Source organism: Castor canadensis, chromosome 2, assembly GCF_047511655.1.
Source record: "Castor canadensis chromosome 2, mCasCan1.hap1v2, whole genome shotgun sequence".
NCBI classification, from domain to species: domain Eukaryota; kingdom Metazoa; phylum Chordata; class Mammalia; order Rodentia; family Castoridae; genus Castor; species Castor canadensis.
Window position 1 is genome coordinate 6,546,135 of NC_133387.1, and position 70,975 is coordinate 6,617,109.

General features: G+C 44.7%; 2 protein-coding genes across 3 annotated transcripts; one reads left to right on the plus strand and one right to left on the minus strand.

Annotated features, from left to right (window-relative positions):
• Positions 1-44,280: 44,280 nt before the first annotated feature.
• On the minus strand, positions 44,281-48,287 carry Tmem176a (transmembrane protein 176A). Its single transcript, XM_020176382.2, has 7 exons — positions 48,066-48,287; positions 47,266-47,467; positions 46,815-46,925; positions 45,857-45,913; positions 45,475-45,690; positions 44,864-44,974; positions 44,281-44,538 (listed from the first exon to the last, which is right to left on the minus strand). Exons 2-7 carry the CDS (start codon positions 47,449-47,451, stop codon positions 44,482-44,484), a joined length of 738 nt encoding a protein of 245 aa, XP_020031971.2. The 5' UTR covers positions 47,452-47,467; positions 48,066-48,287; the 3' UTR covers positions 44,281-44,481.
• A 246-nt stretch (positions 48,288-48,533) lies between these two features.
• Positions 48,534-57,411, plus strand: Tmem176b (transmembrane protein 176B). Of its 2 annotated transcripts, XM_074060823.1 has the most exons (8): positions 48,581-48,664; positions 49,288-49,328; positions 52,679-52,887; positions 54,631-54,741; positions 55,101-55,157; positions 55,400-55,627; positions 56,534-56,653; positions 57,062-57,411. In XM_074060823.1, exons 3-8 carry the CDS (start codon positions 52,684-52,686, stop codon positions 57,152-57,154), a joined length of 813 nt encoding a protein of 270 aa, XP_073916924.1. In that variant the 5' UTR covers positions 48,581-48,664; positions 49,288-49,328; positions 52,679-52,683; the 3' UTR covers positions 57,155-57,411. The 2 variants fall into 2 exon arrangements, with proteins under 2 accessions (XP_073916918.1, XP_073916924.1); XM_074060817.1 differs by lacking the exon at positions 49,288-49,328 and having other exon boundaries at positions 48,534-48,664.
• The last annotated feature ends 13,564 nt before the right edge of the window (positions 57,412-70,975 follow it).

A 70,975-nucleotide genomic window follows, 5' to 3' on the forward strand; every position in this document is an offset into this window, starting at 1 on the left:
GTGAGAGATGAGTCAGGGACCAGACCCCCTAGGGGATGCAAGGCAATCACAGGGCCTGTGGCTTTTACTCTTGAGTGGATGAGAAGCCTTTGGCAGGTTTGTGTAAGGTGGCAACTGACCTTTCCCCCTCCACATGCTGCCTTTTGAGGTACTGGGGTTTGAACTCAGGGCCTTGAGCTTGCCAGATGGGTACTCTACCACTTGAACCACACTCCCAGCCCCTTTCGCTCTGGGTATTTTTTGAATAAGTCCTTGCAGTTATGCCTGAGCTGGAAGGGACCTTCCTTGATCCTCTTATTTGTGCTTCATTTCTAGCTTGGATGACAGGTGCACCCAGTCTTGAGAAGGGCAGGATGGTGGAAGCAGGGATTCGGTCTAGAGGCTGCTGTCACAATTCTGGTGGGTGATGATGGTTGCCGGGCCAGAGTCAGTGGTGGAGGTTGTAAGAAGTGGCCAGATCTGGGTAGACTTGGAAGGGAGACCAGCAGGACGTGAGGAGCCAGGGGATGTGAGATTCCAGAAAGGGGTGTGGAGATGATGCCAAGCCTCTGACAGAGCCTTTGCAAGAAGGGGTGATTAGTTACTGGTTGAGGATGCCCAGTTGGGGAGCACTGGCTGGCTGCTGGCTGCTTCCACTTGTGGACTCATGCTGGATTCCAAGGCAAATGGGGGTGAGGGTGGTGGAAGCATGGTGACCTCAAGAGGGGTCAGAGGCCAGGGTTGCTTTGCTAGTCACGGTTGTGCCTTTGCTGACCACACCTGGCAGTCCCAGCTGGCTGACAGCTTTGTGGTCAAATCCTGCTTTCTACCTGATCTGAAGCTGTGTCTCCAGGCTCTGGGCTTGGCAGTGGATACAGTAGACTTCTTCCTTTCCCAGAATGTTCTTTAGTAGCTACTTTTAAAGTGCATTGGATTTTTAAAGCAAAGGAAAAAAAAAACAGCAAGAGATCAGCAAACAGGAAGCACAAGTATGATCTGGGGCTAATTGTCAAGATAAAAGATGTGTGTTGGTGAGTGTGTGACTTTGTGTGATACAAGGATGTGTTTGAGTTGAGCCATTTTGGTGACCACAACATTCCAGATGCATACTGGAGTCAGCATGTAGCATCTTGGAAATCCCTGTGACAGCAGTTAGCTTTGTGCCAGCCCTTTGGGCAGCCTAGTTTCAGAGGACATACAGCAGCATGGCTACTGATTGGGGAACGCAGCATCAGAGGGCCTGGGTTTGAATCCATCCTCTACCTGTTGTAATAGTATCATGAGGGCAGAGCCGCTAACTTTTTAAATTACAATTTTCTCATTTATAAAATGAGAATAATAGAATATATTATGGACCTGATAATGTTAAGAGGATCAAATGAGCTAAATGTACATAAAGCACTTAGCCAGTGTAATTGACACAGAAAACACTCAGTAAATGTTAGCTATTAAGATGCTGTTGCTGGCTACAGTTACTCCCGCTGGGAGGCCGATGCAAGTGTGTATCCCAGAGGGCCTTGCGACCTGGTTAGTGTGTCCAGTGCACCTTGGTTGTTCTCTTTGCTCTACTCCTGAAGATTGGAGCCCTTTTAGTTCATGTTTGTCTTAGTTTCCTTAAAAGGCATCTCATTCCCTCCTCGCTCTCTTTAAAGCTTGTAGTTTTCTTTCCTGCTCATGTGGGTGAGGAACTGAGGCTTCCAGAAGCAGATGGTTTGTAGGCAGCCTTGGGTTTGGGCCTGCTGGGGAAAGCCATGCCTGGCTCCCTCACCAAGATGGCACCCTCACCAAGATGGCACCCTGCCAGCCCCCTTCCCTGAGGAGGTGGCCCTGTCGATCTAATTGATTACAGACATCATCAGTAATAAACCAACCCTAGAGAATAACAATGACTGCAGTTTTCTTCAAGGTGTAGCAACTGTCCTCTTGCCTGAATCTAACTTACTATGAAATCATTTCTATTCTAATTCCCAAGCAGCTCTGGATTTCTCCTGAGCCTCTTAATCTTCTTATTATGGTCTGTATCGGGGCTTTCCCGCCTCAGTGCTATTGGTACCTTTTGCTTGGGGCTCCCTGTGTGTTGATTCCTTAATTCATATTCCAAAAAAGTAAAAAATATGTCTCTTCTCTCCCTTGTCTACAATACATGGAACATGTCCATTCCTTATCCCTGTACCCTTCCTATTCTTATACTCTGATCCCAGGGACAAAACCTGCCAGGTACAGGGTGATGTCAAACAATGAACTGGCAGCTGGGTGCCAGTGGCTCATGCCTGTAATCTTAGCTACTTGGGAGGCTGAGATCTGGAGGATCATAGTCTGAGGCCAGCCTGGGCAAATAGTTCACAAGATCCCATCTCCAAAATAACCAGACCAAAATGGACTAGAGGTGGCTCAAGCTGTAGAGCGCCTGCTTTGCAATTGTGAAGCCCTGAATTCAAACCCCAGTTCTACTGAAAACAAAACAAACAACCCTGCCCCAAAAAAACCATGGTCATTGATCCATACCTTAGATGAGGAAAAAAATCTCTTAAGATATATGGAAGAAACTTTAAAAAATGCCATCCTCATGAGTATTAGGAAATCACCAGAACCTGGACCATTCCAGTTACCCTATAAAAGAGCCTATTCCTTCCTCTGATTTGGAGCAGGCTGATCTCTCTCTTTCTGTCTCTCCCTCTCTTTCTCTCTGTCTTTCTCTCTGTCTCTCTCTCTCTGTCTCTTTCTGTCTCTCTCTCTGTCAGTCCATTCCCCACACTTCTACCTCACACCCTTTCCCTACTTCTTGAGAAAGTTTATTCTCTCTACATCTTAGTTTTTATCATCACTGGGACAGAAGTTCCCTCATGTCCTGTGTTATCTTGGTGCCTCTTCCAGGACAAGGGAAATAACTCAGGATGAGACTCATTGAGCCCAGGACCTCTGGACATGATCCCCACCAGCAACTGAGAAGCTAACCAGTTCTTCCAGAGTGACTGTGATAAGCGAATTGTCTGCCCCTGGTCCACCTGCCTGTTTTTTCTCCTCTTTCCCTTTCTTTCTTTCCTTTCTTTCTTTCTTTCTTTCTTTCTTTCTTTCTTTCTTTCTTTCTTTCTTTCTTTCTTTCTTTCTTTCTTTCTTTCTTTTCTTTCTTTCTTTCTTTCTTTCTTTCTTTCTTTCTTTCTTCTTCTCTTTCTTTCTTTCTTCCTTTCTTTCTTTCTCTCTTTCTCTCTCTCTTTCTCTTTCTTTCTTTCTTTCTTTCTTTCTCTCTCTCTCTCTTTCTTTTCTTCCTTCCTTCCTTCCTTCCTTCTTTCTTTCTTTCTTTCTTTCTTCTTCTCTTTCTTTCTTTCTTTCTCTCTCTCTCTCTTTCTCTCTTTCTCTCTTCTTTCTTTCTTTCTTTCTTTCTTTCTTTCTTTCTTTCTTTCTTTCTTTCTTTCTTTCTTTCTTTCTTTCTTTCTTTCTTTCTTTCTTTCTTTCTTTCTTTCTTTCTTTCTTTCTTATCTTTCTTTCTTTCTATCTTTCTTTCTTTTTCTCTCTCTCCCTGATTAACTCTTCCACTTCTGAAAACCAAAGGGCATAAACTTACTCCACTCAACTTGCCATAGCTCTCCTTCATGGGGGACTGGAGGATCCCCTGGAGCTCTGCAGATTCAAGTGGCAGCTGAGTGACTGCTGACCCCCGCCTCCCCAGCTCTGGTGGAGTTTCTAGACTCTAACTGCATAGGAGCCCACCAGTTTTTCCTTTTCCTTAACATTCTTTCCTTCTCCTTTTTTTTCATAGCCCCTGTTCAAGTCAGGGCACCAAGTATCTCTTGCGGAATGAGGTCTCTACAGCTGTACCCCATTCCAATTGTGGGGTACAGGAGGACCTCCTCAGGATGGCCATCTTGGGTTGGAAATCACTGATGGAAAGTCAGTGGGCCATGTGAAAGGGGCTTTTAGTCCCCAGATGACTGTGGTTTACACCTTTTCACAGCCTTCTTTCTCTCCTTCCACTCTGCTCGTATGTTTCACCCTGCAGTCCTGACCTCTCCACCTCCAGTCTCTTTCTACTCCTAGAACACCTTGTTTACTGCTTTAGTGCTCAGAAAAAGTGGGATTTCTTCCAGGATGGAGACTCTGAGTGGATTCCTTTGGGGCTTAGCCCTTAGTGTTATGGTCTGCTCACAGCCGATGTGGCACGTTCTCTGTCAGAGTGCACAAGGCAGGCAGAATTATTGCACTCACCTAAATGCTCCTTCCAGGTTTTACAGCCCTCCCCAGGACCACTCACTGTGGGACACCAAATTTACATAGTATTTGAGGCACCAAAAACATTCCAAAAATTATGGCAAACTCTGAGCAATTACTCAGGAAAAGGATGAAAATCCAGTGATATTTCTAAACAGGCCACCAGAAGTTTTTAGAAAAAAAGTATAAATATAGACCCCAGCTCAGCAAGAGGAAGCCATGATAGTCATGGACTCCATTACCCAGTGGACCCCAGATCTTAAGAGAAACTTGCAAAAATTACAACAGTGACATCAAACTCCTGTAGCCACTCTGGTTGCACTAAGGTATTTGATAATGGAGACAAGACAGAAGACACTAACAGATATGAATGATTGGCTTAGAAACCCAGCTTTTGGCTGCTTTAATCAGACCCCAAAAGTTACCCCAAGAAAAAGTCCCCCAAAGCCAGTGTCACGGGCCGTCTCTGGGGCACACTTAGTGTTCTTATTGGATGGGGTCATTAGCAGTGGGAATTCCTGACCATCCCTGCCAAGTGACAACCCAAGAAAGACTTTTCTTAGCCTCACTTCTTACCAAGAAATATTGAGGCTCCAAGTATGCATAGCCCCAGGTATCCAAACTGACTTCACATTAAGAGTATTGGGTCACTATTGTCATGGCAAGTAAGAAGACACTTCTTTTTCTTTTTTGGTGCTGGTATTGGGATTCGAATTCAAGGCCTTGAGATTGCTAATTAAGCAGTGTTACCTCTTGAACCACACCTCAAGTCCTTTTGCTTTTGTGTTTCAGATTGGGTCTCAAGGGTTTTGCCTGGGGGCAGCCTGAGACTGTGATCCTGGTAATTGGGATTACAGACATGCACCACCCTGCTCAACATTTACTTATTTATTTATTTTTTGAGTCAGGGTTTTGCTCTGCCTACTTGAACTCTCACCACTCCGCCTCAGCCTCCTGAGTGCTGGGATTATAGGCATGAACCACCAGACCCAGAGTTGGAAATAGTTTTAAAATAACTCAGCCTGTAATTATAGCATCAATATTAATGTACAGAAACTTTTGCCTCCTGTCTAACTACTGTTTTCTTTCTTCTGCTAAAAACTGGTTATTGGAGGTTGTTGGAAGTCAGTCCTAGCTAAAATGCAGATATTCAAGGTATTCAAGGGTTACTCTTGACTTCTTAAAGTCTACAAGGAAACAACATATTTGGGCCTATTAAATGTGTTTTCATTTAATAACTAATAATAACTAATAACTAACACAGTTGTTAGTTGGGTATTGTGACTCACACCTGTAATTCAGTACTTGGGAGGTAGAGGCAGGAAGATTGCTAGTTGAAGGCCACCCTGGGCTACCTGGTTTCAAAAAACAAAACAAAACAACAAAACAAAACAAAAACAAGCAAATAAAACCCCCTAAAAAACAAAAAGCCCAAACTAACCAACCATCAGCAATAGTTCCTTTCTGGGTCTTCATTAAAATGTAAGATTAAGTTATTTATAATTATTTAGTGGTGAGTAGTACAGTACTTGCCTAGAAAGCGTAGGGCCTGAGTTCAAACCCCAGTACCACCAAAAAAGGAAAGAAAGAAAGAAAGAAGAGGGAAAGAAAGAGAAAAAGAAAGAAGGTTATTTATTTTATTAAGGAACAGAGTGATTTTGTCTAAATTCAGGGATTTCATAAGGATTGTTTCAAAACACAAACTTAAGAAAGAAAACAAGATAGAAAATCGTATAGAAAGCTATAGGTATCAGGATATACTTTTGGTAAGGAAGGTTAAAAGGAAAGGGTTTTTTTTTTTGGTAAGGAAGGACTTTTTTGGCGGTACTGGGGTTTGAACTCAACACTTCATGCTTGTTAGGCAGGTGCTGTACCTCTTGAGCCACTCCATCAGCCAAAAGAAGGATTTTATATAGTAAAGCTTATAGCTTTTACCTATATAAAAGGTAAAGTATTGTTCCAGCGTGGAAAAAGAAAGGAAAGGACAAAACCAGAGACTCAAGAAGTTGCAGAGAATGTCTGAGCATGTTTTTGAAGGATGAAACTTATAAAAGAAAATTGGTGTGTATGATACATTTGGCCATATTTACATTGATATAAAATAAAATCTAATTCTCTGTCTAAAGAAACAAGATTTTCTTAAAATAGTGATCTGCTCTTAGTAACATCTATAAAACTAGCTTATAGAACAAAGGTTTTGGGCTGGAGATATAGCTCAGCAACAGAGCACTTGCTTGGCCCTGGGTTTAATGCTAGCACCAGTCACAACAAAAAAAGAACAAAGATTTTGTGTTTTATCAAGATAATTGCTTGTGTTTTTTGCTGTCTTTCTCAGAGTTCTGATTACTTAGGAAACTGAGTCTGTTAACAGAGTCAAAGTTCATTTAAGTATGTCTGTTTTATAGTCTTAAGTAATCACTTTACAGCTCTGTAAAATAAACTACTATTTTAGGTTATTATGGTATATTTAATACCACCTTTATATCTATGACTAAAAATGTGTAAACATCTGTGGGGAACATATGACGTGTCTTCTAAACTTTGTCTAACTGTTATATGAAATAATTTAATACATGTGAGATAATTTATAAGTGTTCTCATTTATACAATGTGTATTACATCTAGACCTTCAACATATAAAATGGACAATATAACTCTTGGCATTTCTGCTGCTTGTATTTGGTACAATTTGGGTACTTCTGCCATTTAAAACCTCAACAACAACAACAAAAAAACAGTGGTACAGAATAGAACATAGGCATAAATCCACCCAGCTACAGCCATCTGATTTTTGACAAAGGAGGCCGACACATGTGTTGGAGAAGACAACCTCTTCAAGAAATGGTGCTGGGAAGACTGTGCATCTGTATGTAAAAGATGAAACTAGATCCCTGTCTTTCACCTGTACTAATATCAATTCAAAGCAGATCAAAGACCTTAATATAAGGCCTGAAACTTTGAAACTACTACAGGAAAGAACAGATAGGCAAAAGCTTTTTGAATAGAATCCAGTATTTCAGGAATTAAGAGAAAGGATCGACAGATGGGACTACATGAAACTAAAAGCTTCTGCACAGCAAAGGAAACTGTTACCAGACTGAAGAGACAGCCAAAAGAATGGAATCTTCTCCAGCTATACATCTGACAAGGGATTAATAACCAGAATTTATAGGAAACTGAAAAACTAAACTTCTAAGGAACCAATGATCCAGCGAAGAAACGGACAAATTGAACTGAGCAGAAATTTTTCAAAGGAAGAAGTCCAAATGGCTAAAAAATGCATGAAGAAATGCTCAACATCCCTGGCCATAAGGGAAATGCAAATCAAAACCACGTTGAGATTCTACATCACTCCTGTTAGAGTGGCTATCATCAAGAACAAAAACAGCAACAAACGATGGTGAGAATGTGGGGAAAAAGGAACCTGCATACACTGCTGGTGGGAATGTAAATTAGTACAGCCCCTTTGGAAAGTAGCATGGAGGCTCCTCAAAAACAAACAAAACAAACAAAATCCCAGAACTACCATATAATCCAGTGACATCACTCCTGGGCATATATCAGAAGGAATGTAAGTCAGAATACAGTAGAGACACTTGCACATCCATATTTATTGCAACACTGTTCACAATAGCCAAGCTATGGAAACAGTCCAGATGTGCTACAAATGGGCTGAAAATGTGAGCTATATATATATATATATCTCACCTGTGATATCATACATATACTATATATTACTCAGCCATAAAGAAGGATGACATTATGTCATTTATAGGTACATGGATGGAACTGGAGATCATGTTAAGTGAAGTAAGCCAGGTTCAGAAAGACAAAGGTCACATGGTTTGTCTTGTGTAAGATAGATCCAAATGATATCCAAATGTATATACAAATACAAGCATGATCACATGTACATATATACAGAACATGTTTCCAATAGTGGAACTGTTAGAGGAGACTAGAGAAGGTAGAAAAGAAGAGAATCATAGTGAATGATATTGAAATACATTGCATCTGCATAGGAGCTAGGCACAACGAAATGCACTGAAAACTGTTGAATAATAGGAAGTGGGGGGAAGGGCAAGGGTGAGGAAGAGCAGTAGAAGAGGTTAGACTGATTAAAGTGCAATATATTTACAGGTGAAATACCAAGGTGAACAACCCTTGAACGATGAATGGACACTTGAACAATGAGCTACAAGAATGTAAAACAGGTCATATGAAGGGGAGGGGTACTTCTGGAAGGGGGAGAAGGGAGAGGAGGAGTGAAGAGGCTAAGGGAGAGTGAATATGGCTGTTGTCTTTTCTACGCATGCATGAAGATGGAACATTGAAACCTGTCCAAGTCATTTTAAGAAGGGGGGAAAAGGATGAGGAAGAACTGATGGTGGGAGATGAGCCTAACCAGGGTACACTGGCATACATGGAAAAGTTGCAGTGCAATCCTTGTATAACTATTATACACTATCAAAAATGTTAAAAAAAAAGATGATACCAGGAAAAAATTTTCTAGAGAGTGGGAAAAACTGGTGTACTTTTTTTTTTGCTTTGACTATAAGTGCTTTTCCTATTATATATTTAAGACGTAATGTCCATTTGTAGTCATTAACACTTTCCTAAACTTGTAAGACATTTGAAGCTGTGCTCTGATATCTTTTAATCCAACTAAGACATACACTCTAAATTTCACTTCAAAAGTAAAGGCTAAGTTAATATATATAGGACTCCTGTGTAGCCGTGATACTAGTTATTACTGGCTTCTTTCTATACCAAGTGGATTTATGCTCTCCAAGTGCGTAGGCCTTCTAAACTGCAAAGCTTAGGAGAACACTTTGCCAAGCTGGTGTCCTCCAAACCAAGACTGCAGTGATAGCCTTTCCCAGGCTTGTGTATGTGTCTGTTCCTGATGATGCTATGACCATCATTTTTGCTCGTTTGTTTTTTTTTTGTTTTTGGAGACATGGTGTCACTATGTAGCCCAATATAGCCTCAAACTCTGGATCCTCCTATCTCAGCCTCCTCAGTGCTGGAATTACAGGTATATGCCACCATGTACCTGTACCATTTTTAAACAAAAGTAATTAGATGGGCCACTATCTCCAAGCAATGCCCCTCTGATAATTAAAAGCATTAGTCGCTTTGGGAATACATCTGTAAACAAGTATATTTTAATTTATTTTGTTTACCCCTTTTTTTTTTTAACAGTACTGGAGTTCGAACTCTGGGTGTTGTACTTGCTAGGCTCCTTCACTTGAGTCACGCCCTAAGGCCCCTCCTTTCTGGGGGCTTTAGTTATTTTTTCAAATAGGGTCTTGCCTTTATATTTGGGCCAGGCTGGACTGAGATCCTCCTATTTATGCTTGCCATGTAGCTGGGATGACAGTCGACACCACCACACCCAGTTTTTTTATTGGTTGAGATGGGTCTAGTGAATTTTTTACTTCAAACTTTGATCTTCTGCTCTCTGAGTGGCTAGGATTATAGGTATGAGCCACTGTGCCCACTTGCTCTTAAAAGACAAAATTAGATGGGAATTTATTTATGTTATTTAATATTTTGTATGTGAAAAAATGCAACCTATTTTCAGTTATGGGATACAATTTTCAATGTATTTTAGAGAGATAGTAAGGAGAGCGTGACTGATGTAAAGACTGGTTTCAAATGTAAAAACTTCAGTTAAGATTTGTCAAAAGGCCAGTGTCACCAAACACAAGGTGCTGCCTCTTTCTCTGCTCTGTGTCAGGAGGCTCCCAAATGAGATAAAATTAAGCCCATTTAAAATTTTGCCCAAAAGTGTAAATTTTGCCCTAAAGATTACTGTGTTCCCAAAATAAAGAGGGGTGCAATATAGAACAGTTAGATAAGTAGCAAAAGGAACGCAATTAAGGGATGATTGTCCTCTAGTCTCACATTATATTTCAAAGTGGTCCAATATCCACAAATTACAAAAGCTCAAATTAAAACCCTCTACTGTCACTGCCAGACTGCCAGACTGACCTTCTGGATGTTCAACATAGAGGTCTGGAGGCCAAAGCCAAGGGAAATAACAGGGCAATAGTCAGCCAGAACCCAGGGAACTATGGGACCCCTCTGAAAGGGCCCTACAACTCCACTGAGCCCCCCACGTTCTGATCAGGCATCATCATCATGAGCCCCAGGGGTTGAGCTGTAGACAGTGCTCATTCTGCAAAGAGCAGGGTCATTGGAGGGGAAATGTCCCCAACATATCCAGCAAGATCTTGACCAGCCCAGGCAGATGGCACAACTGGTAGAGGGGAAGGATTAAAAAGATGCCAAGGGGCTCCTCCCAAGGTCCTAAAAGTAACCTCCAGGAGCCTTGACTGACCTAACAGCAGAAAGAAAAATGGTTAGTTTTGGCTCTCTTCCTCCATCTTAAACACCCAGAGCAGGAAAGTATACCCAAAGAGTGGAATAACTGTAACAGAAATCAGAGAGAACTCAACTAAACCTAAAAGGGACTTTGACCAGAACCATGGTGTTATCTACCCAAAGAAATGCAGCAGTGGCCACAATGCTCAGAGAGAAAAGCTGACAGCCTCCAGCCACACCTGAGGTGTCTCCCCCCAGCCAGGAGAGGACTAAGCTCCCAGTTCCACTACGTCTTCCAGGAGTAGATCCTGTAGCCTGTCTTATTAGTGTTATTATGTGATTTTGATATGTATTCAAGTGTCCCTTTTATGAAGATTTAACTCCTTGAGCAGGTCTTCCTACTAGATTAAAAATGCCAACATAAATATTCTATCTTTAATGCTATTTTGACTATAAACTGACCTGTTGTCTGCCCCAGGCTTTGCATGTTTGGGTTATCTAAAGGGAATGACTGCAAAGATCTTAAGTCAAAACTGAATCCCGAGCCCTGACCCCTGTAATAAAGACACTGAGTTCTGAGTCAATCTGTTATTTGCCTTTGGTTTTCAACCCATCCCAACCCAAGAGCCTACACTGCCAATCTTGGCACTGTTAAATCAGACAGTAAGAGATTTCTACCTCCAAAGATAGGTAGGGACAATGTCCACAGCTCAGCTGATAGTAGCCTTAAGATATCTCTTTGTCTCTTTATTTTCCTTAAGATTAAAGAGGAAAACATCTCTGAGAGGAATGACGTAGACAGGGACCCTCATGGGGATAAGATTAAGCTGGGGTTTCAAGCCCTTAATTCATATTCTGTAAACATAAAAATATGTCTCTTCCCTGTCTTGTCAAATGTCCACCCTTTGTCCCTAGCCCTTTCTTATCCACCACTCTTCTTTTGGGGTGATGCCATGATGTCTCCAAAAGTGAACTGACCACAGATCTGTATCTTACATGAGAAAAAAATTCTTAAGACACAAGGAAGAAATTTCTTTAACAAAGGCCATCCTCATGTCTGGTGGGAAATTACCGGACCCTGGGCCTCTCCAGCAACCTAATGAAAGCACCTATTCCTTCCTGCTGTTTGGGGACAGACTGATCTCTGCCCCTTTCAGTGCCGCCCCGAAAAACGTCTCCCCACATCCCTTCTCAATGCCTTCCCCCATACCTCTTCCCACTTCTTTTTGAGAAAAAGCCTCTGTGAAAGCTTTTGTTTATGAGTTCCCTCTCTCTACTTCCATTCTTTTTCCTATTATTACTGGGATGGGTGTTTGCTCCCATCCTGTATCAGGGGGATCTAGGGACATCACAGGCTCTGAGGGCAAAGACAGAGGCAAGTGTTTCAGAAAGGCCTGCACTTGGTCTATAGCTCTGCCATCTCTGTCTGCTTATCCACGGGTACCTACATTTTCACCTCCTGGGGCTCCACAGTGTATGAGGAATGGGGAGGGGAGGAGGGCAGTGAGGCTAGCCCTTGTAGAAATGAAGTTAGCTTAGCAGGGTTGATAAAATAAAGGAATGAGACTGAATGCAGTGGGCCCTGGAGGCCCATTATCAGCAGGTACCAGGAAGAGAGGCTCCAGGCAGATTGGTGGCAGAAGCAAAATGCAATTGAGGCCAAAGTCTCAGACCTTTGGGTCTGGTCTTAACTCTTGCTGGCTTCAATTCCTTCTTCTACGATTCACTCTTTTAGCTCCATTTCTCTTAGCTCCCCACCTGCTGAAGTAGTGAGTGCTGGCCAAGGAGTTCTTTCTTGCAGAAAGGCCCCTTTGCAGTGAACCAACCCTGAGTCTAAGGTTGGTGTAGGATGGAAGGAACAAGCAGGGAGGGACTGGTTGAGAGTTGCATCCTATTTGGGCCTCAGAAGGCTCTGGCTGGGCAGGAAGCCCTCAGGCTATCTTGAAGCCTGATTCCAGTCTGAAACTAGTGCCAAGAAAGTGCAAGAAAGCCTGAGGGCTCCTCACCATGGAAGTGTCCCCAGGGGCTCCTTCTCCAGTTTAGGGACTTCTTATTTTTTGCTAAAGGCTGTGAGATTTTATAAACAGCAAGAAAAAGAAAAAATATGCCATCTTATATTATGTACATGGGTAGAGAGAGGGATGAAGATTTAGCTCTGGATGGGGGGTGGGCCTGGACAATGTCCTGAGTGAGATGAGGCTTTGAGCGCTATGTTGTGCTCTGTAATCCAGGCTCCATCCTTGCCCTCCATTTGATTCACGACCACAGGATTTGCTAAGGTCTTTCTTGAATAAGTTTCAGCCTGTGTGGGGAAGAGGGGGAGAGAAGGTGAGGGTTTCTGTCCTTGTATCCATGTTAAGGGAGGGTGTCTTTGTAGGCAGGAACCTGAAGATGGTGTCACACAGAAGCCATGGGCAGCTACGGTGGGAGAGTGCCTGCCCTTCACAGGAATGTGGGAAGTTCTGAGTTTGTCTATGTCATGAATTGTACCAATGTCCAGGCCTCCCATTCAGCTGGGACTCTGACACTGCTGTGCTGGGGACTTGTGCACATGCTTGTTTAATCTTACAGATAGCCCTGCATAGTAGCCGTTGTACCTGAGGTTTCATAGCCAGTAAGTGACAGAACCAGAACTTGGGTCTCTCTGGCTCCCAAACTTGCAGTCATCCTCTGAGTGACATCGTATACCTAGGGCCAGGTGGTGTTGAAATCTATCCGGGGCATTTTTTTCAAAGGGTCATAGGGTAAGTGAGTACCTTCCTCTACTGGTGAGTCATGTTCTGAGCCTCAACTTCCTCTGTTCGTACACTTCTTCAGTGCTGTGGGGGCCCTTCTAAATTTGGTTTTGGAAACACCTGTAATCCTAGCTACTCAGGAGGTAGAGATCAGGAGGATCGCGGTTCAAAGCCAACGCCAGGCAAATAAAAGTATGTCAAGTTTGTCTCGTCTCTCCCTTGTGGACAGTGTATGGAATGTGCCCATCTCTCTCCCTATCCTTTCCTATCCTTCTATTCGTACCCCAGGGACATCAAATAATGAACTGGTCGCTGATCCATCTCTTATGTAAAAAAAATCTCTTAAGACATAAGGAAAAAAACTTCTTTAAAAATGCTACCCTCATGACTAGCGGAAAATTACTGGACCCTGGACCAACTCAACAACCTCTTGATAGAGAGCCTACTCCTCTGATTTGGGGCAGACTGAGCTCTTGGTCAGTGCTGCTCCTTACTCCCTTCTCACACCCTTCTTCTTTCCATTCCCCTCCATCTTCTAGAGGGAACGTCACCATCAAAGCTTTTATCCGAGCATTTGCTCTCTCTTCATCTGTTTTATTTCTGTTGTCACCGGAATGGAAATTCTCTCACATCCTGTATCGCCATGAGAAGTTTCTCTTGTAGAAGGGGCAGCCCAGGCTCCCCGTGAGCAGACCCCAAAGCCACAGAAAGGGTTTCAAGTCGACGTCGCTGACTGTGTTTATGGAGCTCACATGAGGCATGATGACAACTTTTACAGTTAGCACAGATGTGCTGATCACAACATGAACCCTGTTCTAGGAGTTTTATGTATTGAATAATCCTCAGCGAGGCCTTATTGTAGTCCCAGATGTTTTCCAGACGAGGAAACCCATCTCTAAAACCTAATTCTTCCTTAAGGTCAGATGCTGGGCCAGCCTAGCCTGAGTGACTGGGAGAAGAGCCACATTTCCCAACAGCTGTCGTGTAGGTGTCTGGACTCTGTCCTGCTCCAGTCCGTGCCAGGTGGGTGGTCAGCATCCTCAATATCACGTGACCGTGATACCACAGAGCCACGAGGGGCTCAGGCTGTCCGAGGAGAGTGGGCCTTGTGTCCAACGTGAGAAGGCAGATGTTTTGTTTTACTTTCGTGGGTAGGGTAGGGGCGATGAGTGGCTGGTGTCATAGCCTGATCCTCATTGTAGACTTGAGTCTCCAGCAGGAGGCCCCTCGGCACTGGGAGGATTGCTCAGTGTTTTCAGGCACCAAGATGCTTTGTTACTCAAGCTGATCTGCTGAATTTTCACCAGGTTCTCCAAGGAGTAACACTGACTTCACAATGTACAGTGACAACTGCTTACCAGGTGTTCAAGTGCCTTGGAAGGTGGCCTTTGCTTTGAACATCATTAGAGGCCTCTTCCTAGAGTTACAGATGCAGAGCTGGTGTTTTCCGTAGGGCCTTGGAGATGTGTGAGCACTCAGGGTAGAAGAGGCCTCTCTGCCATGTGCTCTGACACTCTCCAAAGAAGCAAGATCTTGGTTAAGCTGGGCCTCCTGGTCATCAGGCTGCTTAGGACCAGGTAGATTGTTCCCCGAGCTTCTCTGGCCACTAGATTTCTCTGTTGTTCAGGGGATGGGTCATGGTCCTGCTTTTCCTGGTTCTCCTTGGGTTTGTCCCTCAGGCTGTCAAACTGACAGGGACACAGGATAAGAGTGTCTTCTTGTCCAGCAGTGTTGGCTCTCACATAAGACCATCCAACTTGGTTTGTCCAGCGAGTGCTTCTCTGTCTTCAGGGATTTGGTTTCAGAGGGAGGCAGCCACAGCCTGGAAGTGCCTTTCTGGACAGCAGTGACTGAAGGGAGTCTGCAGATCCTAATGATTCTCTCAGGTGCTGACCCAGAGTTCACACCCTGAAGCACACCCACCCAAGGCCATTCCCTCCCTCTACCCCCCACAACTGGTTACAGGTTGGAGTCATCTCGGGGAGTGTTCCTAAAGTTTCGTCCCTGGAGTCTCACCCTGGATTCCTTTTTTGTTTTTGGTGGTGCTGGGTATTGAACCCACGGCCTTGATCATACATGGCAAATGCTCTGCCATTCATCCATATCCCTAGCCCTCACCCTCTTACCCTGGATTCTAATTTAGCAGTCCTGGAGGAATGTCTGCTTGGGTTCCAGGTTTTCAAAAGCTCCCAGGTAGCAGCTCTGCAGAGATAAGACCACTTACACACAGGCTGTTTGTGCCTGGAGAATTGGCTTCATTTCTTACAGTTAAACAGCCGGTTCAAGTCTCTAACCTTTTTTTTTTTTTTGATGGGACTGAGGTTTGAACTCAGGGCTTTGAGTTTGCAAAGCAAGCACTCTACTGCCTGAGCCATACCTCTAGTCCATTTTGCTCTGACTATTTTGGAGATGGGGTCTCGAGAACTATTTACCTGGGCCGGCATTGAATGACAATCTTCTGATCTCAGCCTCCCAAGTAACTAGCAGCACTGGGCTCAAGTCTTCAACCTTTAAAACACTTGATCTTAAGGAACTGAAATTTCTACTTGCTAGTTGTGGTGATGGGGAGCTTAGTAAGAATCTAGGTAAGTATGCAGCCAGGCACTGTCACAGGCTGAATTATGTCTCCCCGAAATCTGCATTTTGGCATCATAACCCTCAGGACCTCTGTATGACTGCAATTGGACAGAGGTCTATAAAGAGGTAATTAAGTAAAGCTCAGCAAGGTGGGCCCTAATCCAATATGACTGGTATCCTTTAAAGAAGACACAAAATGTCACCAGAAGAGAATATATGAGAACACGCACAGTGAGAAGGCAGCCCTCTGTGAACCAAAAGGAGAAGTGTCAGGAAAAACCATCCCTGCTGATATCTTGATTTTGGACCTGTAGCTTCCATTACTATGAGGAATAAATGTCTGTTGGTTAAGCCACCCAACAGTCTATGCTATGTTCATATGGCAGGTCGAATCCAGGCACTAACTAAAGAGCCAGCTGTCACTGTCACATGGAATCAAGGCTCAGATGGAAAGGGCCTAACGGAGCCAGGAGGCAGGGAAGTGAGGCAGGTGGACCTTCCTCTAATTTCTGCTCCTCCGTACCATAGAATGTACTATGGGTGGTAATTTACCACTCAGAGAAATAGAGGCACATGCTGGTGGCACTTCTGAGGGCTGACCTGAATGAAGACTGAGAAATCCGAAGTTACCTGGTGTATTCATCAGCAGTCTCCAGAGAGACAGAAACAGCTGGATACAGAGACCTATGAGAAGGGACGTATTAGGAGAATTGGCTTATGTGATTATGGAGGCTGAGAAGCCCCATGATAGGCTGCCTGACTGCAGCAGTTGGGATGCTGGATGTGGGGTTCAGTTCAAGCCCGAGGTCCCAGAACAGGGGAAAGTGACGGTGTAACTCTGCCTGAGGCTGTAGGCCTGAGAAGCTGGGGCACTCTGTTGTGAGTCCTGGGGTCCCAACACTGTAGAGCCTGGAGTTCAGATGTGCAAGGGCAGAGGATTGTAGCCTTGCTCCAGCAGAGAGAAGAAATTGTCTTTATGTTCTGTCTGGGCCCTCAGATGGTTGGGTGTAGCCCACAGACATTAAAGGCAGGTCTCCGCGACTCAGTCCACTGACTCACGCTCGAATCCCTCCTGGAAACAACCTCATAACACCCAGAAATCCTTTACCAAGTCTCTTAGCATTTCCTGCCAGTCAAGTTGAAACCTAAAATTTACCATCACAAGTACACCCCTTGTTATATACATACACACCCAAATGCATATTCTTAAACCATTGTTAAATCTGTAAGTAAAGACAATGACAAGGTTCCAGCTAATATGATGTATACTAACGTCTCTACCTCCTGACAAGGAGGTCAGTCTTCTCCTGATATCCTATAGCTCAAATGTAAAATTAACAAGAGTTAAATGCTGATATAATGTTCATAAATCTTATATTTGGGTAAATGATTTAGGGAGGACCGGAAACAAGGATACTTGTTTAAATATGTCTATATACATATATATTCTTAACAAAATGGAGAGAAAATACTCATGATAATTATCGTTCTTGTTTTTCTAACTAAGTATGTTGTAATAACTGGTATTTATAACTGTCTTCTACTACCCATTCTGTATTCCCTTTACCTTCAGCAAGTTGGTCCTGATTCCTTCTTACCTGACAGGATGACACACACCTTTGTTCCTGAAGGTCATATGTAGTCTTGTCTGGATTGGGTTGTTGTAATTTCCCCATTAGCTTTATTCACAGGGCATGGTAACACAGAGATACCTTAAGGCACCCCCTCTATTCCAGACACATTCTTCCTTCTTTGCATTGGAGCAGCAGTCCACTTTCCCTTTGGTAGTCCAGATGGATCACCCCCACCAACACTGACTCAGAGGCATGAGGACCCCAAAGTGTCGAGGGGGATATCTTAGCTTCCAGTTCAGTGGAATCATTTTTGTGTCTTCTGGTGGCAGCATGGCTTTCCCTGAAGCTCAGACCTCTAAATCAGAAGAGCATAAAATTGCAGGAAGTGAAAACAAAGTTTTCTGGTGGGTCACTAGAGGTAATAATGAGCAATGCTGCTACCATTTTCACTCTTTGATCCCTGGACTGGAATCTGGGCTATGGAAGAAAAAGCACAATACAGTGGGTGCTGTCTCAGACAATGTATAGCCTTCTGGAGAAGGCTCCCCTGGCCCTGCAAGGCACTGTCATCTAGCTGGTGCTATCTAAAACTGAGTCTTCAAAAGGCTATTCCACCTTCTATCAGTCCAGCTGTTTTTGGATGGGAGGGAACATGGCAAAACCTGTGAATTCCATGAGCACGAGCCCTCTACTGCACTTCCTGGGCTGTGCAATGAGTCCCTTGGTCAGAAGCAAGGCTATGTGGAATATCATGACAATGGATAAGGAATTCTGTAAGTCCATGGATGTTAGTGTTGGAAGAAGCACTGCATGCAGGGAAGACAAATCTATATCTGGAATAAGTGTCTATTCCAGTAAGATGATGTTCCTGCATGGTGGAAGTGGTCCAATGTAATCAACCTGTCAACAGGTCACTGGCTGATCATTCTGGAGAATGGTGCTATATCAGGGGCTCAGTATTGGTCTCTACTGCTGGCAGATTGGGTACTCAGCAGTGGTCCTAGCCAGGCCGGCTTTAGCATAATCTCCATCTCTGCCACCATGGCCACTTTGCTCATGAGCCTATGGTGGTGACAAGTGACTATTACCCATAGAAAAAGTCATCCTAACCCCTTGACTATTAAAGTCCTCCTCTGCTGAGGTCATCCTTCATGGGTCACAACTATCTTTGTATCCTTTGCCTACTCAGAGGGGTCTATTCACATACATCTCCTTCAAATGTCTTTGTCACCAATTTTCCAAGCATTGTACTTCAAAGTCCCTGAAAATCTAGCCAAGCCATTGGCCATAGTGCATTAATCAGTACATAATCAATACATTTGGCCATTTCTCCTTCCAAGGAAAGTACACAGCCAGATGCATTGCCTGGAGTTCTGTCCACTGGGAAATGTTCCCTTCACCACTGTCCTTCATGGGTGGTCCAGAAAGAGGTGACGGTGCTATAGCTGTCCTCCTTTGAGTGGTGTCTGCATATCATACACAGCCATCTATGAACCAAGTTCTAGTCTTCTCTTTCTCTGCTTTCTGATCACAGGGAACTCCCCATGAAGCCATAGGAGCAGGCTAGGAATGAGAAGGCAGTGTATCAGGAGGAGGAACTGTGAGCATTTGGACTACTTCTCATGTAACTTTCTTGTGCCTTCAGAATCTGCTAAGCCTGATCACATGTATATTTCCATTTGATGACAGAATGTTTCTGTGCATGCCTACTTTAATGGCTTGTTGGTCAAATAGTACCTAGTTCATGATGGGCAGCTCAGGTCACATGGTAATTTGGTGGCCCATACCAAGAATTTAGTTTCTACTAGGTTCCATTAGCAGGTTGAGAGCAGTCTCTCAAAAAGAGAGCTGTTACCTGCAGATAATGTATAGTCCGGGGGCCGAACACTGCAGAGCCTGGAGTTCTGGTGTGCAGGGACAGAAGAATGTAGCCTCACTCTAGGAGGGAAGGGAAATTGCTTTCTTGTTTATTTGGATCCCCAGCAGATTTTATGGAGCCCACTCACATTGTAGTCTACTGAGTACATGACAGTGCCCTTGGGAAACACCAAGAAATAGTCCTTGTTCCAGAATCCTAAGGACCTCCCTGCAATTCACCTTTGGGGCCTGTCACAGCCTCCAAACAGCATCCCTATCTGCCACTGATGTAGTGAGTGCCATTGGATCTGCTGGACCATTTGGCCCAAGTGGTAGAGCAGCTGGCCTAGCAGGTGGGACCTGTTGCAGAGCCTTCTTCTACTCTAAGCCCCTACTCAAACTAGCAGCTTTTTGAGTTGCTTGGTAGACAAGCCAGAATAGTACACTCTAAGCAGAAATGTGTTGCTTCTAAAATTAAAATAGACCCACTAGGCACTGTGCCTCTTTCTTGGATGGGACAGAAGGAACAATTTGTCCTTCACCCTTAGAGGGGTTTCTCATTCTGCCCCATAACACTGGACACCCAGAAGTTTCACTGAGGTAAAATATCCCTGAATTTTAGCTGGATTTATATCTGGCCTTCTGACACACTAATGTCTTACTTCTCATTTACCAGGTCTAATCAGTGTCATGTCAGCAATGTAATGGACCAGTGTGACATCTTGTGGAAGGTAAAGGTGATCAAATCCCTGTGAACGAAATTGTGACATGAGGCTGGAGAGTTGATATGTCCCTGAGGTTGGACAGTGAGGTGTATTGCTGATTTTGCCAGCTGAAAGCAACCTGCTTCTGTTGGGCCTTACAGGCAGGGATGGAGAAAACGGCATTTGTCAGATCAATAGCTACATAGCAAGTACCAGGGGATGTGTTAATCTGCTCAAGCAAGGAAATCACATCTGGTACAGCAGCTGCAATTGGAATCAGCACTTAGTTAAGCTTATGATAATCCACTGTCATTCTCCAGAACCCATCTGTCTTCTGCATAGGTCAAATGGGGAACTGGATGCAGATGTGGCAGGAGTCACCACCTATGCATTTTTAAGTCCTTGGTGGTGGCACTAATCTCTTCAATCCCCTTAGGGTTGCAGTGCTATTTTTGATTTGTAGCTTTAAGGACTTCTTTTTGTCCTTTACTGCCACAATAGCCCTGACCCCATGGTCAATGAACCAGTTTGGGGATTCTGTCAGCTACTGAGTATGTCTATTCTAGTCATGCACTCTGTAACTGGAGAAATGACCACAGGGTGAGTTCAGGAACCCACTGGCCCCACTGTGAGTTAGATCTGAGCTAAAACCTCATGGATCACCTGATCTCTCTAAGGCCCTACTCTGACTGGACTTAGTGTTAGTTCAGAGCCGGTGTCCAGTAGCTCCCAAAAGGTCCTTTAGTGAAGGCTAGGAGAAAGACTAGCAGTATAAATGTCTGCTAGTGAGTGCACCAGGGTCCTTCCTAGAGGGCACTCAGCTTGACCTTCATTCTAAGGGTTTTGGATTTGTAAACTGCCTCAAGTCTGGGAATTGATTGAAGGCCAGTGATCCTCTGTTTTGATAATTTGAGTCAGATTTTTGTTCATTTGACTTGAAACTTTCCTGTTTATACAGATCAAGGAGTAATCTAGTAGCCTTCTTATCATTCTCACCAATTCCACAGGTCTCCATGAATAGCCTGCTCTGATTGTTGCTTTGCCCTTGTTGTCCATTACGGTAACAATGTCCACAAGGCCTCTGACTGCAGAGCCCCTGACATCCTGGAATCAAATTATTCCCATTTCAGTTCACACTGGCCTCAGACAAGAGAAATGACAGAGAGCTTCAAGAATGATGAAGCTCACAATCCTCACAAACCTGTTTCCAAAGTATTGGTGCAAAGTTTATCTTCTGGGTTCTCCAAATACAAGTGAGTATGTTGTGAGTGACAAATCCATTCTAACATGTCAATTTCCCTACATATTTGAATCCCTTCCTCTAAGATAACCCAAGGGAGATCAGGTGTCTCCAACCCTCACCTACCCTGTGTTTCTGCCAACCAACCAAAACACTAGCACCTTTCTTAGCTCCCTGAGTAGACTCTGCCTAGTGGGTCCATCTCAATAAATTCAGCTGACGTTCCTGTCGTAATTATTCCAATCTTTAATCGCCATATCCAGGCATGTGCCTTGTCTGAATAAATTACAAAACTCACTTAGCTCTTTTGGAAAGTAGCACACCTCTACATGGGTCACACTATGTATCTCGTCTTTACAGGACTGCTGGGACTTGAGTCTAGGTCACAGGTCTAGAAGCAGAGTGGGATGGTGGGGTGGATTCTGCAGAGAATCAACTTGTCTTGCTTGGCAACTCTCTGGGGAGGCCATTACCGTTTCCCAGCCCTCTGAGAGAGGTGGAGAGGCTGACACCCTCTGGGTGGGGAGGCCACTGCTGTGGGGGTGGGTTGTGGATATGTGGGGTGGGGCTGGGGATAGACAACTTTCATTCTCAAATAAGTCGCATCAGAATTTGGGGGCTCTGTTCCCAGCTTCTCCAGGATCTTCCCACAAACTCCATCCCAACTTAAAGGATTCCATTCTTTCCCAACCAATGCCCTCACTCTTACAGCAGACACTCTCACAGGCTAAGGGTTCAACTTTAATTGCTATTCAGCTAATTGCATGATGAAGATTTGTATTTGTTTTTTTAGCAATTTCAGCCTGGTGGCTACAGGAAGGATGATTCTGACTCAGGGTACCCTTAGAAATTTTCAGGGTTTCTATGTGGAGCTGGAGCCAGAAATTGAATCCCTGTGTTCCTCAAAGAAGTTAGGAGAAACCAATTTTTGTTGTTACATTCCTTAGTTTTACACAAATGTTTGAAAGTATCATAAACAGCCACCAAGTTTCTTGCTTTTTATAAGTGGTAAATTAGGAGTAGCCAACACATTTATTTTGCATACTTCTATAAAAAGTTCACACCACGGACTACCAGTGCTCCTTGTGTTTTGAGTACATTTTCAGGTCTTATGAGATTAGAGAATCAATTCCACAATCCCCCAACCAATTAAGGAAACATTCAAAATTTTGATCCTCTAGAACCACTCTTGGCACCAAAATTTGTATTACTTAGGATTTGCCAGAGAGACCAACCCCATGGGAGATATATATTGAGCTATATGGGATGAGATTTTCTTGGGGAATTGGCTCATGCAATTACGGAGGTTCAGAAGTCCCATGCCAGGCCACCTGTGAACTGGAGACCCTTGGATGCTGGTAGGATGATTCAGTTCAATTCCAAAGACCTCAGAACTGTTGGCTTAATGGTTTAACTCTTAATCTGAAACTGAAGGCTTGAGAACCTGGTGGGGGGCTTCTTATGAGAGCCCTGGGGCCCAAAGGCCCAAGAGTTTGGGTGAGCAATGGCAGGGGAAGAAGAATGTATCCCTGCTCCAGCACAGAGGAAATTGACAAAAAAAAAGTTTTATCTGGGCCTTCATCAATCTCTTCTGGAAATATCCTCCTCTAAACACGCAGAAATAATACTTTACTAGTTCTCTAGAGATTTCATAATCTACTTAAAATTAACCATTACACCTGGAAAGGATGAACCAGCTGGGAAGCTAGGATTGGCAGAATCAATATGACCTACTCAGACTGGAATCTTGGGACTTTCTCACCTGGGAGCCAAGAGTTTTCTTCACTATGGCTTCCTCTCACACTGTTTTGGGTCACACAGTGTGTCTGTAGAAAACTAGGTTAGATCTGGCTAGTTGGATCAAGAAGCCTCATAACTGGTGTTTTTCCATTTCTGGGGACAATGTGCATCATGTATTTGTGTTTCACTCTACCTGCCTATCTATTTATCTATCTAGAGCTAGCAGAAGGAACAATATAAAATATTATTAACAATGGTTATCCCCGGAGTGTGAAATTATGGATGATTCTGGTCTTCTTTTTATACTTTTCTATATTCTTCAACTTTGTTCAATGAGCATATATCATTTATTTTTTATAATCAAACAAATGCAATGAAAAAGTCTACAACAAAAACAAGAAGCAAAAGATACACACACACATATATGTACGTATATCTTTGGGACAGAATATATAATCTGGAAAAGAAGGGAATTTCATCAGAACATTCTTTCTAGTTGCTGAGTTGTTAATCTTTTAGGTTCTAGATTGGTTCAGAGTGAGACATTTTAGGAACATCAAGATCTACCTTGGAGTGGGTTTGATGGTGAAAGTGAAGACTCCACCCCAGGACACAGAAGGTCTTCCTGCTGAATGAGAAAATAATGATACACTGATCTCACAGAAACAATCCTCCCAAATTCCCTTCCTGGGATTCTGATTAAAGTTTCTCAGACATTGCTTTAAATTCTGTCCTTCGTCTAAAGAGAGGTTGATTCCATGCACTCAAAAGTAACCAAAACAAGTTATGGACAAAAGGTGCTGGCTCTTCTGTGAAGTGGGCAGCCAAGAGTCACAGACTCTGTCTGTCTGCCATGCTCACGACAGTTCTTACAGCAAAGCTGATCTCTCTTCTCAATCAGAACACACAGAAACCAAGATTTTGTTGGCCAAGAGCCAAGTTCATCAGTATTTATCCTTTTCCCTCATTCATTTATCCCACAAACATGCACTATGACCTAAGCCTCAGGCACTTGCTGAGCCAGGCACTCTGCTAAGTGCTTCATGTGGATACTTTACTCACTCCTTACAATGACCCTAGAAGGTCAGATGACAGAACCAAAAGTTCAACCCACAGGACACTGGTTCCAGAGCTTTACCTTTCCCGCTCCACACCTCTAGAGAGGTAGAGACAGAATGAAAAGTTTGGGCTCCTGCTCTTGGGGGTGTGGCCTGCAGTGAGCACAGTCAGGCCTATAAACAGTGAGAGTCAGTGGGGCAGTGGTTTGTAAAATGCTTCCCAGAGGGCTGGCCTTTGTACTGTGTCTTGTGAAGCGTGTGGGTGTGACCGTGTGTGAAGGGATTACATGCTGGTGTAGAGGTTATTACAGGTAGAAGGAACAATATCAGCAGCAGGTCCAAGAGCACAAAGACTGAACTCAAAGCCATCAACAGGCAGGTGCCTGGATAAGCTGATCGTGGACTGCCCAGCTGGACTATTACTCAGCAATAAAAAGGAAAAACTTGGTAACGATACACACAGCATGGTTGAGTCCCAATGACATTGTGCTAAGTAAGAGAAGGCAGATTCAAAAGATGAAGTGCTATTATTCCACTTATAAGAAGTTCTGAAGAGGCAAACAAACAAACAAATAAACAAAAAACCAGTGGTTGCCTCTCAGGCCTGGGGATGGGAGCTGGGACTGAGTGAGAAGGGGCATGAAAGCATGTTCTGGAGTTGGTGGAATATGCTATTTCCTGACTCAGTATGAACATTTCTACAGACTCTTTAAACGGTGCTGAACTAGGGCTCCCATGATGACCACATCCCAAACCCCGGAACCTGTGAATACATAAAAGACCTCTGCAGGTATGATTCACCTGACACGCTTGAGATGGGGAGGGCATCCTGGATTATCCAGGTGAGCTGGTATAAACACCAAGTCTTTGTAAGAAGAAGCCAAGAGGTCAGCACATGTAGCAGGAGAGGTAACCATAGAAGCACAGTGTCACTGCGATGCAAAAAAAAAGTCATGAACCAGAGAAAAAGGCAAGGAAATGGATTGTCCTGGTGGAGCTTCCAGAAGCAACCAGCCCTGCTGATACCTTGATTTTGGTCCAGTAGAACTGAGTTGGGGCTTCTATGAGAAGAAATTTGTGTTAATTTGACAGAAAAGGAATATACTGCACCCAAGAATTGTGCATTTTATTGTATGTTAATTTCACCTTGAAAATAAACTGAACTCTGGTTAATGATATGCAAACTGGAGTACTTAGGGGTAAATACAGATGCCTACACCTTACTTTGAAATGCATAAAAATGGATAAAGGAGTCTGGCATCAGTGGTTCACATCTGTAATCCTAGCCACTGAGGAGGCAGAGGTCAGGAGAATGGCAATTCAAAGCCAGTGGGGGCAAATAGTTCAAGAGACCCTATCTCAAAAGTAACCAACACAAAACAGCATTGGTGGAGTGGCTTAAGTGGTAGAGTGCCTGCCTACCAAGTGTGAGGTCCTGAGTTCAAACCCCAGTACCGCAAAAAAAAAAAAAAAAGGATAAAGGGGGGATATGTGTTAAATGAACATAGGAAAATGTCAATTGTGCAACTTGTGCTTTCACCTCCACTTGTAAGTCATACCAGACTGGTTTCTTGACAGAAGATCACTCCATTTGAAATGTAGATCATCTAGAAGGAGCTGGGAGTTCCTTTTCCTTCTACATCTGCTTAAGGGGTTCCTCCCTCAGGTATGCTGTTTACCTGGCTGAGAGGTGGGGCAAAACTCAGGGCTCTTTCAGTATCAAATACGGACCTCAGAGCCAGCAGGTGGTAAAAAGAGGGCAGTTAATCCCTGCCATATCTTTAAGGATTACCTGTTCTGAAAGGAAAAAGTAAAGCCCAAGTAACTGGGGTGTTTATGCAGCGAAAGGATTGAGGAAATGCCCAGAGTCAGGGTCAGAGTTCTGGATTCAAATTGCAGTTATGACATTTCCTAGCTGTGAGGCTTGGGCAACTCACTTAACTTCTCTGAGCCTCAGTTTCCAAGTCAGGGCCTCCCAGGGTAGCTGTGATGATTCTAATGCATGAGGTAAAAGCAATCACCATCAAATACTTGACCATTAAATGGTCAGCCTTGTCATTGTTCACTGACTTACTGAAGAGAGAGCATGGAAGTACGGAAAGCTCTTTTGTACTCCTGGCTCGTGACATTCCCCCAGTCCCTTGAAAATGACGACTTAGTGCTTACTTTCAGCCTAGACTATTCTGAGCTTCAGACCTACCCCCAGCTTCCTCATACTCATTTTTCTCTTTCTGGCAGTACTGGGGTTTGAACTCAGGGTCTTGCACTTGCTAGGCAAGCTCTTTACTGCTTCAGCTACCACCTCCTCCCACCCCCATGGACACATCAGGCTCAGTAAACCCCAAGCAGACCATATTGACCCACAGATCTTCATGCCTCCCTTATCATGGGGAATGCTGCTGTCTGCCCAGAAACGGGCTTCCAGGCATACACCACTACACCTGGCAGCAAGCTCATTTCCTGGGAATTTCTTTTTATCTTCTCCACACCACTACCCCCCCACCCCCAAGTCACTGTTTTGGCTCTTGGTTTCCTTATGTTTTACCTGAATCACTGCAGTAAGCCCCCACTGGCTTTTCTGCTCCTAAACTTGCCATCTTCATCTCTCTGTTCCTTCTAGAATGACCTTTCTGAAATGGAAGTCTGACCATTCACTTTCCCATCCCTGGACTTGGGGAGCGAATCTAGAGTGTGTTGGCTCATGTGGACCTTTGTGGCCTGATTACATGTCGGTCCCCACAGTGCTCACTACCTGTGCTCCCTCTTCCTATAACCTCCCCTTCTTCCCCTGGGCCTGGCTACCTCTGACTCTGATGCTTCCCTTGATCATTTCCCTCCCTGGGTCCTGTCCCAATTTGGTGTTGACCTTTATCCTAGCCCTCACCACCTGGCCTGTTGATGAACTTAAACTTTTATCTCTCATCTCTGCATCCTGGTTCTCAGCTCAGGGGTGAGCATGCTGTAAGTGCTATGTTTGCATCTGTGTAGCAAACGGAGTCGATTCCAGGCTCAAAGGAGAATGAGGCTGAAGGAAAAGAAAAGTCAGTGTGTCAGCCAGGGTCCTGTTGGGACACAGATGACATTCTCAGAGGGTGGAACAGAGGGAGTATCGATGAGGGACCATTTACAAAGATGAGGCGTGGGCTGGTAGAGACCCCAAGGTCAGCATCAGCTGAGGCCGTTTTTACTCCTAGGTGGAAAGGAGGCAAAGGGAGCAGGAAGATGTGGTTCCTAACTCTGAGACTCCCAGGACAGGGCTATGGTGAGCTGTGGTCTGTGGCAGAACAGTGCCATGTTAGATGGTCTGGCACAGAGGAAGCCAGGAGAGCCAGTATTTTGGTCTCACTCACCTGCCAGGCCACCTACAGGCTCAGTACAGCCCCATGCCCATGTATGCAGCCTAAATGCCAGCCTGCCCGGGCACAAGGCAGGCTGAGAGGGGTGGAAAGAGGGTCTGCAGGGACGAGAAAACATTCTGCACACCTGAGATCCCAGTCTGAGCAACGACACTGCACCTCCTTTCTCCTAGCTTCGCCCTTTTCAGTCAGAAAGGCCACATTGGCAGGTAAGCAAGTCCCACTCCTGGTCTGGAACAGAAGTCACCTGGCTGTCCTTCGTGTTCTCAGCTTATTCCATGAACTCTCCAGGGTGAGTCAGTGTTCTTTTCTGAAACCATAAAAAAGCTGGAACTGGGTTCCACTGCTCATAGTGGTCATGCATGAACACATCCTCTACTGCAAACTCAGGAGCCAACTTTCTCTTATTACTGTCCTCTGCTCTGCCCAAGTGTTCTGTTAGGAAGAAGACTCATGAACCAAGTCTCTAGGGTAGAGCCTAGCTGTTTCCCACGACCTCTATTCTAAGTCCCCAAACTCAATCCATGTGCTTTGCCTCAGGTAGAAATCTCTGCCCAGAATCATGGGCCACACAACCCCTAAGGAAGAATTTAGAGTCCCAAAGGAATTCTGTGCCACCTGAGATCCAGCAATGCCCATCCTCAGGTAACAGAGTGAGGAGGAAGGAGGTAGCCCGTTCAGGACAGGTCAAAGTTGTTGGGACACCCATTAGCTAGACATCTCAGGCAAGGAGCAGACCTGTTGCAGACAAGGCTGGGGGAAAGTGCAAACTTACCTACCTAAGCTAGTCCTGACTTCAAGGAGTTTAGTCTGTTGGGAAGGTAAGGCCACAAAGAAAGCGCAAGTGTAAGAGCCAACCAGTGCTTCTTTAGGGAAGGTCCAAACAGTCGCATTAACACAGGGGCCAGTCTCTGCCCAGGCAGGTGGCTCCAAGTCACTGCACAAACCGGCGCTGCTGCCCACACATTGCCTCCAGGTGCCTCCACCTGGCGGGGCAGAGGTGCAGGTCCCTTCTCTAGCTGACCCCTGCGGAGGGGAGGCAGCTCCAGGGCAGCCTTGGAGGTCTGCCCAGTGGGGAGGGTCCAGGGGCATTGGGTCCCCAACTCCTATCTGGTAACCTCGGCCTCTTCCCGAGCTGTGGGTTGGCTGTCCCCGCCGTCTAGTCAAAGGTCCACAGAGCATCGGGGCGTGTCCTCTCGGTCGTGGTCACATTATTGCAGCCAATGGACAGCCTACCTGCCGCTCACTATCGAACAGCCAATGAGGAGGATCGCAGCTCTAGACGCTCTAAGGCCCGCCTCCTCCCTAGGAGTGCGAACAGCGCCACCTCCTGTTCTGGTGGTGCAACTTCGAGGAGTTTGGAAACCTGCAGTTCTGGCTTTGGGTTCGTTCAGTAAATATTTAATCCACGTCTGCTGTGGGTAGGTACAATCCCATGTACTGACTTACCCCCCATGGCAGGTCCCTCAAGTTCGCTTCGAAGAGGGAAAGGCCACGTTTTTCTAAAGTCCTCTCGTCTGTTCCTGCCTCCAAACCACATGCCCCTTTAGGCCTGTGTCTGGCCTTGACTTCTACTGACTTTCCCGCTCTTTCTGGCTCCCGAGGCGGCATCCCTGGCTTTGGTTTTATTTTCTTCTCAAAAGGTTGCTCCGCATATGATTCCTCTTTTAAATCGTGGTTCCTAATGTTGGGGAAAGTGTTTTCAACTTGCTGACTTCTTTTTTTTTTGTTTGTTTTTTGGTGGTGCTGGGGTTTGAACTCAGGGCTTCACACTTGCTAGGCAGGTGCTCTACCACTTGAACCACTCCACCAGCCCACTTGCTGACTTCTTAAGTGGAGTATATGCATCCATGTCTGCAGCACCCGGAATCCTGTTTCTAGTCAAAAACAAGGTCTATCTTAGATTTGAGTCATAGCGATTTTCATGTCCAAGTCGTGTTACAAACTGTAAACGCTAATCCAGGTTACCACACCACTCCAAGAAATTTTCATCTTTTTTTTTCTTTGACCCCGACAGAATTTTGAATTATTTTTCTTTTTAATTATAAAACATAGATACAAATGAACACCAAGTGTATAAATATGATTGTATGAATAAATATAAATCATCTGCATATGCCAGCAAATCAAGAATAGTTCATCACTCCAGAGATAGAGACACCCCAGTCTCCTACAAGGGACCTCCTTTTGCCCTTCTTCCATAAGTGACCCATGTAATGACTCTTGTGCAAATTACTTCTTTGGTTTTCTCTAGACTAGTTATTGTTGCCCATGTACACATCTCCAAAGGACAGATTGGCTTTGCCTGTTTGGAGGTAACGCCTAAGGTACTTTTTGTGTGTCTTATGTATCTTGCTCAATTTCATGCAGCTTTAGGTATGGTTGTGTGGTTTTCAGTTCTGGGACTTTGCAACAACTGATGTATCCATTGCACTGCTTTTGGATGTCAGGCTTGTTTCTAGTTTGGGGATCCTATAAACAATGTAACTATAATCATTTGTGTGCATATGGCCGGTGAATTTGTATCTCATCAGTGGTGTATTTCAACTTTCCTAGGGCATGAATGCTTTTCAGAGTGGTTGTACAGCTTACAGCCTGCTGGTGGTGACAGTTCTCATTGCTCACATCCTCACAAACACTTGGTATTGCCAGCCTTTTAAGTATCGTGGACTTGATTCATGTAAAATTGTGTTTTTAATTTGACTTTACCTGGATTTTGATAAAAATCAAACCCATTTCCTGGTTACTAGTCATTTATATTTCCTCTTATGAGCATCTGCTCAAATCCTTGGCTAAATTTTCTGTTGCATTATTGCCTTAATGATTTATAAGAATTTTCCACATGAAATTGATATTTTATCATCTTTGACCTATAAAATTGGTAGTTTCGTAAAGTTCAATTCAAAACCTTCTAAGTACTGGCTCTTTGTTAATTATGTGTTGACAAGTGCCTAATGACTTGTGTGGCTTACCTTTTTCATCCCTTTTTTTTTGGAGACTCAGAAGTTTCTACTTCCGGGGTGGTTGGGTTTCTCATTCCTTTCTTTTGTGTCTGTTATCTACTGTGTCTTTTTAAGGAAATTTGTGTCTTGTGGGTTGAAGGTGACCAGTTGGTGCTGGGACTTGGAGCTGTGCTCTCAGGGCATTCCAGTCTGGGCTCCCTGGTCACACTGCTTCCACTGGGGAGGGGACAGATTCCTCTGCACCCCCAGCCTTGACTGGGTGAGGGAGGGAGGAGAGGCTGTCCCTGGACTCTTGCTGGAGTGGGGGTGAACCCATATTTCCAAGAAGCTCCTTCAGGTGGTTTCACACACCCCCTTTTCCCAATGAGTACAGAAGGTCTTCCCAGTGAGTTGACAGACTTGTGTCTTGCTAGGCCAGGATCTGGGCAGTACTGAGCTGACATCACTGTGGATGCTTGGGCAGGGTGGGTTGTGACAGGTGACTGCCACCTGAACCAGTAAGGCTCCAGAGAGGAGGTCTCCAAAAGAGAGGAGGCCTCCACCTGGCCTTGGGTACTGAGTTTGTGATGTGGTGGTAAAAAAAGAATTTTAGGACCCAAAGTAGAGACCAAGAAAGTTCATTAGAAAAGCAAAGCAAAGAAAGAATAGTATATCACCTAGAGATGGGTGCAGGCACATCTGATAACAGGTGCAACATGTGCTCTAACATCAGTGGTATTTACGGTGAAAAAGTAGGTTAGGGGTTTGGCTCACATTTACTTTAGGATGAGTGCTTTCCTTTCTTCTGGACATTTAGCACATTTAATTATTCTTGCTGTTACTCTGTTTGGGCCCAGAGATATCAAGGTTTGTCCATTATTAAATCTGGGTCATTATGACATGGATGTCTGAGCATCCTTTAAACAAAAGGTTGGGTTCTGCTAGATGCTTCCTTTAAGACAGGTGTCCATCCTGTCTTTTCCTTTGCAAACACTTTTTGTGCCCAGAGAGTCATTTTCCCAAGTGTTTTCCCTGCCACCACCCCCCCCCCACCAAGATAAGGGTCTCTTTTTAAGATATCCTTGCTCAGTTCCTAGAGCAAACTAATTATTTCATCAATTGGACACAGTCAGAGGCTTGGTGTTTTTCCTTTTCTTCGTCTTTTTTTTCTAAATGTTACAGCTTTTTGAAGGAGTGTAAGGCTTAAAGCAAATAGTGCCTATGTACTTTTAATCAAGCTATTCATTAATACAAGTGTTTTTCTCTGAATTCTGGGCTGGTGTTTTCCATGTCTCATTTTCCCTGATCTGTCTTGCCTCACTGCAAATCTTCTTCCTGAACTGTGTTCTGAAGTGAGTGGGTGAGAGGGGTCAGGGAGAAAACTGGCTGGAGACAGTGGAGCAGTAGGGAAGCTCCCACCCACCCTCTAAATCTGGGGGTGGAGATGTAATTGTATGTTCTGACTGGTCAGCTCAGGCATAGCAGGGGGCCAGGGAGCTGGAAAAGCCTGAGGAGGGAGAGGTGCCATAATTTCTTGCCCTTTCTCCTCAACACCAGTAGGGATGGAGAAGGGTAGGGAACTGTCTGACCTGTTCATACTTCCATTTCCAGTACTGTCAGGGTCTGCTCCACTGGCAGTATTAGAAGATATTTGTTCAATTCATGAGTGAGAACTTTTCAAAGAACATGAAAAAGTTCATTGCCTGAAGAAAATTTCTGATAGCCACTAGGTGGTAGGGTTGATCACATCTAGATAGCTTGCAGAGAGTGTTCAAAAACAGACACAACCCAGGTATTCAAATTTAAATTTAGCCTTGTTCTAATTCTGGTTTTGAACTCTTTAATCAAGTTTTTTTTTTTAAATTAAGCTTAAAATATTTTCTTAAGAAACATTTACAGAGAAGTGAACGCCCAGTACATTACTTTCTCAAGCTTAAGATGGTATGAATTTTTCTTCTTTCATGTTTCTAAATCAGTCCTTTCATGGCTAGACTGGTTGTAAATTCTTTCCATTCTTTGTTCAGATAAATGAATGTCAACCCAGTTGTCCTTCTGCTCGGAAATGGCTTTTACTGGAAAAATCTGGCAGCCTCCTTTGTTTATCGCTTCTGGAGGGAGGCTTAGAAGATGAAGACAGCTCCCTCCCTTCTGCCTGGTCTCCCTCCCACCACTTCTCCTTGGCTTTCTGTCTCCCCCCTCCTTTATTCCCTACAGTCTTAGAAAACCCTGGAACTATGTTGTTGTCTTCTGCTAAATCAGATCTCATGCCGGTAAAGAGCAAGGAGAGCTTGAGAGAGAGGTTTAGCACTTCTGTCTCAGCAAGGGACAGAATAAACAGAAATTAACAAGGGTAGAAGAACTGCCTGGCACCACCACCAACCAAATCTATTTATGCTTTCATTAAAAAAAAAAACCAAAAGCAATTCATGTATTTGAAAATACAGCCAAAGTCACAAGCTTGAGAGTCCTGTCTTGTCAGGGAAAATGAATTTACATGTGTGGAAATAACCTTGGGATGTGTATAGAGGTAGCCCAGTAATTCCATTCTCTCTGTCATTGTATTTATTTATTTTTGGCCTCACACTTGCTAGGCAGATTACCACTTAAGCCCTTGTCATTGCGTTCTTACCATGTCAGTGATATTACAGTAAAACTTGCGTTTCTTTCTTAAGTTTTGTGAATTTTAACATGTGTGTAGAGTCACATAACCAGGATATAGTTAAGATCAAGAGTCCCTTCACCACCACATCACCCAAGTTTCCCTTGTGTGGGTCCTTTTCAGTCATAGCCTTCTGCCATTCACAACCCCAGGAATCCACTGAGTTGTTCTCCTTTGCAGTCATGTTCACTGTCTGACAATATCATATAAATGGAATTATGCAATATGAATCCTTTTGAGATTGGTCTGTTTCTTCAGCATGACTTTGGGATTCATTCAGGTTGTTGTATCAGTAGCTTATTCTTATTTTTTGGAAACAGGGTCTCACTAAGCAGCTCATGATAGGTTCTCCTGCCTCAGCCTCCAGAGTGCTGGATTACAAGCATGCAACCCTACTCAGTACTTTATCCTTTTTATTTCAAGTAGTATTCCTGTTCCTGCAGTTTGTTTAACCTCTCCCGTACACAAGGACATTTGGGTGGTTACTAGTTTTCGGTAATTACAAAGAGAATTATTATACTCTTATGCAGGTTTTTGTGCAAATGTTTTAATTTTCTAGGATAAATACCCAGGTGTGGGATCACTGAATCATATGGTGTTTTAAATTTATAAAAAAACTGCCAAGTTGTTTTTCAGAGTCGTTATACCATTTTGCATTTCCCACCAGCTCCCACTGCTTTATTCTGGATATTGGTGATTTGTGTAGCTTCTCTTATTTGCTTTGTCACTCTTGTTGGAAGTTTACCAATTTTATTGACTCTTTCAATAAACCAACTTCAACCCCATTGACTTTTTTTCCGCTATTTTCTCTGTGATCAATTTCCCTTCTTTATTATTTGTTTTGTCTGTTGGCTTTGGGCTCATTTTGTTCTCCTTTTTATGTGTTGGTGGCAAGGTAGTGCCTGTGATCAGAAGACTTCCAAATTCTTTGTGTCCCTCAGGGAGAGTCCACTGCAGGACATGTGGGTATAATGAAGTGTATTAAAAGTTAGGAAAGGGAGCATGGTGGGCGCAGGTGGAATCTGGAGGCAGAGAGTGCACGTCTCTTCTTCAGGTGCTTTAAAAATCTATGCTAACCTATGGGAAAGGAGAACCAGGTGATTCCCATCCAATAATCAATGAGAGGTGAGGGGCATGGGTGGTTCCTGCGCCCAAGCATGGTTAATTTGAGATGTTATATTTTTCTATGACTCCCAAACTTTCCCTAATTTTAGCCTGCCTCATTTCTTCCCTGAGACAAGATCCTGAAAAAATCTTTTTGAGGTTGTTGAGTTCTCTTCTGAATAAGCTTCGAGCTGGCAAGGGGCAGCAGACCCTACCTACAAGGGGAAATTGTCTCTATTTCTTTCCCTTGGGGCTCATTTGGACACAAGGTGTTGAATTATTGTCCAGCACAGTCAGGGTTCCTCATGGAGATCTAGATTGTTCATGGAGCTCTCATTTATCTGCAGAGATGAACAGCCTTGTTGCTTTTATTCTGAAAGAGGTAAATCTGGTTTGGAAGGCATGATCTGAGCATGAACAATGATGGGAACATCAGAAGGAGCCCTGCCAGGTGTTGCAGGAAGGATCAAGAATCCAACTTTTCATTTTGAAAATGACAGAGTCTTATGGTTATTTTTTCTATAGGTGTTTATGCCTATAGCTATTTTTAATCATTAGATGGCCCTCTGTTTGGACTAATACTATAGTGGACAGTGATTATTTGGGGTAATATTTATATTAGGGGCCAGGTGTACCAGGGACAGGTGCCAGTCCACTTAGAGGGTAAACGTCAATAGGATACAGTTTTGTACAGAAAGAAGACTCAGTGTCCTTAAAAGCATGTTAGATACCCATGAAAATTATATTGCCTTTGTTTAAGCAGAAGGCCTTGGCCAAAGACATGAGTTTGCCTTTTGCCAGAAGCCTAGAAGGCTTACATATTAGAGCTCATGCATTAGAGCCCCTTTTTAAAATCTCTTGGCTTATCATTAGCAACACCACTAACAAGGTGTTGGTGAGGATGCGGCGGGGGGTGGGGGGGTGCGGAAAAGGAACCCTCTTACACTGCTGGTGGAAATGCAAACTAGTACAACCACTCTGGAAAAAAATTTGGAGGCTCCTTAAAAATCTAAACATAGATCTACTATATGATCCAGCAATACCACTCTTGGGGATATACCCAAAAGACTGTGACACAGGTTACCCCAGAGGCACCTGCACACCCATGTTTATTGCAGCACTATTCACAATAGTCAAGTTATGGAAACAGCCAAGATGCCCTACTACTGACGAATGGATTAAGAAAATGTGGTACACATTGAAATTTTATGCAGCCATGAAGAAGAATGAAATCTTATCATTCTCAAGTAAATGGATGGAACTGGAGAACATCATTCTGAGTGAGGTTAGCCTGGCCCAAAAGACCAAAAATTGTATGTTCTCCCTCATATGTGGACATTAGATCAAGGGCAAACACAACAAGGGGATTGGACTTTGAGCACATGATAAAAGCGAGAGCACACAAGGGAGGGGTGAGGATAGGTAAGACACCTAAAAAACTAGCTAGCATTTGTTGCCCTCAATGCAGAGAAACTAATGCAGATACTTTAAAGCAACTGAGGCCAATAGGAGAAGGGGACCAGGAACTAGAGAAAAGTTTAGATCAAAAAGAATTAACCTAGAAGGTAACACACACGCACAGGAAATCAATGCGAGTCAACTCCCTGTATAGCTATCCTTATCTCAACCAGCAAAAATCCTTGTTCCTTCCTATTATTGCGTATATTCTCTCTTCAACAAATTAGAGATAAGGGCAAAATAGTTTCTGCCTGGTAGGGAGGTGGGGGGGGGGATAAGGGAGGGAGGGGGGATTCACCTAGGGAGGGGGTGGGGGAAGGGGGGAGAAATGACCCAAACATTGTATGCACATATGAATAAAAGAAAAATAAATAAATAAAAATTAAAAAAAAAAATCTCTTGGCTTTGGTTACTCTTAGAGGTCAGGCATAATTGATTCCACTTAGATTGTGAAAAGTCCCTTCATTTGTGTCCGAATGCCACTTGTTCCAAGAAGTTGGGGACCTTGACTGCTTGGGGGTTGTGTCCTCTTAAACTGTTTCTCTGAACAGTTGTCTCTGAGGATTCTGCCAGTTTGGCAGTTTTGTTCCCCAGAGCCAGGATTAGCTTCTCCTGGAAAGTCAGGTATGTCCCACAGAGGAGGGGAGTAATACCTCAAATGGATCAGAAGTCAGTGCCAGTGCAACATTTTTGGCCAAATTAAGCAACAAAGAGATTTATTAAAAAAAATGGGCTTAATCAAATCCAATTGTCTGTCCCATAGAGGATGTACTGGCACCTGTAAATTGCTGTGAAGTCTCAGCAGACAACAGTTACAACATTTATACAAGGAAAATACAAAACGACCCCAATACTTAAGAATGTCTATCCTGGTTGACAGATAAGCACTTGTCAGAGTCATTTTTTATGGGCTTGCCTGTAAATGTTTTACAAGTAACCATGGTTAACAGTTTAGCACTTAACAATAGTTTAATTACTTTTAATTCATATATAGTATTATTAAACCTCTTGTTACGATTGAGAAAAAAAGCTAAGACACCAGTTTGGTACAGTGTCCTATTATAACTCTATTTTAGAGGGCTTGTATACTTGAAGAACACAGCACACCTAACATACAAAGGACCCAGTAGCAGCATCACAGTTTAAGCCTTGAATTTTGATTAGGTAAAGTAACAAGTTAGTGGTCGTCAGTATTGTCAATACAGTGCTGACAATTAAAAACTCTGTTTTCTAATGGTTAAGGAAAGGCAGTGTCAGTAATTTCAAATAGCTCCTGTTTTAATGTTCAATTGCATGTCATATACATAAATCAAAGTTTATCTAGCCGATGTTTATCTGACAAACAGATGTCAGGGCTAAATGGAAGAACTTTTAGCATTTGTCATAAAGAGCAGAAATGTCAAAGACCTTATTAGATAGAATGTACCTTAGATAAAAGACTATAGATGTTTACATGTATACACTTTTAACTTCATAAAAGATTTTTAATATTATGATACAAGGCACTAGCACTATTAGAACCATTTAAAATTTTTACTTAGTTTAAGCTTATTTTCCTCAGTGTTACCAGAAAAATACCTTAGGGTTTTTGCATTTGGCAAGAGACTAATTTAGGCAGGCTGCCAAGAATAGTAAACAATTTTAAATGGGCTGTGAAGAGAACTTATTCATAGTTTGATGAATTAAAAAAAATCTTTTAAGATGTTTATTAATGAACAAAGAGGCTGATACCAAAAACAACATGTAAAATGAAAAGATAACAATATAAAGGAAGACAATCTGTTGAGTGTTAAAAGGAAAACATATGAACGTTTATAACCAGTATAGAATCCAAATCACACCAAGGTGAGCTTGGCTGATACAAACCCACAGCCCCTGGTCGGTTTCCCCTAAGACCTGTGTCCTTTGCTTGCTGCAGTGGGAAGATGTGGGCCGACAGCTCAGGATTTGGGCTGTGAAGGAAGAGCAGCATATGTGTGCACTTCAGGCCATGGGGTTGTAATCAGCTTGTAAACTGAGAAGAATGGGGGAACAAGTACATTTTCTAAAAAGATAATAAACCAATAAGATTAATGTCTCAAATGATTAGACAGAGAAACAGAGATAAGGGAGTAAGCATAAAGTTAGGAAACCCAATGACTGAGAGTCATGGCTTGGATATTGATAAGAAATCACATCCTAATTTTATGCAGCCATGAAGAACGAAATGTTATCATTTCTGGTAAATGGATGGAATTGGAGAACATCATTCTGAGTGAGGTTAGCCTGGCCCAAAAGACCAAAAATTGTATGTTCTCCCTCATATGTGGACGTTAGATCAAGGGCAAACACAACAATGGGATTTGACTTTGAGCACATGATAAAAGAGAGAGCACACAAGGGAGGGGTGAGGATAGGTAAGACACCTAAAAAACTAGATAGCATTTGTTGCCCTTAACGCAGAGAAACTAATTAAGCAGATACCTTAAAAGCAACTGAGGCCAATAGGAAAAGGGGACCAGGTACTAGAGAAAAGTTTAGATCAAAAAGAATTAACTTAGAAGATAACACACATGCACAGGAAATCAATGTGAGTCAACTCCCTGTATAGCTATCCTTATCTCAACCAGCAAAACCCCTTGTTCCTTCCTATTATTGCTTATACTCTCTCTACAACAAAATTAGAAATAAGGGCAAAATAGTTTCTGCTGGGTATTGAGGGGGTGGGGGGGGAAGGGAGGGGGCGGAGTGGGTGGTAAGGGAGGGGGTGGGGGCAGGGGGGAGAAATGACCCAAGCCTTGTATGCACATATGAATAATAAAATTTAAAAAAAAAAAGAAATTACATCCTAGATTGTTGATGTTAACAGAATGGCTTGGGACACACGGCAGGGTTGTAGTTGACCGCATGCAGTCCCTGGAGCCCCAAAATAAGAGGCTCAGTCATTGAGAGTTTTGAATGTGTTTAACACATAGTTTAGTATTCTAGGATTAATAACCTTCTAGTAGATCCCAGTAAGAACTTAAGGTTTTATCATACCATCTGGAGGGTGAACTTCTGTTTGGTTTTGGTAAAATTTTGTACCAGCTATAGCACCAAAAATCCCCAGCAGTTACTTTGATAAAACAGAAACCCATTTAAAAACACACATTAGTATCTTAAATTTTGACCTCAGAAAACTCTCTAGGCAATCTTTAAACTACAGTCAACCCAATCACACATATATAAACTTATACACTTTTAAGATATTAATTTGTATCTTGAAACAACCTTTGTAAAAAACTGAATTTAGATAACACTTTTTAATAAAACTCTTAGCAACCTTGTACCTTAAAAGTCTTATGAAGAAAATTAAGTTAGATTTTCTATAATAGCAACCTACAAGAATTTCAGATGCTGAGGGTTCTTGAGCCTGCTCTGAGAATGAAAGCACAGACAGACTCTAACAGCAGAGGTTGGAAAGATTTTATTTATAGAGAATTTAGTTGGAGAAAGGAGAAGAGAAAGACTGCATATTGGAGAATGCAGGGGCACCCGGAAACCGGTGATCCCATGGGTCAAGGTGGGGAGTGGGTTTTATAGCCTAGTTTGCATTGCCTGAGGGTGGAGATGCCTTTCAGATGCAAACAGGCATTTCCTAGGAAGGAGAAGTGTCTCCTTGACCACTTATCGCCTTTTGGGACCTCCCGCAGTCCATCCTCCATTCCTTCAGTTTTGGTAAAATTTTGTACCAGCTATAGCACCAAAAATCCCCAGCAGTTATTTTGATAAAACAGAAACCCATTTAAAAACACACATTAGTATCTTAAATTTTGACCTCAGAAAACTCTCTAGGCAATCTTTAAACTACAGTCAACCCAATCACACATATATAAACTTATACACTTTAAGATATTAATTTGTATCTTGAAACAACCTTTGTAAAAAACTGAATTTAGATAACACTTTTTAATAAAACTTTTAGCAACCTTGTACCTTAAAAGTCTTATGAAGAAAATTAAGTTAGATTTTCTATAATAGCAACCTACAAGAACAGATAGGTTAATAAACCTAATTATAAAAGAGTTAAATGTAAATTACACTCACAATAGAATGAAACAAATTGAGATTGTCTATAAATTTCCTTTTATTCCTAAGGCAGAGAATGGTTAGGACTGGATGGGATTAGAACTTCCGGATAACTTGAGACAGTTGTGTACATTAATTTATAAATGTAGCTTAAGAACCAATCTAAAGACATGTACACACACACAGATGTTTTGACCTAGGCATGCCAAAGAATATCAAAATGCACATATATGAGCTCAAAAAAGTAAAAGTTAAGTGGTCACAATTGGTAGTGTAAGAAAAATGATCTTTTCTATCAAAGTATTCGTTACCCTCTTAGATTACTTAAAAATTCCTCAGGTTGCCATCTTAGGTGACTTGCATGTTTAAAGGGTCCTTGCTTCTTCAGGATTCCCATATAACTCCATTGCCCACCAACCTTCACGCCCTAACTCATCCCCTAAGCCTTTTTGCCAATCAGGAAAGACTGTGAACCTTTGACCTTGGCAAATCCCAGGTGAAGGGCAGGTACAACTGCTTCAGGATACAAGGAGGAGCCACTGTCAGCCATTTGTGCCTGCGTGCTTGCACCCTCTTGATCAAGAGAAATTGCCTTGTCAAGAATTTCTGTCTCGTGTGTGTCTGTTTTCAGCACCAGAAGGTCTTTAATTCCAACAGTAGGAGACAAAGACATACAAAGAAAACACACACAGTGACACAGAAAATAATCACATTAATTCAGAGTGGATTCTTACACCATTTCTTTGTCGTTATCTTTAGTAGATTAGTCCTCGAGATTCATAAGTAGTTTTATCTCTAACACAAATACTCTATTCTTTGTCCAGTCCTTAACATTAATATATCAAAAACATGTATAAAAACTATGATAATTCAGAGAATTTTAGTAACAAGTTAGTTCAATTTTCCTAGAGGATGGCAAGATGACATCCCATCCCTAGGGAGTGGCAAGACAGCGCTGAACACACGGTGGCAGCATTTTCTGTGACCACATGGTCTCTCCAGAGGGTCTCTCAAATGCAACACAAAGACATGTTACATGCAACATACAGGCTCAAAATGGCAATCTGTTATAGGCCTAAAAGGTCCTTCCCCCTGGGAGACTGTGTCCATGACTTAGGCATGCTAACGGAAAGACCAAAAAATTGAAGCAAACTAAGCTGGGATTTAACATGTTTTGTTAGTCTCCTTGGATGTGACTGTCATTTGATAGTTTTGGAGAATTAGTCATAGGCTGCAGAACTATTCCTTCTTTGAATATAATGTCCTGTCTTTTAGATTTAAAAGCTAATCTAAATTTAGGATTACTAGGGCTAGGGCAAATGTCAGTAAACCTTTTAAGCTTTGAGGGCTTTTTTTGTTGTTGTCCAGTTTACTCCAGGTATTTACAATCAGATCCTGGGTTGCCTCATTAGAGGCTTTGCTATACCTAGAAAGCCAGGAATCTAAATCCTATAGAACCCAGCCATTTACAGATCCATGGTTTGGAAAGGACCTTTAACAAGTTTAGAATCTGACATACTACACTGAGATAAAGAGAACAAGGTTTTCCCTCAGGAAAAAAATAAACTTTTATACAACTTTAACCCTGTAAGCCTTTTGGATAGCATTTAAATTAAATGTTTAAATTAAAGTTTAGACATGTATGTAGCCCACACATTTTTTGGGGAGTTAAGATGTTTTAAAATCACTGAAAAGACAGAAAAGTACATAAACAGATTTTGTTAGGACTCAGTTTCCTACAGAATCAAAAGCCTACAAAATTTCACAATTATCCCAATAAAACATAAACTCTCTCCTATAAGCTAGTTTTTAACAAATATTACTAAGAGCAGAATATCTTTAAGATAGAATTAGATGCTAGATTTAAGTTAATTTACTACATTTTGATTTTAGGAAATGATTCAGATAACCTTTTAAATTATAGCCATATTAATTTACATCATATATTTTGTTACCTTTTGAACATTGAGGTTTTCCCCTTTTATAAAAGTAATTTAACTTTTTAACTTCACTAATCTCTTTAAGGTCAGATAGCCAGGGCCCAGAGGCCATCACAGGAAGCTCTAAAGTTAGCCACTACCTTAACGCCTAATCCAATCTCTACCCAACAGCAATTCACACCCTAAGCATCAACTGTGCCTGGAGCAGGGAGATTTTTCGCAAGTACTCCCAACAAAGACCCAAACTGAGGAGCTAGACAGAACAAAGGCTAGGCATCTCAACAGAAATTCTCTATCAATTCGAGCAGGAACCAACAGATCACTCAATGTCTCTCTTAACAATGACCCAAACTCAGAAAGTCATCCCAGGGGAAAAAGGGTCCAAAGCTTAAGAGTTTCTTAGTAAATATTTTAACCTTAAAATCTGACCCCATTGTTCTGTTAGAGACAAGGCCTGAGGCTGGCCAGGTGGGGTGTGCCCCTCACTTGCCAGTGAAGTAGCCATCTCACTGGACAGGTTATGGTGGGGGATGGCCAAGAGGAACCAGACTTAGTGACTGGGGAGACGGCTGCCGTGGCTAGCACGCCTCCTCTGCCTGGGCTGGTGGGCAGAAAGGGAGGAGAGAGAAGGGTGAAGGGGAGGCCACAGTTTTAAGGTGGCTTGACCTGAAGGGAAACCACGGGGTGCAGGAATCTCCGCAAGAGTGTCCTGAGAACTCCAAGCCATGGGGGGAGCATGCTTTGGGTGGACAGATGCCGCAGGGTTCTGCAGGCTGCTCGCCCCCAGTGTGACCCACAGAGAGGTCCTCACGTTGAGCGGACCAACGGTCCTGGGGACCCTGCGTTTCCCAGCTGCATTCCACGAGGGCAGAGCTCAGCCCATTCCCTTGGCTGTCCAGAAGAAAGAAAAGAAAAAAGAGTAGCGACCCTCTAAGGCACGGGGACTGGGGGCTCACCATGTCTCCTGGCTGGCTTTGCCACAAAATGTTAATGGCACTGGTGCAGTCTGTGATCAGAAGACTTCGAATTCTTTGTATCCCATGGGGAAGAACCCATGGCAGGACACATGGGTATAAAGAGAGTTTATTAAAAGTTAGGGAAGGAAAATACAAAATGGAGCACAGTGATGCCCAGGTGGAAGCCAGAAACTGAAAGAGCGTTTCTGCTCCTCAGGTGCTTTTAAAACCTCCGATAACCTGTGGGCAGGGAAGAACCGGGTGATTCCCATCCAATAATCAATGAGTGGGGAGGGGATGGGCGCTTCCCAGCCAGGTGAGGGCGGTTCCTGAGCCAGAGCACGGTGGATCTAAAATGGAGTATTTTTCTATGAGTCTCTAAATTTCCCTACTTTAGTCTGCTTCAAATTCACATTGTGGGGAATGGTGGTGGAGAGTGTGGGTCCTTTGCGGGTGGTTACAAAGGTGACTGAGTTTATAAGGGAAGAAGAGGATGAGTAGGTCACAGTGCCTTATGCTAGGCAAGTGCTCTGACGCTTGAGGTGCACCGCCAGCATCCTTTTGTTTGTATTTTGTTTCTTAGCTAGTGGCTCCCTGAGTTTGCCCAGGCTGGCCTCCGACTCTTGTGATCCTCCTGCCTCAGCCTCCTGAGTATCTGGGATTACAGGCATACACCATCACACCTTGTCTTAATTTTTATTTTTTGTTTTTGTTTGTCTAATGGTTCCTTTTTTCCTTTTTTTTTTTTGCTGTCTAGTCAACCTCATGGTCTTCTACTTCTTGGTACAAGCATCGTCATCTTCGTCATCTCCAGCTGCCCCTTTGTTGTAGCCCCCTCAAGCTCTTCTTCATCCAGTCTTCACCGCGGGCTGCTTGTACAAGGTCTTGTTTGAAGGGCTGGCCCTTGGCTGTCTTCTGAGATCTTGACTTTTGGAATGTACCATTGCTGATAAGGGTGAGCTTGTGTAGCTGGGCACCAAATTCCACTGTATCGTAGACTGTAGAAACGATGGGATTTCTGAACTCCCTGGGGAGTCTTGAATGGCTACCACAGTATCTGTGGAGGCAATAGGGGTGCCTCTGCCACCAGCTCTAGGAAAAACCCTGAGAAGTCTCTGAATCTTACATGGGCTTCTCTGGGCAGAAACCCTGACATGTTTCTGTGCAGCTCTCAGTGGTGGGGGAACGTAGGAGGCCTGGACGGGTTTCTCCCATTGTCTACCTACAGTGTCTCTGCCCGGTTGATACTGCATATCCTTTTTGCTGCTACAGCTTAGCCATGGAGACCCTGTGGTCTTTCAAGTGGAGGACCAAGTGTGCAGCTGGGCCTCGGACCCTGACACTGGCAGATAACCCTCAGAGACTCAGCTCTCTGAATTTGTACCCCAATTTCCATTACAGTCCTTAAGACTTTCCGTCATTTTCTTGATAGTATTATCAGGACTTTAATCCTGAAGTTTAGGCACTTTTTCTTCCCAGGGGACAATTATTCTGGGGTTTTATTTCAGTATGTGTTGGATAACCTATGTAAAAAAAATGATTTCTAAAATGATTGTATCTTCGTGTTATATTATCTATTTCTTAATAGTGACAATCAAAATAAAAACAAAAACCATCAAATTGTCACACATTCACCTCCTTAAATCTGAATTCACAGAGCAGTCCTGGGCCCCTTCAGCCTCCACACCCAGCTGTTTGCTTTCTGGGCCAGGAGTTCTAGACTCAGAGGTTGGAGCCATTGGAGGAGTGTTTTAGGTTTCCTCTTGTTATGTTCCACGCCTGCCCGCAAAGGTCACTCCCTGGAATAACAGGCATGACTCTGGAGGCAATAATGTGAGCATTTATTATCAAATCCCTGCACAGAGGCACAGGAAGGGATCAGGATGGTAAAGAATGAGCAAGAGCTGCTGAAATGGTTGGGTGGAACACGTGGGGAAGGATGAAGAGATATTGGAGTCCCTTTTCTCCCAGGCGTCAGATGCAGGGACACCCCGAGCAGAAGGGGACCAGCATGAGTGTTCAGGAGAGGTAGGGCGACATCCCAGTCACTTCCAGCAGCGTCTTCTGGTCCTTTTCCTAAGGGAGTGGCAGACGCAAGACAACTTTGACAGGAGAGGGCAAATTCCTCCTCCAGGACAGCTTAGCTCTGGAGCTAGGCAGATCCAAAAGTAGCTGCCTGGGGGGTACTGTAGATACCCCTACAGGCCCCGCATAGAGATGGACTTCCTGGCTTCCTGGGGTCTTTGGCCAAGGCCTCGTTGGTTAGGAACAGGGGCTTTCTGAGCTGGTGCAGAAAGGCACACATGGTGCTACCCGAAACTCGTGCAATGTTACTCTGTCCATTCCTGTCTCCTCTGAACAGTCCCAATGCCCCAACACACAGACTCATTTAGGGACTTACCTCTTTAGCAAAACACCTTCTCCAGCAGTAGAGACCAAGAGGGACCAGAGATGCCAGAAGCAGCAGGACCCAGACACCTATGACCATGGCCTGGAGACTTATAAATAGGGCCTGGGAACAGAGGGTCATGGGCACCAGAGAAATGGTCACCTTCCTGCCCTTCCCTGGCCTTCACTAACACAGGTCACTCTCCACCCCTCACCCCCAAGTCTGTGTCTTCTGGGGTCATCAGTGCATCCCGTGTGCAGAATGCAACCTGAAACTTGGCCTACTGATCCTCTGTGTCCTGCAGCCTAGCTTGTAGTTTGGCACCCTGACAGCCTCCAGGACTTGAGAGACTCAAGGAAGGGCATGCATTTACCACCTTCTCACCCTCCACACATTTGCCATCTTGGTTCATTCATGGTTAGTATTTAGAGTTTCGTTCCCATGGGTCGGTAACACTCACAACTGTGGGAGCTGCTTCTGCTTTGCTCAGTGCTGTTCTTTAGTGACAGCCATCAGGCTGGGTGAAGATTAGGGCTGAGGATTTCTGATGGAGAGTTTTACCCTTGCCAGTCCTGGTCCTCCCTTCTGCTTCCTGCAGCTGCTCCTTCCCCTTGGTCTCCTACCTTCAGCATGTTTAGGTGGGAAATGCATAGGTGTAGTCTCTCATCTTCTTTGGGATCTGGGGTGCTTGGGGCCTTGGTGAGCCAGCCCATTGAGGTGTAGTCATCACAAAAGTCACTTCTAAAGTTGTAGTAATCACAGAAATTATGAGCCGTAACTACAATGGCGGCAATGGCCGAGCACAAAGTTGCCAGCCCGAGAAGGATCCGCAGCAGGGCCTGGGAGGGGAGGAGGCAGAGGGAAACTCAGGGGTTCCGTCTCTCCCAGAGCCCAAAGTGGGGAAAAGCAGGCAGCATGGAGGTCACATATGGTAGAACAGGAGCCTTGGAGTGGTCTCTACCTGAGTCTGGTTCCCTGCCCTTCCCTACCCTGCCCTGAACTCACCCACCAGATTCCACCGTGCTTCTCAGAAAAAAAGGCAGTGACTCCAGCCAGCAAAGCCTGGGGAGAGATTGAGTAAGGACCAGGTTAGCTCAGGAAATATGGGTCCCCTCCAACTGAGTCCTCTGTACACTCCATCTGCACCCCAGGTTTTGTGCTCAGCTTTGTTGTCTTTGGTAAGATAACTGTGGAGGGTGCTGTGTTCAGAGCAAACTCCTGAGGCCACAGGACACTTTGCTGTAGTGACATAAACAAGTGCTCATGATAAAGCCAGGTATGAGCCCTCTTTCCCTTCTTCACATCCTTCTTTTTTTTCATCCAGCCCTTAGCACAGTGCCTGCTTTTTAAAAATTTTTTCAAACTCTTTTTTTCAGTTTTCCCAGCAGTACTGGGATTTGAACTCAGCACCCTGTGCTTGTTAGGCAGGTGCTCTACTGCTTGAGCCACTCCCCCTCCAATAAATGTGTGTGTGTTTCTATCTTGAGAGTGTGGGTCTGCCAGAGGGTCCCCCACTCCCATCAGCCCACTGAGCTCCTTCTGCAGACTTGCATGCCCTCCTCTGTTGACCTTTATCTCTGGATTCCCATGGGATGAGCAGAGGTCAATGGGAGAACTAGGAGGCCAAGCCCACACTTCCTTCAGGCAGCAAGTTCTCTCTGGCATGTTCTCCCTCCCCTATTTCAGAGCAGGTGTCTGGAGGTGAGTGGGTCCTTAGATCCTTTAATTGTTAACTGCTGTTGACCATGGGGAGTGGGAGCCAGCTTGGTGGGAGAAGTCCTAAACAGGGGACCCAGGGAGCTGACTCTGCTACTGCTTTGGTTCCTTTCTCATCTGCATAAATCATTAGGGTCTTTTTGACTGCTAACATTCTGTGACAGCACATTGATGGTGGGGCTGCAAAGGCAGTAATGAGAGCAATGTCTCTGTCCCTCTGAAAGGAGGTAGATGCTGCCCCACTCACCACAGCCCCCGTCCAGAAGGGAGCTCCCGTTCGCCAGGGTGCAGAGCTCCAAAAGATACCGAAGAATCCTCCCAGGACACAGCTCAGGATCCCCAGCGCAATCTGCACCACCTGAAAGATGAAGGATCTAAAACCTGGTTCCCAGATGCCTGGGCCCAGAGGCATCCCTCTACCTCCAAATCTTAGAGCGGTCAGTCTGTGGACCTGTCACTCTAGGTACCAATGATCAAAACCCTGAGAGGGACAGGGGCTCTGTCACCCCTTTAGTCTACAGTTTGCTTTACCCACAGAAATCAGAGAAAGCCTGATTTCTAATAAAAAGAGAAAAACAGCTTAGTGTCCTACTGAGGCTAGAGGAGAGAGTGTGACCAGCAAGAATTGAAGCCTTCCCTTGGCCTGATTAGGCCTGGAGTGTGCCTTCTGTGGCCACGAGGCAGGCAGCTACCCTCACCCAGGAAGCCACCAGCAGCCGGCTATTGCTCAGGGTGTTGGTGCCTGAGGCAGAGGCTGGGAGCCGTAGTAGGGAGCATCCGGCCAGCAGGAGTTTGGCCAGACCGGACTCCTGGTGGATGTGGATGCTGATGTAGGTGGGCTGCGGGGCCTCAGGTGCCGCCTCACTGCCATCTGCAGTCTCCATGTCCGTGGATGCCTGTCTGTGAGGGAGGACAAGAACACCAGGGAGGAAAGGCTGGCAGAAGTGTTCACAGATTCATTGGATCTGGGAAGTTTAGGGGTCAGTGGGACCCAGGTACACTGAGTGGTCCCTCTGCCAGGACAGCCAGGCCCTGCTGGGGCTTCCCCTACACCCCACATCTACTTTGTACCCCCAGCATCCTCCCATGGCCTAATATCTGCTCACGCACTCCCTACACTGACTTGGCCTCTTCTCTGGGCCTCTTCTCCTCTGAGCCTTCTGACCCCAAGTCAGAACCCAAGCCCCAGAGTTGCACCCTCCACCCCAGACCCTGGGGACTGGCAGCTCTGAAGACCTCCTTCTCCTTGGATGGCCACCAGCACTGACTGCCCACTGCCCCATGAAGGACTAGTGGTAGAGACAGAGGCCAAAGGCCAGGGGCGACCTGGCCTCTTCCTCTCCCATGCTCCTGGAGGCCCAGCCCAGTGTAGCAGCCCCCATCACCCCAGCAAGCTCTGAGGGAGTGAGGTTGTGAGGGGCAGGGTTAGGGGTTGTGGGAAGGGTTGTGCCAGAGGCTCCTGGGCTGGGGGCCCCCTGGGCTGGGGGCCCTGCCTCACCTGCTCTCCTCTGGGGCCCAGGTGAGCAGAGAGTGCGCAGGAGGCTTGGAGGAGCTGGCCACTGAAAGAGAAGGAAGTTGGTCTAGAGCAGGAAAGGGAGGGAGGCTTGGACAGCTGGGGCTGAAGGGATGCTCTGGGGTTTTCCAGAGGAGGTGAGTCACTGGGCACTGGTGAGCCAGCAAGAGAGAAGATAAGAGCAGACATGGAGACAGGAGGGGAGGGGGCACAATTTTGACCACTGAGAAACCCTGGGGAACTGGGAAAGTGTCCACTGCTCCAGCCTCAGCTGGGTCAGGGCTTTTTGAACACCCATGGGCCTGTGCCAAGGATGTGTGTGCCGTGGTGTGTGTGGTCTGAGTGAGTGTGTGTGTGTGCACGCACACTTGTGTGCTTTGTCTAGCAGGCCTGATCATCTACTCCAGAGGGAACCCCCCCTAGTGGGGCCCCACTTTGCCAGATACTGGCTGGGAAATTATAAGCCTGTCTGGCCCCCCCTCCTGCTTTCCTTCCACCCCGTGGGGTTCTCAGTTCCAAGTCAGCTCCTCCCAAGTCCTCCTGGGCCTTCTGTGCCCCAGCTCCATTGCTCTGGAGGACAACAGGTAAGGCAGGGCCCTCCACTGCCCAGGGGGCCCCTTCCCAGGAGTCTCTCTTGGCATAGGATCCTTCTTTTCTGAGACACCTCCAAGTCCAGGAGACTATTTGGCCTCTATTCCTGCTTTTCTGAGGACTGTTTAGGGAGGGGCAGACATGGTAGTCAGAGGATGTGACCCTGAAAATAGTGCTGGGCTGGGGAGGCCTGGGCCTGGCTCTATCCTCCACTTTCATCAGTGCCCCCACCTGCATTCTGAGTGAGGCTGAATGGGGCTTCTTAGAGACTGAGCCCTGAGGTGGATGGCTGTGGTAGGGGACAGGGCACAGCAGCGGTGCTCCTCCCAGCTCTGAGGTACAGGGAGGAGGGATAGGGGATTGTGTCCAGGGCAGAGCCCATGCCTGGAGTGCTGCTGGTGGTGGGCTGCAGTATTTCTGTTGCCTGAGGGTTCAGATCCTGCTCTTCAGAGGAAGTGCAGGGGTTTGGAACAGGGTAGGGGAATTGGTGGGACCCAGGGGTCTGGAGGGGGCTGGAGCCCAATTCATGGTCTGGAATGCCACTCTTTGCTGACTCCCGGCTCCCAAGGAAGGTCCAGAATCCAGGGTGGCCTGAATCTCCTTCTTGTTTCTGCAGAATTGTCAATTGCCTGTTCTTTTTAACTCAAAGGATCCCAGGTGGGTGAAAGAGGAAGATGCTCTGAAGAGTATGTAGAGTACAAATTTTAAAGACTGTGAGAATGCTTAGTACTATTTGATTTAAACTGTTTAACTAGGATGCCCACTAGGATTGCCTATGGAGCCAAGCGAGTTGATTCTAAAGTATGCATGAAAGAGTAATCTAGAAAAGACAGCCATGAAACTTGTGAGGAAAAGATAATGCGAGGGAGTTCTGAAATAGCCCAATTAGATATTGAAAATATTAGCGTAAATTAATTGTACAAAGGGATTTTATTGTGACATTTACAACTTGCATTTAATGTACTTTGATTAAATTCACCCCATCTATGTTACTCTTTTATTTTGGTGGTACTGGGGCTTGAACTCAGGGCCTACACCTTGAACCACTCCACCAGCCCTTTTTTGTGATGGGTTTTTCATTGAGGTTCATAGGCCTCGAGAACTATTTGCTTAGCCTGGCTTTGAACCACAATCCTCCTGATCTCTGCCTCCTGAGTAGCTAGGATTACAGGCGCGAGCCACCTGCACCCAGTTTATGTTACTCTTTCTTAACCACCCTGAATTTCATTGTGAGATGCACATATGTACTTCTATAATATTAACTTCCCAGTTATCCTCTCCTTCTTCCTCCCCCCCAACAGTCTCCCTTTTATAATCATGTCACTATTATTATTTTTAGGTCTAGATTTCACATATGAGCCAAAACATGCGATATTTGTTTTTCGGGACTTGACTTATCTCAATTAACATGATGATCTCCAGTTGCACCCATTTTCCTGCAAATGACATAATTTCATTCTTTATGGCCAAATAATACGCCATTGTATATCTGTACCACATTTTCTTGATCCAGTCATTGGTTGTTGGGCACCCACAGCCCAATTAGATATTAATCTCTATACTAATTAAAGTTACAGTAACGCTGCACAAATCCTTAGACCTGCAATGGGCAGAATCTGAGGGCTAGAGCAGACCTAACTCCTAGGGGAACTTTGTTTTTGCTCAGGGCAGCATTTCAATCATGAGAGAAGGATGATATATTCCTCAGATGGAGGCTATCCTTCAGAAATTAACCATCTGAATAATCACGATGACAATTTGGATCCATATCTTCCAAGTTATGACACTAATTCCAGAAGGATCAACATTTCAAAGTGCACCCTGAGCCAGGGTGGTGGTGGTACATCGCTGTAATCTTAGCTACTTAGGAGGGAGAGGCAGGAGGATCTTGAGTTCAAGGCCAGTGTGGCAGGGTTGTTGAGACCCCATCTCAAAAACAACATAAAAACAAAAGAAGTGGGGCATTGCTCAAGTGGTAGAGGACAAGTGTGAGACCTTGGGCTCAGTCCCCAGTGCCAAATGGAAAAGAAAATTGAAAGCACAAAACCACTTAGAAGAAAACACAGGAGGATATTTTATAATTTCAAAATGGGGAAGTCCTTTTATAGCATGTTATGTAACCTAGAAAGCATAAGAAGAGTGAAAACTTTTACACGTAAAACTGCACTTTTAAAGATTAAAAACTTTAAAAATACCAGCAAAGTCAAAACATAAATCTCAAATTATAAAGAAACCTTTGGAATTAATATCACAGTTGGCAATTTTTCAAATATACAAAAACCTCTATGAAGAACAAACCAAACCAAACAAGAAGGACATGGGATATGAAGGTAGAGTTTACCAGAGGACAAATGAAAATGGCTCCTAACACATGAACATGAAAAACTAACCAAGCTCATTCGGAGTAAGAGAACCATGGATTAAAATGATACTGAAGTGGTTCCAGAAAGCAGATCCCTAGCTGTCTGTGGGAGAGGGAGAGTTGTCCTATGTAAAGGCATCAGGGAATTTCTTGTAGTGTAGCTGTGGTTATATACAAGTACGAATTTGTCACAAATCATTGAGCTGAGCATCGAAAATGGAACAATTTCTTGCATTAAATGGATTGAAATCTGCAATGGAATATAATTTCCTCCTCCCCACCCATAAAGTCAAAAAGGGAGAAGTTTGCTGCTGCAGACTCTTGGATTGGGTAGGACAGCTCCATTCCTGGGCGGTGCACCTGCATGTGAATTGCTACCACGTCCATGAAGGGCAGCTGGAAATATCTACTAAGCATGCATGTTTCTGCATTGGCTGACATAGAAAATGACTGGAAACCTGTCACCAAGGGATTGCTTAATTAAATTGTGATGGATTCACACAAGGGAATACTATGCGGTTAGACACACAAGTAAGAGACTTTATGGACTGATGTAGGATGATTCTAAAAACTTCCTTACTTTGAAGTACTAGGGATTCCACACGGAATATGCTTGCGGGGCAAGAGCTGTGCCACTTGAGTCAAGCTTCCAGCCCTTTTGTTTTTAAGATAAGTTCTGGCTAACTTTACCCAGGCTGGTCTTGAATTCAAGATATTCCTGCTCTGTCTCCCAAGTAGCTGGGATAAAAGGTATATGCCACCATCCCTGACTTCTTACATACTTTTATGCATAAAAGATGTCAGTAAAGGATGGTAAGAAACTGGTATTAGTTTCCATGTGGGTGACTGGGAGAAAAAGATAAGAGAGAGGGTTTTAGAGGTAATACCCTTTCATGTCTTTTGAACTTTTTAACTAGTGAAAGTATTAAGTATAAATATATAAACACATGTGTATATACTCTATGTAATAAAAGCATGTACATTAATTCACTAGAATAATTCAGATTCCTTTTTTTGTCCCACCTAAATCGTAGACAAACTGTGTTGGTGTTTTGTAGCTGTGACCAAATTCCCAAGAAAAACAACCTAAAGGTGGAAAGATTCATTTTGGGTCATTATGGTTTCGGTCCCAAATTGTTTGGTTGGATCCATTGCTTTGGACTTGAGGAAGGCAGAACATCATAGCAGAGGGACTATGTAGAAGCTGCTCCTTTCATGGGGGCCAGGAAGATGAGAGAGAGAGAGAGAGAGAGAGAGAGAGAGAGAGAGAGAGAGAGAAAGGGACCAGTGACAAGGTGCTCTTCAGTCATCTACTTCCTCCAACTAGGCCCTCCCTTCTAAGTTTCCACCTCCCCCTCTCCACATAGCATCACAATCTGAGGACCAAACCTTTGACACATGAGTCTGGGGGACATTACATATTCAAACCCTAACACTGTATTAGATTATTTTGAGGAGGTGTCCAAAACCACATGTGGCGAAAGTCTCTAGAAGTGATTGAGATTTGTGACATTGATGTCTGAACCGGAAAGACCTTTGGACCTTGGCAAGGAGACTGTTTTCTCACCTCTCACCATGTGTGTTCTCCTTCTTACCTTACCTAGTTCCCAGACTTCATTCACTTCTGCCATCTTCTCCACACCAGGCAGAATGACCCAAAACATGGTGACTGTGAATGGAGTCGATGTGGCCTGTACACTCTCCCAACCCACCCACATCAACGTTCACATCCACCAGGAATCTGTTTTGGCACACCTGCTGAAAGCTGGGAGCTCCCTGAAGCAGTTTCTCTCTCGCCCTCGGAACACTGGATCTTCCAAGACCAGGATATGCCATGAACAGCTGGCTCTCGGGGTAAGAGGGGACTCTGCAGTGGGTTAATGAGGTGGCATGGAGGATGGGAACTCCGCTTTCAAGAGGATGCAAAAAGGTTGAGTCTCTGTTGTCATGGGACGTCCTCTCCTGTCCCTTCTGAGGGGCATGAGAACTCATCATTTATATCCCATTGTATTGGAAAAGGTTTTGGAAGTTCCTCCATAGAGACCTGGATGGAAAGGGCTGATCAGCCTATTTTTGGTGCAGAGGGGGCTGTGCCAGCTAAAAGTGGGGCACATGTAGAAGTATCTTTATAGGCTGATAATTTGATTGTTTTTTTGAACCCACAGGGACTGAGGAGTCAAGGTTCAAGGCGGCATGCTAGGCCATCAGGGAAAATTCCAGAGAGAACTGGGTGGCCATCATCTAAAAGTGCTCACACCCATCAGAAAGGGCACTACACAGATGACTAGCATTGAAAGTAGACCAGGTTCCGTGAGAATGGAGACTCATACCCAACATCCTTGGGGGGCAGGAGTTGGCATCTCAGCTGGACCTTGAATAGAGAAGAGTGGTTTTAGATGGACAGCAGTAGGAGGTGAAAGAAAAGGAATTCTAGGTTCAGGAAATGACAGAAACAAAGGCAAAGAACCCAGAAAACAGGTCAGTTCTGATGGTAGAGTGAAGGGAAGGGAACTCATGGCTGGTTGCAGGTCAATTTGCAGAGACCCTTGAATGACAAGGTGGCCATCTGTGCTGAATCAGCCTCAGCAGTGGGAAGGCTGGGTGTGGATTCTGGCTGGGAACCTGGGCTCTAGGCTGCCTCAGAGCCTGTAGGTGTGTAGGTAAGAGGCCATCATAGCAGAAGTGATGTGGGAAATGCAGTGGGAAAAAGGCTCCAAATCTTTTGTGGATGGTATGTGTGTGTGTGTGTGTGTGACCTGGTGGTGGATGGTAAGAAAGAGATGAGTCCAGAAATGTGCAGAGGTTTGGAGTGGGAGATGGGATCCCTGGCAGATGGGAGAGGCAGCCCCCGGGGCATGGGGATGGTAGAAATTAGCTGTGATGAACTGGGGATACTGCCAGGATATGTCGGTGATAATACCCAGAACACTGTCACAGTTGAGTTTTCCAGGAAGCAGATACTGACCTGGAGTTAGGTGTACAGGTTATTGAGGGGGTAACACATATGAGATGAAAAGAAAGGGGACAGGCCGGCCAGGGGCCCACCAAGTTCTAATGCAGCCAGACTAGGTCTCTGCTGGGGAGCTCCCTATCAAGGACTGTCACAAGAGTTCCACATTGGAGGGCAAGAGCTCTTGAACTGTCGTCTGGCTTAACCACTGGCTGAAGGATACCCGCAAAGAGCATGCCCTTGGCTTAAAGATTAGAGGAGCCTGAAGGATTTGACAACAGTAAGCTTTCTGCAACCATACCCCTTTCTGGAAGGGGTCTCCATGATACATATTTGAATCTACCACAGAGCCCTCAAAATTATGTGCTTAGATCTAAAAAAAAAAAAAAAAAAAAAGGTTGGTGCCAGAAGCAGAGGTTAGGTGCAGGATTGCAGGATTTGATCTGAGAGTGAGAATCCCAGTTGAGATCATTAGAAAGTATTGCATGAGGAAAAAGTAATGAAGGACAAACACGCAATGGAGATGGAGAGTCAGACCAGTGTGGCTCGAAGGACCTTTCAGAATCAGAGAGGCCAAGACAGAGGAAAAGGGGAAGAGGAAAAGAGGAGAAGTGGGAATGGGTCTCACTTTTCACCCTGTCTTGCAGGTGACCCAGGTATTGCTGGGGCTTGTGAGCAGCACTCTTGCAGTGTGTCTTTACTTTGGGCCTTGGACGGAGCTGCGTGCCTCTGGCTGTGCCTTCTGGGCGGGGTCTGTGGTAAGTAAGGGGCAGGCTGGGAATCAGGAGAAGGCAAATGGTGATGGGCAAGGAGAAATCTCCTTTGGCTGCAGGTGGGAGATTTGGGCAAATGACCCCAAACCCAGAAGTACCCCTTTGCTATGATGCAGCTGCCTCTAAGAGGTGGGTAAAATCTGACATCTGCTTTTCTCTTTAAGGCAAGATTGGGAAGGCAGGGGCATTGGGTAACTGGAGTCCCGCCCAGATGTTGGACTGTTTTCGTGTCTTTCAAGTCCTGCTTCCATTAGGCTGTTCTGAGAACTGTTGGAGGGAGGGTGATAGGAGATCAATCCAGGAGAGTCAACTGGAAACCGTTTTCTGGTGTCCTCTCTTTCTAGGCGATTGCAGCAGGTGCTGGGGCCATTGTCAATGAGAAGCACCGGGGCAAACTTTTAGTGAGTTTTGGTGATCCTCTAGCCCCAGATTTGTCCATCTACCTCCTTCTGTGTCTAGTTTTTCTGTTCAATTTTCTGTCTTTGGGAAATCCTTTGGTTCCCAATATCCTGAGGTCTTTCGCGGAGGCTTGGGGGTGGTTTCCTTCAACAGCAGCTGGGGAAGAAGGGATGGGTTGGAAGCTGGGCCCCCTGGCTCTGCAGCCTGATGGATAGAATTTACATCTTGAATCTCTCTCTTCTAGGGCCTTGTATCATGTCTTCTTACCCTGGCTGGCATTGCGACAGCTGTGGCTGCTGCTGTCCTGGGTGTGAGGAGCTTAATCTGGCAAACTGATGTCACAGGGATCAGTTCCTTGTGTGCTATTCCTCACCCTGTCATCACAACCCCTGTCTACAGAAGGAGGTGGGGAGACAGTGATAGCTCAGACTGGATGGAGAAAGAGTGCAGATCCCGCATGGAAATGCTGATGGTGAGAACCAAGAGTGCAGGCTTCCTGGGACCCATCATAGCCACCCCTCGCTCCCAGCAAAATGGGGCCCTAGAGGACAGGGATGGAGGCTCTTTACACTTGGACCTTACCCTAGGTCTTTGGTTTAGGAAGTTTTAACTTAAGATGAAAATATCTTTTAGACCTCCATACATCAAGATTCTCTGAATCAAAGGGGATGGGGAACAGAGAGATTGTGGGGCATCCATCTGTCTTTTTTGGTGTGTAGGTGTTCTGGCTAGCTATTGCTGCATAAAAAACCATTCCCAAAACAAAGTGGCTTAAAACCTCAACTTACTGTTATCCTCACAATTCCGTGGGCTGACAGGGTTAGACAGGCAGCTTTTACTTGGTTTTCCCCATGCACCTGTAGTCAAGTGTCAGCTGGGGGTAGTCACTGCGGGCTGATTGGGGCTGGGTGTCTGTGCTGCTGGTGGCTAATGTCAGCTCTTGAGTGGGAGCTCAGCAGGGCTGACAGCTAGATAGCCTATAGTGGCTTCCCCACGTGGCCTGGGCTTTTCTTAGCATAACACCTAGGTCCCAGTGGAAAGCACTGTGAGCATTTTAAGAGGCAGAAATGGAAGTCACCAGGATTGCCTCTGCCTCTGTCACTGGCATGATGTCACCTACACTGTATTTTATTGGCCAAAGCAGTCATAGGGCCTTTCAGATTCTAGGGGGTGGAGAAATAGTCTCCACTTCTTGATAGGGAGTGGCAGGGTCCCACTTTGGTTAGACAAATGGGATGGAAGTGGTGGCTACCCCTGGGCTGCCTCCATGGGAAGTACCTTGTAGGATAGTGTCCAGTGTGTGGGTGGTTGATAAGATGGCAAGAATGAGGGAAATCAGAGAGAACTGATTCTTAACTGTATCTTTTTTCATCTCTAGATCCTATTCAGGGAGCTCTGTGCCCTGCTCACAGTTGTCTGCATCTTGAAAGTCATTTTGTATTTGGCCTCCCTGGGACTGAGTCTTCGAAATATGTGTGTCCAGAGGTTGCCAACCCTGGTGAGTAGTTAGGGAGACACTGCTGCATAGTGAGGCCTGGGCAGTGAAAGTGTGGAAGCAGGGTAAGGCATGGAGACCATGATCTCCTCACTTGAGGTCAGGCCCAGCCTCACTCAGACACGTGCTCTTCCCATGGCTGTCTGGGGAACCTGATCCCATTACTTGTCGAGGCTGATATCTGCCTCCCGGGTCTCTATACACCTTCCTTCACCAATGTCTTGCTCTGTCCTCCACTTTGTCCTGGGCCCTTGTCTAACTCCCCTTCCTTTGTCTTTTTTGATGGATCCCTGCTGGATCCTGTCACCTCTTCTTTTCCTTCCTTTCTTCTTGTTTCAAGTTCTATGAAGCTAATTCTGTCCTCATTCTTTTACTCTCACCCACTGATTCCCCCCCACTTTTTTTTTTCAGGTTGAGGAAGAGTTGGAGAAGACACTTCTAGGGAATAATTCAGTGCCTCCCTCTACCTCTGAGGAAAAGACCCCAAAGGTCATCATCCTGTGAGCAGCCAAAGACCCTGCATGGGCTTCCATATGTCCCTGAACAGAGCAGCCCAGGGCCTGTGGGAAGGACACAGACTATCCCCAGGGCTTCTCTAGCCCCACACCTTACGCTTGCCTTTGCTGTGATCACTGCCCAGTCCCTTCTCCTTTCCTCTCTCCCCACCATCCCCAACAACCATCCCGCAACTCTCCTCGGTTCCTTGAGCAGATATCGTTTCATTTTTCACAATGCTGATTAAACAGAACCAGGAAAAATAATTTTGCAGAGAGTTTCTGTCTTCCTGTTTGTTGATACCATCATGTGTTGGGAAAGGCCTTTTCTTGAGTTGGTGTGTGTGGAGATAGACAAGAGCTGATGTAGCACCTGGAAACCCGGTCCTGAGCGAGACTACGTTTAATTATGTTCTGCTCCAATTCCCCAGAGCCAAATCTCCTCTTTATAATTTTCTTCCATTCAACGTAATGTGAAAGTTGTAGGTGAAAGCACCTACAACGTTGACCTGTAGACTGTATAGAACTATCTCCTCCCTCTCTTCTTCCCTCCATCTCCTTGTCTTTTACCTTTTACAGTAGTGTTACTATCTCTCTCCTGCTCCCTCTCAACACACACACACACACACACACACACTACACCTACTATTCTTCTCTTTCATTGAAAATGATACAATCATTTGTGTTTGATGTTTTTTACTTTCTTGACATGTACACGAATAAAACTAGAAGATGTAATCATTTCTGAAGGGCAGAAAGCAGATTATGGCTTTAGGAGTCTCTACGAGGCAGGTCTTCTTTCTTAGCAGCCCCACACAGGAAGAGCAGTTCTTCTAAGTTGGTGCTCATATGCTGAAATGAGGGAGAGGAGATGTGGCTCCTGATATGAGCATGAGAGTGGAGGCCTGTGGGGAGCACAGTCTTGTCTCCTCAGGGACCCTGAGCAGCCCATTCCTCAGATAGAGATGTGTAAAGAAGCCTATAGACAGAAGTATATTAGGGGTATTGAATGGGTGTCAACTAATTACAGCCTGAAGGGCAAATTCAGTAAGACACCAATGATTGTAAATAAAGTTTTATTGAGACATAACCATACTCTCTCGTCTCTGGCTATTTTGTGCCATGAGGGTAGAGCTGAACAGTAGTATCAGAGACTGAATGGCCCAAAGCCTCAAATATTCACTGTCAGATTTTCTATAAGAAAAGCTCCTGATCCTCTGATAGGAGATCCCAGTGGAGGGAAGGGACAGTTTGCCATGGTGATTGTGAGGTGTGGAATCTTTCAGAATCTCTCCTAAGAGGATCCAGCTTTGGATGAGTAGTAAGTGAGAGGGCATTGCGTATCAGAGGGGTGCTGAGAACTCTGATGGTGGGTTTCTGATGTTACTAAGCCATGGTAACTGATTGTGTTGTGGTGACTGAGACAGAGCAGTGAAGCCAAGTAGGAATAGCAGAGAAGAGGCCAGGAGTGGGTGTGGAGGCCTTAGATGTCTCACGGAGGGATTCAGGTTTTGACCTAGTGCCGGTGTTGAGTTCTGAATGGTTTAAACAGAAGAGAAACAGAATCAGATTTTTATTCTCATCGCTCCTGGAGCAAAGAACAAGCAAACTTACTGCCTCATAAAAGAATCAGGCTTATATTCAGAGCCCTCTCCTGGACCCCAACCCACCACATATGCAGGGGGGTCACCTGCAATGCCTTTTCTCTTTGCTGTGGGAATCAGACTTGTGGAACCAATGCAAAAATTCTGCTACTGTGACTCCTGACTTTGCTGTAATAAGTGGGTCTTTGTCTTTGACCCAGTGTTTGGGGGCTTCTAACAGTGCCCCAGAAACTGTGTCAGGCTAACAGGTGATCTTCACTGTTCCTGACTCTGTCCTACTATATGCACGGTGTACAATGCACACAGACTTTTGACGTGGTTTGACACCAAAGAAAATACAATATGACCAGGAGGGGAAGCATACACCCTACACCACAGAAAGAATATTATTTGATTGCTAAATGAGTGATACATGAGGCAGGATGGTGTGCTTATGTTTGGTGAATAATTAGGAAGACTGGGAACAGTAAAAGGAAGAAGACACTTTGGGAGGGGCCCTGAGTCGGCTGCTGGCACATAAATAGCCCGAGAATGCAAAGTATAGGACTTTCCCATCTCAATATTCATGGGCACATTTGATGGGGCTGAGTTACTTGTCCACTTACAGCCCGACCTCAGGAAACTGTCTAAAAAAAGAAAAGAAAAAGAAATAATAGCTGAGGTTGGGCAGGGCTGCCTCTCAGTTGTCACAGATAATAGATGTTCTATTAATAGGATGCCACCTACAAAAATCCCAGCACCCATACATGCAGTGGGGTAGGAGAGTGAGGGGCTCAGGGCCTGACACATACAGAAGTCCTTGAGGCAAGGGATGGCACAATCCTATCCACTTCTGGGACAGATTCAGAGGTGCTGGGTATTATGGGTTGAATTGTGTCCACCCTCAAAATCCATGTGTTGAGTTCTTAATCGCCAGTGGTTCAGAATGTGACCATATGTGGAGACAGTTTACAGAACTGATGAAGTTAAAATGTGGCCATCAGTGTGGGTCCAACATGTCTGGTTTTCTTATTAAGAGGAGATAAGGACACAGAGGAAGACAGCAAGTCAAGGAGAGTGGCCTCAGGAAGAACTGTGAGAAAATACATTTTTATTTAAGCCACATATTTTTATTTAAGATATTTCATTACAGAAGCCAGAGGGGATGAAGACACAGAAATGGGACAGCTGGAGAGTAGCTCCAAGTCCCTTCCTTGTTTATTGTTGAGTGGCTCCTTGTACAGTCCCCAGGCACCTCACCAACGGGTGTCTCTGACGGTTTGACCAGACCTTCACTGGCCCCAGCCGAGGCTAGAGTCGCAGCTCCTGGCACTGCCGCTCTTGATGATATGGGAGATTTGTGCAAGACCTTGACCTCCATTCAACCTTGCAGGCTTAGGTGTTGCAGCGTCTCAGGAAGAGAGAGGGTTGGCATTCTGGTTTCATTCGAGATGCTGAAGAATAACTTCGTGGACAAAAAAGGGTGAGCACAAAAGTAGGAGAGTTTATTAAGCAAAAGAATGAACGCTCTCTATGGAAGCAAGTGGTCCCGAGAGCATTGCCTCTGAAGTAGCTGGGGCTGGGGGATTTCATTGACCCAGTTCTGGGTGTGGCTCAACTTACATGCTAATTAGGTAGTGAAGGGTGCTATGCTCACTGCTGATTGACAACATGGCAAGCACAGATTGGAGAACTATGCTCCCCTTATTTGCACCAAGGGCCGCCAGCAGTTCCCACTGAGGTCTGTCCTACTTTTCTTCCCTCCTCCTTATCCCTTCCTCTTCTCATGTCAGAGGGAGGTCTCCAAGAAAACAGGATGTTTTTCTCTGAAGTTTGAAACATTTTGTGCAACCTTGTGTGCAAAGCTATTTTGCAAGATAAGTGGTGATTGGGTCTGTTTCCCAGTGGAATTTTCCTGGAACCCCCTAGCTATTCTGCCTTGTGGTTGGCTTTCTAACTATTCTGTCTATTCACTGGGAACACCACACAGCCATCTTCCCTGGAGTCTCTTGCCAGCTCCTCGGGCCACTGTCACACAGCATTGCCTGATCTCTCTGCATCTGATCTTCACCGCCCTATGAAATCTCCACCCCTGGAGAGCTGTCTTTGGAGGTCCCCTGCCCCTGTCTCCACAGGCTTGTTGGCTCTGGGAACCTAAAGGGCAGATGAGTGAGTCAGTATCCCATCCCCCATGGCGAGCACTATGAGCCCTGCACCCTGAGAAGGAGTTATAAATCTGCATTCCTGCACCCTGAGGAGGAGATACAGGGTCTCATAAATCTGCCATAGGGCTGATAAACAGAATGTTCTCAAGGTTGTTTTCCCCCCAACACCAAGTAAGGGGCAAACAGACCAGCTCACTGAAGAGGGCCATGCATGCAAATCCACAGCCAATGATAAGAACCCACCTAACCGATACCCTAGCCCAGAGTTAAAGCGGCCATAAAAGCCCCAGCCTTCACCTGAGCAGGGGGTCACTGGTTTCCGGGCTCCACTGCACTGCTCTCACTGTAGCCTTTCCTTTCTCTCTAATAAATCCTACTTTGTGTACCGGCCTTGCCTCACAAGTCAATCAGCTGCCTCATGAGCCAGTTCTCTGGCCTGTGAAGACAAGGACCCTCGACACCGGCCACAACATTTCACACTGGCATGTAGCCGACTCATCCGGGATCACTTCCAGTGTAGTCTCTATTCTGTATTCTATTTTACAGAATTTCTAGTAAAAATCTCTTCTAGTGTCATTTCTACTAGGTCTTGTAAGCATTTTGGTGTCATCTCTCTGGTAGCTCAGCTGCTACCAGGACAGGAAGAGCAGCTGCTCGTCATTTTAGTTTGAGATTTTAACCCAAACTGTGAGAGGCCAAGACATGCTTCTGAAATGTCTTTCCACCTAGGGCCCAGCTATGTGATCAAAAAAGAGGAAGGAGACCTTTGGGAAATCAGCGATCCTAGCCTCTGAGGTCTCATTCCTCCTGAGGGTCCTCTAGTCACTGGAGCAGGACCCTGCCTCTCCAACTCAAGACTTACCTTTTCTGCTTCCACTCAGAGTAGATGATTCAGCTGTGCCAGAGAAGTGGCTCCATCTCAGGTTGGGTATGTATGGTCTTTGGTGTCTGTGTAGCAGATGATGTAGAGAGGGAGAAACTGGCGCTCAGGGTGAAGGTGTGGTAGAAATCCCACCCTACCCTTGTTGGAGCCAACGTGGCTATTTTTCTGGGATTTACTGTGTCTAGAATTTGCTTTGAATTCCCTACTCTGAAGGCTACAAGCAGCTTTCTGCAAGCTCAAAAGTGTCACAGACCTTCAGCTAGGCTCTGCAAGATTTTCTGTGACTGTGACCACAGTCCTTAGGGGGGTTGGGGAGAATCTCTGTACCAACTTGTTTCTCTGTAACCGGCTTGTCTTTCTGACCACCTGGGAACCATCTACTGCAAAACCCCCTGGTTACATAGCCACCTGGGGGGTATATAACTCATCTCCTGACACTGATTGGGGCTCAGGGTTTTGTGTAAATATCTCCCCTGAGTCAGCTAGCATAATAAAAATTCCTGCTTCCTGCAAAGTGGTCTCGGTGACTTTGTTTCCCTCGCCATTTCCTGCAATACCATCTGAGCTCATGAGGTCTCTGGGGCAAGAGACAGGGTGTGCTGGGCAGGTTACACCCATCCTAGGGAAGGCACAATGACGACCCACTGGTACCAGCAGAGCAGGTGGTAGGGGACACGTTTGGTTGAGGAGTCAAGGGTGTTAGACTGAAGAGAGGCATGGAAGGATAGGCGGGAGGTGGCTCACCATCAGCACAGCCTTTATTCGAGAAAGAGAGCCCACGAAGGGGATCTCCAGCAAGAGACCCACAGCCCACTGCCATGTAAAAATAGGGGAAGCTGGTGGAAAAGTACCAGGGGTGGAAAAGTACCACTGGGTGGCAGGGGTGGGAATTTTCTTGTGGGTCACAAAAGAATGCTGTTGCGTGGCAACTAAGGAAGATAAGTTGTGGTTAGGTCACTCATCTGCTCAACTGTCCTTGGCACTCACCCAGAGATAAAGGTTAACAACTGTCCCTTTGTTGTCTTTGGGGTCATGTGGAAAGTTTCCAGTAAGCCACCTGCAAGGGGGAGAGGGTCTGGTCCTAGCATGGCTGCCCTTACTGTTCTCCCTAACGGAGGGGATGGAAGATGTCACAGTTTTTTGGCTCATAACCCTTTGCGTCTCTGTGGTTTGGTTCTGTATCTGTTACTGGAACTCCTGGCCTAATACATGTATGGAAATGGAGAAATGAATTTGTTTATAATTTGTACAAAACTGGGCGAGAGCAATTCTTAATCTATCTCCACCTTGCCTATAGCAGTGTTCTAACTTACAGAGAAGATGTAACAGAAGCCGGAAAGTAAGCATAGGGAGATTTAAGTGTGGGCCCAGGTATCTCCTGGGAGATGAATCTTTCTCCTGGTGCCAGGGTTCTTAGGGTGGGTCATTTTCATTTTCAGCAAGGTTATCCTGCAGAGATCCTAATTCCCAGAGCCCCTGTTGCATATCCTTCCTCACGGGGATTATTAATAAACATTCACTCAATGAACAAATGATTTTTTAGGGACTAGGAGGAAGGTTTATTCCTTTTCACTTCTATATTCTGTAGAAGATACATTTTGGTGGTCTAAATTCTTACTGTTCAAAATGTGATTTGTTGGCCTGGAACATGGGCAACACTGGGAGCTTGCTAGAGATGCAAAATGTCTTCCCCACCCGATACAGGCCGAGTGGGAATTTGCTTGTCCCAAGATCCCAGGTGCTTAAGAAGCTCTGCTACATAGATGTCACCTTTAGATGGCCTGGCAGGGAGAATTCAGATTCGGAAGATGGCCCTTGAACTTAACCTCTTCTTTTATTCTTTTTATGAATTCACTCATGGATTGTTAAAAAGGATTTCAGAGGAGTGTGGTGGCCCATGCCTGCAATCTCAGTGCTTGGGAGGTTGAGGCAGGAGGATCACGAGTTTGAGGTCAGCCTGTGCTACATAGTGAGATCCTGTCTTGAAAAACAACAAAAACAGCAAAAGAACTTCAGTGAGAAGAAATTCAAGCAGAGCCAAAGATGGCAGTCACAAGAGGCATCTTCACTTCCTTCCTTTGCTTGAGGGTGTCAATTCCTGTCCTTTGGTGCTTCTATACCAGTCCTTCCATGGCCAGATTGGATAGGAAATCTTTTTATTTTTCATTCTAGCAAAGGAGTGTCAACTTGTGTGTGTTTGTTGCTTTTGCACAAAATGGTCTGTGTCAGTCCCTGGCAACTTTTTAAAATCCCTTCTGAGAGAAGATTGTCTCTTTCTGATCCCCCCATTCCTGTCCCAGTCCCCATGTTCTCTGTGGCTGCCCACACTGACCTCCCCCACCTGTTTTTCTTCTCTGTAGAACATTGGAGGTCACCACTCCCCCTCTTGAAAAAGCCCACAGCTATTTGTCTATTTGCACAATTCAGCCTTGGTGGTGAAACTGTGCATGAACAGGAATGACTTCATGTCCTGATCAGGATCCTGCAAATAATCTCAAGTCTGTTCAGGTACAGTATATTTATCAAAGGATTAAAAGCTAATCAGCATAAACAGGAGATAGTCATTTTGGTTGTTCCTTTTAAATGTTACTGAAACAAGTGAGGCTTCACAGAGCAGATCTCCAAAAGGGAGGAGGCCTCCACCTGGTCCTTGGATACAAAGTTTGTGACATTGTTGCAAAAAAAGAATTTTAGGACACATGGAATAAGAGACCAAGAAAGTTTATTAGTAAAGCATAGCAAAGGAAAGATAGAAAGACAGTTCACAACCCAGACCTGGGTGTGGGCACATCTGGTAACAGATGCTATGAGTGCTCTAACATCAAAGTTATTTATGGTGAAAAAGTGGGTTGGGGTTTGGTTCTAATTTATTCTGGGATGAGTGCTCCCTTTGTCGTGGATACCTGGTATATTCCATCATTTTTGCTGTTACATTGCCTTATCAATTGGGCCCAGGTATGTTAAGGTTGGTCTGTTTTCTAATTCTGGGTACATAATGACGTGGATACTTAAGCATCCCCTAAACAAAGGATGGGTTTTGTCAGATGCTCATTATAGGAGAGGTGTGTCCATCCCAGGCAGGTTAGGTTAGGGAAAGTAAGGTGTGGGAAACAGCAGCTAGGAATTCAGAGATAAACACTGTATTACTAAATGGTTGGATTAAAAGCACACAGGCACTTTCCCCTCCCCTCGCTTTAAGCCTTACATTTAGTAAAAAGAAAAAAAGAGCGGGGAGAGGGAAGAGCAGGTCTCTACCTCAGACTCTTCCCAATTGCCCAAATGATTAATGTGCTCTGAGAGTGGGCAAGGGTATTTTAGAAAAAGGCACTTGTCTTGGGAAAAGCACCTGGGAAATGACTCTTCTGGGTGTTACAGGATGGGCGGTCTAAGGAGACTCTTGTCAGAAGATTTCAGGCCTTGTGGCCTTGAGAGAAGAGTTAAGACAAGATGCAAAAATGTAGTAAGAGTGGTAGTAAAATTTACTGAAGAGTGGGGAAGGCACTGCAAGAGAAAGCACTGGTGGGTCCCAGCCAGGTGTGGTAGAAGCTTGCACTGGTCTTCGTTTCACAGGGCCTTTATAAACTGAAAGGGCTAACAGTGGGGGAAATCTGGGTGGTCTTTGCAGGATGGGCTAGGTGACTGACAGGTTGGATTGACCAGGTGTTTTCATACAACACAGGGCACTCTGCTCATGCAGTTATGCTAACTCTCAAATATTTTAATCACATGTATGAGGTGTGATCCATATTCATGTTTTAAGCAGAGGACTTTTACATGAGAGGTAATCAAGGGCAGATCTCCCCCAAGGCTTCCTGTCTTTGGCAAACTTACAACTGCAAAGGATTTACGATTAAAAAGAAATTTCCAACAGCAAAGGATGGCATTGGGCTGAGATAAGGAGTTTAGCATGAAATTTCTGGCACCTAAGAGTTCCAAACTCTATTGCTAGCCTGCCTTGCGGGTACAAAAGGTGTTTACAAAGGAAAATGCTTATCACAAAGATGGATGCCAGTCTTGAAGGGAACATCTGGCAGAACACATCCTTTGTTTAAAGGGATGCCCAAACACCCATGTATGTAATTTTGCCTACAAATTCAGTAAACAGCCCAACCTTGAAAGTTTGTGGGTCCAGTTGATAAGGCAGAGTAACTGTAAGAATGATGGAATATACCAAGAGTCCAGAGCAGAGGGGAACCCTCATCCCAGGGTAAGTTAAGGTCAAAATCCCAACCTACTTTTTCACCATAAATACTCTTGCTATTAGAGCACTTGTTATCAGATGTGCCCATACCCATGTCTGGGTTGTGAACTATCTTTCTCTCTTTCCTTTGCTTTGCTTTACTAATAAACTCTCTTGGGTCAAATTAGTTCTTACTGATTTCTAATTTAATGACATTATTATGATCAGATGATTCAGGTTGCAGAGCTTCAGGCTTCTAGATGTAGCAGTGTTGTCTTTCTTGAAAGAGCCAATGCTGGTTCTTTTCTTTTCCTTCCTTCTCTTCATTCCGATGGTGGGGAGCTGGACCAGGATGCTGAACATGGTGCTCCTGGCCCTTTATCTCTACTGCCTGATCTTTTCGGCCCACAGAACATGTCTACTCCTGAAGCCAGCCCAAGCAGAGAATGGCTACTCTGGATCAGGTCCTGGGCGGGAGTGGTAGCATCTTATGATTCTGTTTTGCTCATCTGATCTTTTCCACAGCCCAAAGAATTTCTTTGTGGGGTTATCATAGGTTGGTTGAGAATTCATAAAATTTGGTTGAAAAGAGGACCATGCACACAGTCAGGAGTTATAGAGGTGAGTGTGGAGGGTAGCACGCGAACAGCTTTAGTGGGAGGATGAAACAGAGAAGGATCTGAGTGGCCATGAGGCAGGATAGCTGAGATGTTCAGGGAGCTCTCAGAACCTCATCCAACACCTGTTTAGTCACCGGTAATAGATGTAGAAACATGTGCTCAAACTTCCAGGAATCAGAGATTTGAGGGAACGGACTCTTGCTCCTCTTCAATAAAGCTGAAGTAGATGCCTCATGTGACGACAGTTCCTCTGCCTCTGTGACAGTTCCTCTGGGCCCTTTGGTAAGTGGGAGTATGTGGGATCCTGAATGATGGTGGTGGGGAATGAAGTCAGAGGATGGAGCTGGGAATGAAGGGCAAAGAACAATAAGCATGTTTTTGTAAATAATCCAGATAAGTGCTGATGGTACTTTGGACCTTGACATGGGAGTAGTCAGGTGGTTAGACTCTCAATGTATTTGGAAAGCATACCCTGTAGAATGAATGTGGGTTGTAAGGGAAGAAGAGAAGAGGAGTGACGTGAAGGGTGACTTCCAAGGTTTTGGTTCAATGTGCTGTCAATTGCCAAGATGCAGGAAACTCTGAAGGAGAATTTTTTTGGTAGTCTTTTTGTGGAAATGGGGTTGGAACTCAGGGCCTCACTTTTGCTAGGCAGGTGCTCTACCACTTGAGCTATGACCCCACCCCTTTTGGGTTAGAGTTTTTGTTTATATTTTGAATTAGTACATTCATAATACGAGGACGTCTCATTGTGGTAATTCCATACATGTGTACAGAGTGCCTTCCAACATGTACATGTGGTGTATTTCTGTCCTCTTTCCCCTCAGTAAGCTTTCCTTTCCCTCCCCTTCCTGTTGATCCCCACCATCCCCCTTCACACTCATGTCCCGTCATCGTCATCACCTTCATAGTTGGTTATTTTTTTTTAAGATAGGGTCTCATTTTATGCCTGGGCTGGCCTGGACCACTCTCCTCCCATTTTGTGCTTCCCAGCATATCTGGGATGACAGGCATGTGCCACCACACTTCTTAAAAGAAAAAAAATTAGACGAATTAAGTTTAGTAGAGTTTATCTAAGCAAAGGAAAGATTCATGGATTAGGCAGCACTCTGGACCAATGAAAGTTCAGAGAGGCGCACCCAGCATCCATCTGTCTATGTTGACAGACAAAGGAGAAAGAACCAGATTGGTTAGAGCTCAGCGTTGGCTTCCTATGGACCCGTCTTTGGCAGTTTGCAGCCTGTGATTGGCTGAAAGCGTGGGTGCTATGACTGGTAGAGACTGAGTTACTTGTTAGAAGGACATACTGGCAGGGTAGGTTGCAGTCTGCTTACATATTAAGTTAGGTTACAGTATGGTACATGCAGAGGCAGCTTTAGGCCAAATTTAATTTATTTGTATTAACGGTCTATAAATATAAATTTGGAAGTCAGCAATGAATTTTCATGGAAAATAAACCTTCCTGCTTTGTGTATACTGGAGCTGTATTAGACAGAGTTAGAGGACAGCTTCAAAATATTTGTTGAATGAATCAATAAATATCATGGATTATTTTTTTTCCCAGTTGAGAGGAAGAGTTTGAGCCATCCACACTTAACAATTTAGGACATATATGGGTGGCAATTGATTTTGGCAGTGTTTCTCAAAACACTTTTCATCAGGACATATGACAAAGTCATCCAGTGGCTTTCTCAAGAAACTTATAACGGTAGGAAAATTTTGTGAACCTCTGGGTTGGTGTTAGTGTAGAACCCCAAAAAGAGAGCCCTGACAGCCCCAGATTCCATTGGGAAATCTACTTTTCTCTTTCTGTCAGGTTTGTGTTCCTGGTGGGGCTCTGTCTCCAGTTCCAGTGATAAAATATGTGACCCACACTGCAGATCATATCCCCAGGCATGGTGTTGTTTCAGGAGTGGGCACATGGCCCAAGCTGGTCACATCAAAGTAAATCTGGGTTGGACTACCAGAAAAGTCTTGTGTTCTGCTGACCTCGAACCTGGAAGACTATTAAGCAGTATCTGTTGCAGCTGTATGGCTTATGCAAGAAGTTTTCCTGGAGCTGCCAAAGATCACCTATGAGCTTGAGTGTAAGGGCAAACCACTGGAGACACAGCCTAGAGTTGGGAAAGAAACTTGTCTTTTGCTGCAGTGACTTGATCCCTGAATTGAGCAGAGCCAGAAGTGTAATTGACTCTTGATCATCTTAGTATGTGATAATGAGATAATTTTTTGTGGAGACACTAAGCTGCGGTGACTGGCATTTCATTGCATTCTCCTCAGAATCTCTAGGTTCTCACCGGAAGGGGCTCAAAGCTTTCTGAACAGGTACTGTTTCTGGTGTAGCTCTAGGTTTACTGAACTGTGAGGAAATACGGTGCACCTGAGGACAGGTGAGTAGGAGTCAGATACTTGAGATCATCTCATGTTAAACAAGGGTCTGTGTCTTAAAACAAACTCTGTATAAACTGAAGTTTTGAAGATGTGTTTATGATATATATATGCTGGAAAGAACATTACTTTTAAAGAGAACTGACTTTAATATACTTCCTCAACTGTATTAATACAGCCATGGGGTGGGTAAGAGCTGAAATTTTAAGTGCAGCACTCAATATACAGTTTGGCTTTTTCCCACATACAATCTTGTGCTGCTTTCTAAACACCAGCACGTGCCATAACATGACAGCTTGTAAAACTGTTGAGACCAAAAGGGCATTTGTGCATCCCACAGTCCACCCAGACCACGAATGAAGTAAGTAGGCTAACCTATTAATGAAAGGAAAAACAGTCTGTGTGACTTCCTGATACTCTTAATTCCACTTAGTATTTGATTGTAGGGAACACACAAACTGCACCAAGTAACAAAACCTACCTTTATCGGTCAAAGAAAACTTTGGACATTCACTCTTTTTTACCTCCCCCTTTTATTAGTATATATTAATTGTACAAAGAATTCTCATTGTGGTATGTGTATATATACACGTAATAATGTGCTTTGATCAAACTTACCCCCTCTATTACTCTATAAAATGTGTATTTTGTATGTTCTTGAGAATTTTTGTATGTTTTAGTGCCCCAAAGCCTTGAAAGTACCTGAATGACAATTCAGGAGACAATTCAAGGAACACAATCAAATCTGAAATCTAGGTTCCATTTATATCGCTGCCTCTCTCTGTAGCTGTAAAAAGAAGGAAGAAGTTTTCCTGTACTTATTTTGTTGTTGAGAAATAAAAGCATAGCACAGGGCAGTGATAGAGAATGCTATTATTTATTCAACAGCTGGGTGGCAGTGGACAGAAGCACAATAAGTGATGGCTTTGCTGGGAAATCTTGCAGTCCTCCAAATCTCACGCTAAAGTAACAGCTGCCAGCAGGTAACGGTTGGTGTACGTTGTTGGAAATTTGCACCACTTAGTGAAGAGCTCAAACAAGCAAAAAGGAAATCTTAATAGATAAAGAAAAGTTAATTCCTTATAAGCATAGAAAAAAACAGCACAAATTTCTTAGTTTTTGAAGTTAAGATGAAGTTAGCTTGATTGAAAATGCTGTAAGAAAGAGCAAAGAGAAGGACCTTACAAGGGTGGAGAGGGGAGGAGAGGAGAGAGGAGGAGAGGAGAGGAGAGGAGGGCAGGGCAGGGGAGGAGAGGGGAGGGGAGGAGAGGGGAGGAGAGGAGAGGAGGGCAGGGGAGGGGAGGGCAGGGGAGGAGAGGAGAGGAGGGCAGGGGAGGGGAGGGCAGGGGAGGAGAGGAGAGGAGGGGAGGGGAGGAGAGGAGAGGGGAGGGGAGGAGAGGAGAGGGCAGGGGAGGGGAGGGGAGGGGAGGAGAGGAGAAGAGAGGGGAGGGGAGGAGAGGAGAGGAGAGGAGGGCAGGGGAGGAGAGGGGAGCTGAGCTGAGGGCATGGCCGGCACATCTAGTCCGAGCGCGCCACCTGCTGGTAAAACTGAAAAGCGAGCTTTCTGTTTGCATTTTTTTGGAGGGATTAAAAAAAAAAATTAAAGTACTGGGGGATTAATCGAATATGTGCGGATGTGACTTCCATATTACACTGTTCTCATTTCTCTAATGTGCCATTCCCTTGGGAGCGATTTTGGGTTGCAAAGCATGTGGCATAAGAGATTGTATATTCTTTGTAATGTGTGCAAACATATCCACAGATGTTTAAATATGATATATATTTGTTTGCATAAGCATAGGATAGTTTTGGAATAAACACCCAAACTATCAACACTGTCTGCCTCCAAGGAGGGTAAGTGACCTGTGAGGTGGTGGATGGGGCTTTTCATTATGTACCTGTTTGTATGTTTTGAATATTCTGAAATCAACATAGTAAATCATTACAGCAAATTTAAAAATTGAAGAAAGACTTCTCCTAGACTCCCCCTCCCCCTGTGTCTAACCAGCACC

Bases quoted from the DNA above. Each gene is read 5' to 3' on its own strand.
- Tmem176a (XM_020176382.2), bottom strand. From the start codon at position 47,451: ATGGAGACTGCAGATGGCAGTGAGGCGGCACCTGAGGCCCCGCAGCCC. The intron at 45,691-45,856 runs GTGAGTTCAGGG...CTCCCCTCCCAG, and splicing joins AGCACGGTGGAATCTGGTGG to GCCCTGCTGCGGATCCTTCT. The intron at 44,539-44,863 runs GTAAGTCCCTAA...CCACTCCCTTAG, and splicing joins GAAGGTGTTTTGCTAAAGAG to GAAAAGGACCAGAAGACGCT.
- Tmem176b (XM_074060817.1), top strand. From the start codon at position 52,684: ATGACCCAAAACATGGTGACTGTGAATGGAGTCGATGTGGCCTGTACA. The intron at 54,742-55,100 runs GTAAGTAAGGGG...CTCTCTTTCTAG, and splicing joins CCTTCTGGGCGGGGTCTGTG to GCGATTGCAGCAGGTGCTGG. The intron at 56,654-57,061 runs GTGAGTAGTTAG...TTTTTTTTTCAG, and splicing joins TCCAGAGGTTGCCAACCCTG to GTTGAGGAAGAGTTGGAGAA.